The sequence below is a fragment of the Hyperolius riggenbachi genome, chromosome 4, assembly GCF_040937935.1.
Source record: "Hyperolius riggenbachi isolate aHypRig1 chromosome 4, aHypRig1.pri, whole genome shotgun sequence".
Taxonomy (NCBI): domain Eukaryota; kingdom Metazoa; phylum Chordata; class Amphibia; order Anura; family Hyperoliidae; genus Hyperolius; species Hyperolius riggenbachi.
The window spans coordinates 131,887,481-131,959,569 of NC_090649.1; the positions used below are offsets into that span (position 1 = coordinate 131,887,481).

The window sequence follows — 72,089 nt, forward strand, 5'->3', positions numbered from 1 at the left end:
CCGATTTTTGTGCCCCCCCCCCCTTCATCCTCTTCCCGCATGCGCACACACACACAGGCCCATATACAATCCACCTTTTCTCCTGAGATATCTCCTAGGACAGTGGTTCCCAACCTTTTTGACTTGTGACACAAATGTTTAGATCTCCGTGACACGTCACATATGTATAATAGAAAAATACTATTAATAACCACGAATGGATGGAAAGAGTGCATTATCCTGAATACACTTAAAAATGAAGGCTAGAACCTTCCAAGAATATTAATAAAAACAATCAGTGGGACAGTTAGCCGCCCCCCTCCCCCCTCCACCCCCCATTTAGAATGATAGCACAGCACCAACAATTTGCACCACGCGTTATAGCCACAGTGCGACCCCCCCCCCCAAAAAAAAAAATAATGCCCTCAGACTCAGTATAGGCAGGTAGGTAGCCAGGCATAGGTGCCCCCAGTATAGGATCTCATGTGTAGGTGCCCTCAATATAGGTTGCCAAGCATAGGTGCCCCCAGTATAGGAAGTCAGTTGAAGGTCTCCATCCCCCCCTTGGGAAGCCAGGTGTTGGTGCCCTCAGTAAAAGTAGCCAGCTATAGGTGCCCCCAGTATAGGAAATCAGGTGTAGGTGCCCTCAGTATAGGCAACCAGCTATAGGCGCCCCCTTGTAAGTCGGCACCCTGAGCGACCGCTCCGGTCGCTCAGGTCAAAGGCCAGCTATGCCCAGTAAACTCCCACGGACTCAATTTTAAATCATTTATAAAGTAATATTTTAAAAAATAACCAAATGTATTAATGGTTTTCAGCACAGTTTCTTGAGAAGGGTGCATTTGAAGATGTCCAGTCTCCAAATGAGAGTTGACATTCAAGAGAAGTCCTGGATGCGAGAGTAAGTGGTCGTGACCAAGCTGGATGACAAGAGTGTCTCATGGAAGGATTGAAGGATCTGGGAGGGATGGTATCTGGAGATTAATGAAGAAATGTATGGAAAGGACAGCTTATGTAAAGCTTTGCTTTATAGTGTTAGGAGATTGAACTGCATCTTTTGGGTAATTGGCAGCCAATAAAGGGACTGGCAGAGAGAGGCGGCATCAGAGGAAGGATCAGGAGGGGAGGTGGATGAGATGAGCAGCAGAATTCAATAGGGACTGAAGAGGTGCCAGTCTGTTTTTCGATAGGCCACAGAGTACGGTGTTACAGTAGTCAAGAAGTGATTAGGACATGTATAAGCATTTTACTAGCCTCTTGTGTAAGGAAGATTTTTAAGATGGAAGTTGCAGGAGGTTGTTATTGCAGAAACATGCAGTTTAAATAAGAGCTCAGAGTATAGAGTTACCCCCAGGCAGTAAGCATTAAGAGTTGAGGGTATTAGGATGTTTTCTACGTTGATGGTAACTACAAGTGGGGGTTGAGAGAAAGATGATAGAAATATCACAATTTCTGTTTATATTTATGTCAAGTTTGAGGAAACAAGATGACATGAATACAGAAACAACAGAAAGGTAGTCAGGGACTTGAGATGATAGAGTAGAGGTGATGAGACTTGAGATGATAAGAGTAGATGGAGTATTGTCAACTCAAGAACTGAGAGATACAGTTGTGTGTCATCAGTATACTGAAAACCAAAAGACCTTATTAATTGTCCCAGGCCATTAGTGTAGATGGAGAAGAGGGCCAAGAAAAAAGCCTTGCGGTACACCGACATACAGCGAGTTTGGTGAGGAGTTAGAATTGGAGTAGGAGACAGTGAACAAATGACAAATCAGGCAAGAGCAAATACAAGAATGTGCCAGGCCCTTTATAATCAGTGATAAGGGGGTCTGGAGGAGCAGAGAATAATTGACAGTGTCAAAGGCAGGGGAAAGGTCGAGGAGTATTAGTACAGAAAATTGAAAAATAAAAGTCAATTAAGGAAACCACCAGCAACATTTTCCTTCTCTATTAATAAAAATAAAATAACAGTGTGGTTACGCTAAATATTTGCATTGTTCTGTTGTTATTTTTTCTTATTAAGAAATATTGTAGAGATCAGCCAATCTGCACATTACAGAAGTGTTGAGGCTGTGGACCAATGTCTACAGATGTCACATTGCCAAGACAAATAGAGATGCCAAACTAGGCATACATAGAAGATACAGGATTCTCCTAAAGTAATATTCACTATAAATTACTTTTCTCCTATGCTTTTGTCACTACAGTAGGTAATACAAATCTAACAGATCTGACTAGTCCATCAGCTCAAGGGGGATTCTCAGTATTACTTTTACTCTTTACAAAAGTACTACCTGTAAATGATCTATACAAAGACGCAAGCCTCCTTACTTTCTTGCACACTGTTTTGGCAGCTGGACTTAGCGAGTGGTGTTCAGTAAGTGCTTTTAAAATTAAATAAAACCATGAGAATCCCCCGTGAAGAAATGGGCTAGTCAAAAACCTGTGAAATCACAAATTTATACTTCCTGCTATAAGTTTGACATGGTCGTAGGAAAAAAGTAATTTATAGTACCTTTTACTACGGGCCAAATGTACATCTTATATACCGGTATGTATTCATACACATGTATTTTACATTTTAAAATATTTCATGAAAGTGGTCCTTTGAGTTCAAGTTTGGCAATTCTTCACCCTGTCATTAACCTGTTAACAGCCAAAATTTAGTTATCTGACTGTAAGATAATGCACTGCTTTTGTTTTCAGCCGCATAACTGCTTGTAAATATTTGGCTTGCTTTGAATTCTCTCTCTCTAAGCACAAAACATAGAAGCTGAAATCAGAAGTCCTATTTTATTGTCTCATACTGCCCCCTAGTGACAAGTGGCCATGAATACACATTACAGCAGTACTAATGAGAAGCTAGGAAATCTAACAAAGGAAATTAAAAAAATGTGCTAAAATAAATTGGCCCTGAGCACTTGCAAGCCTCTAAATAAATTGGCTGCTAAAGGGTTAAAAGGTGCTCTGATGTGAGATGTGTCACAGTGGAAAAATCATAATGAACTGAGAAGGAGTCCTTAACCACTTCGCATCCAGACCTTGTTTTCCCCTTATTGACCAGAGCAATTTTGACGTTTTAGCTATGTCCCTTTTTAATCAGCCATGACTTTATCCCTACTCATGACACCTAAATGATCTAGGTATCGCTTTTTTTCAAGACAAACTAGACTTTCATTGGTGGGTATTTTGTCCCTAGACCAAAAAAGTTTTCTATGCATTTTAATGGGAAAAAGAGGGGAAGAATGAAAAAAATGCATTTTTGCTCAGTTTTTATCAATTCCAATTTAAAAATAAAAAGTGCCACAGAAGATAAAAACATGTCACCAGTATTCTGTCCCCCAGTATAGATAGCAAAATGTGTCCCGAGTATCAGACCCCCCCCCCCCCCCCTATAGCCAGATTTGTCCCCAATATCAGTCACCCCCAGTATAGCCCGATGTGTCCTCTGTTTGGCACCTCCCAGTATAGATAGACAGATGTATCCCCAGGATTACTGCCCCTCATTATAACTAAATGTGTCCCCAGGAATAGTGGTCCCCCATTATAGCCAGATGCGCCCTTAGGATTAGCGGGTGCACCCTGGATTAGGGCCCCCCACCATTATAGCCAGATCTGCCCCCAGTATAAAATTATGCACATTAAATAAAATTGTACCCCCTCTTACTTTACCCCCCCCCCCAGCTGCACATTTTACCCCCCACCAGGGCTCAACAACCCCCATAAGGGCCAGCCAGATGTCCCACCCCCCACCCAGGCAGCCCCCTCGATGGCCAGATCTGTTAAAAAAAACAACTGTTAAAAGGATTAGAAAGCAGCCTGACTCACCTTTTCCTGTTCCAGCGACCAGCCTGAAACCCAAGCCTCCGATCTCCGCTCTGCATGCAGCCCTGTGATGCTGGTTACCGGGACTCGGCTATTCAGCATCACAGGGCTGCGTGCAGAGCGGCGATCGGAGGCTTGGGCTGCAGGCTGATCACTGGAACAGGAAAAGGTGAGTCAGGCTGCTTTCTAATCCTTTTTTTTTTAGCAGATCCGACCACGGAGTGGAGAGATGAATGATCACGCTGTTTGCTACAGCGGTGATCGTTCATCCGTGGATGGGTTACTAATTGGCTACAAGGGAACATTTTCCCTTTCACCAATTAGTATTGCAGCTGTTAGTGCCGGGAGGTGCGCTCTGAAGCGCACCTGTTCCTGCACAACAGGGCTGCAAGCAGGTCAGTATATCTACGTCGCTGTGGCTTGGAGAGAGCCACAGCTGACGTAGATATACTGTATTAAAGGACAAAGTGGTTAAGTTTGTGCAGTTATATTGAAAGTTCTATTCACATTTAGAGGTTGTAGGAAGAATGAAAACAAATGCTACACAGACCTTCATAGATCTTTAATTTTATTAATATAACTTGAATTCAAAATTGTTTTATTTTTCTTTAAATAGATGTCACAGTACACAATGAATCTTTGTTCAATAAGAAATATTCTCTTTTAAGTCTGTTATATTTCTGCTGATTTTTAAACATCTGCTGAAAACTTCACAATAAAAAGTGGGTTAAAACATGAGAACTGAAATGATACAATACATTCCACCCACTGATACATCCATTCCTAGCAGCCCTATATACAGCGGAGGTACCTCTGGACCCGTGTACAGGTGGTACCTCATAAAGCAGCACAGCTTTTGGTAAACATGAGGGTACAACATTCTGCTGATACCTTCTTGATCTGTGCTAACAGAAATAAAACAGCATCAATGAATGGGCAGAGATATTACACACATGATTCAAGCAGTAAGCAAACGCATAACCATGATTGTTTCATTTATACATATTACATTGTTTTTGCTTCCTGTATGTTTATTACTACAGCAATAAGATTATAAATAGAAATGTAAAATGTTTTTGTTGTTTTCACTTGTTATTAAGGGCGGTACAGATGGAATATATTGCATATGACTTTCATGTGTATCCTTTTGTAGCCAGAAGGTGGCGCTCCTAAGCTGAAAGGACACAGCATTGCTTTATTGCAAGGAGACTGGATTGCCAGTGTAACTGGATGCACGAAATATCCACATGTAATATGTCATATTTACAAAATTAAAAACCTAAAAAAAAAACAAAAAACAGTAATCAACGCAGAAGTACATTTAAATGTTTACAAATAATTAAAATACTGTAGATGTACTTTAAAATGTATCTCTGCATTAGAACCTTCCGACATGTTTGTATTGATGTCCTTGTTCCTTTATGAGAAGGTCTATTTCACTTTTTGCCCTGAAGAAAGGAAAGCAAAACTGAAACCATCCTACAAGAAAAAAAGTTAGATGCTCACCTATGGAGAAGGGAGGCTCTGGATCCCTAAGAACCTCACTCCATGTCCTCTGTCCACTGCTGTCCTCCGCAGGGCCGGCGCTCCCATAGAGGCAAAGGGGGCAACTGCCCCGGGGCCCCTGCCCTCTGCAGAGGCTCCGCGCCTCCGGCCCTGCTAAATGCTACCTGCTCCCCCGCTCGCTCTGCTACCCAGGGCCCTTGCTAACGAGCTACAGCAGCAATTACTCCCCGCATCCGGCGGACGGCACAGTCCGGGCACTCTTGCCATGTTGTCCTCCACCTCCTCTATGACCCGGCGCGTGTTTACAAATAACGCACGCCGGGTCATAGAGAAGGTGGTGGACAACATGGCAAGAGTGCCCGGACTGTGCCGTCCGCTGGAAGACATGAGTAATTGCTGCTGTAGCTTGTTAGCATGGGCTCTGGGGAGCAGAGGTAATCTCCGGTAAGGGGGGGGGGAGAGGGTGTTCGGGCAGGGGGCCCCCCATTCAATTTGCCCCAGGGCCCTGGAGCCCCTTAAGCCGCCCCTGGTCCTCCGTTTAAATTCCACGCTTTTGGGAGGCCTCGGAAAGCCTTGGAAGAACTTGTGCCCCCGAGTGCTTCTGAAGACAGGCAGCTCCTTACTGCACACACAGGCACAAGTACACACTCACACAGGGGAAAAAAGTGTTCTGAAGACTCCCAAAGGTGTATTTCTAAGCGATCCAGAGCCTTCCCTCTTCATGTGTGAGTATCTAACTTTTCATGTTAGGTTTTTTTTAGGGTGGCTTCAGTATCACTTTAAAAAAAACTGGGCTGGAATTCCACTTTAATTACAAGAAAAAAGTGATTCCTGCAAGTCTCATGGATATAACGCTAAGGCCAATCAGGGTGAGAGTGGCACAGCACTGAAGGGGAGGGCACATTTATATACAAGCTGTATATCTACTTGCAGTATGTATATACAGTATACACAGATCATGCATATGGTAAACACAATGACTGTATTGGGACTTGATGTATCATGATGCCATCAAAAGCATGCAGGTGCAATAGGATGCGGGAGGAAAGGAGGGGACCACCAGGAGCAGCCAGGATGTGAGAAAAGGGGGTGACAGCCACAAAGTGAAAGTGAAAATTGCAAATACCTTCTGTTTTTATGAAGGAAAAACACAAATGCTAACAAACAAGCTGACAAGGACTCAGACATGTCGACATGCAAGGAACTGATTCACTAAGCTGGTGATACTTGGTGGGATTTGCTTTTCAAAGAAAAGTCTACTGTGTTATGTGGCAAAAGTTTTTGACCTCACTTTAGTCATAACAGAATATAATTAGAATTCCTTGTCGGTGAAATAGAGATTGTGCTATTGTAGCCTGGATTTGTTAAAATTAAAATGTCTTAGGCTAGATTCGAAATGAGAATTGCATGCCATGTAACAGCAGGAATGCAATGCATTGGAATGAGAAAGCAGCGCTACACGTTATCCGCATGTTGCTTCATCATTATTATTATTATTATTTATTGTATTTATAAAGCGCCAACATATGACGCAGCGCTATATAGAGAAGAGTGCAGTCAATTAAATATATGCTTTACTGTTTTGCGGTAAGCAGCGCATTAAGACACCACACACCGTTATACCACAACGCACCCGCCGCACTGTGAACGTTGTATAAGTGGTGCATTGCAGGATGCCAAGCTATGTTACAAAGTGGCTTATAGCACACTGCAACAATGCACCACTGTAAACATAGCCATCAACCTGACTGCAACTGACTATGCTAACCTTCCCGGCAATCCCCACTATATTCCAAAATGTCCCAGGGCAGAGATGATAGACAATTTAAAAAGAAAACAAATAAGTTTTGCTGAAATATCACAGTAATACAGAATATGTTCACTTTATGTCCATGCACTACAATACATTTTAAAGAAGTGTCAAAAAACTGATAAAAAAACATTTTATCTGTCTGCTGGTGCACTTTGTAAACTTGAAAGCCTGGCTAGTCCAGCAATGCAGATAACTTTCCTGCCTTCTCCTGTAATTCAAGTCACTATGTTGATTGATGAGGCCTCCCATCACATTGATGGACCCATAGAGAGGCTCAGGAGGAAGCAAAGATGGAGTCTTATGCTGATTATGTAACAAAGTTGGTATTAGCATATTAGAGTTGCTGCCAGGTGTTAGAAAAACTTAAGGTGCTCTAAGAGATGGATCAAGGCAAAATGAGGCCCAAAAGCAAGTTAGCAGCTTTGTCTCTTCCTGCTTGCCACCTGGCTTTACTTGGTAAGGTGAAGTGGGAGACAAGGTCAGAAGAGGTGTCAAACCCCTGGGCATCTGTCTAGGATCTGGCCCATATGCTTTGACAGAAGCCCAACAGGGTGTAGGAGCATTAGTCAAACAGCAGCTGCTGTGGGTAGGCAGCCATCTTCATGCGGCCGTCATGCGCACTCTTCACTAGCAGACTCTGGGCGGGACATGCTTTGTCACCAAGAGACCCCGAGGAATGTCCGCCAGCCAGGAGGGAAGAAGGCAGAGCCAGCAAGTTAGAACTGAATGCTACCATAGTATCTGTGCAACAGATTTTAGGGAACGATCAATATTCTGGCCCACACCGCTTATACAATACCAATGGGAAAAGGGTTAAGGCGGAGCAACAGCTTAGCCAGGCCATGTACCTTCAAGTCAAGATTCCCTGCGAGATGAACTCTCATTTTGTGTGAGCTTGTGGGGCCTGTTTACACAAAGTGACAATCTGAAAAAGAGAAATCATCGCTTTTTTGTTCTCTTCCATTCCCAATTTTTATAAAGCCACATTTTTTAGGTGAGAGTCAGTTTTAATTAGGTTTAAAAAAAATGAAGAATAGTGATACCATAAAACCTTCAGCAATCAGAAGCCCCACTGGCTTGCTCTGTGAGCAGCTAAATAACTGTCCACTACTTGTGAACACCAAAACTTCCTGGTTTTTGTCACTACCGTAAATTTAGAAGTAGCCGTTTGTGGCTCACTGATTTTCACTGTGGTTGTGCACTCACTTTTGTCCATTTCCCTTGCCATGCTGTTCACGATTAAAGTGGCAAAGACCATGAACCCCCCCTTTAAAAGTGGTGATGAGGCCATTGTATAAATTAGGCAGCCAGAGCTGAAACACCAATAGATAAAGGGAAATGACACTACAAAAGTAGCAATCACACTGATACGTGGTGATTTTATAGAGGCAATCTTTTCATGAATTATGTCATCTGAAAAGTTTATTTCAAGAGAAATATCAGCAATCAGCATATAAAAAGGCCCTTATTTAAAGTCAGGAGACTTTGGCCATTTCCCTGTTCCATATCCACCAATTTGTATTGTAAAGTTGGTGTGAGTCAAAACATTGCATTCTTCCCAAAAATTGGTGCACAAGGTTAAGAGTTCCAGTGCATACTTCCAACAAGGAGCCATGTGCAATTCACTTTTTCTCCTGAGTTTTCTCCTAGGAGATAGTTTTTCATCTTCGATTTAGATTAACTTTTCAGCACTTTGCATTGGAAAAAGTATCACAAAGTATGTGAAAAAGTACTATCAAAATTAGTTTGAGTATTATTTTGCTTGCTGGTAATTTACAAGGCATTTTATTGACAAGTTTGAAAATATCACCTAGGAGAAAAAGTGAATTGCATGTGGCCCAAGGTGTCATGCACTAGATGTCTGCAAAGGGTTAATATGACTATGGACAGTAACTTATTACTGAGCAACATGACCCCAGTAAATAGCGTATTTAGACATTAACTAAGGAACAAGAACAAAAGAGACCGAGTTTTATAGGACAATAGAACGCAAGGCAGGGAAATGCTCTGTTTCTCGTATGTTTAGATATCTGGAGTTATCCAATTTTTGCATCCCTTTGAGTTTAATCTAGCAGTGAAATAAACCAGAGTTGTCTAGCTATTGTATATAGAGGCCACATTTTGGGATCAGTGAGGTTCACTTCTGTAGACCTGTGCACAAATTGTACCGAGGACTCATCCCAACCTATTCTTAAACTCAAGCGACATTCAGATTTTTCTACAAAGCTGAATCCAAACCTTGAGTTATATGGTGTTTGTTATATGACAGGAGATGGTGGATTAAATCTGCTGGTGTTGGGTACAATGATTAATTGACTGCTACAGTAAAGCAGGAGAGTAATTGGGTAACTCATCTCACAAGAGACTATGGGCTTGATTTGTGTGCTGAGGATTTCCACTCACACGGTTTAAACTAAGCTGTGCTGCTTTAGCATCGCAGCTTAGTGAATCTAGCCCTAGGTGACCATTCATATATCACAGGTGATCATTTAAATGTACAGGAGCCTGAGTGGGAACTGTCATGTTACAGGAAACTAAAACAGTATAATGTGATGCAGGAGACTAAGCAGGCACTACTGTGTCACAGGGGACCTGAGTGACCACTGGAGTGTCACAGCAGACCAAGTAACCACAGTCATTGTCTTTATACAACATTCCTTTTTTGCTGTCCAAACTGTCCACTTTCAGTGGCATCCAGGTGTAACACAAAGTGGTAGTAAGGAAATATGAACTCCTGATCCACTTATGCACCCATAACATTTCCAGCCTAAGGCAGGGGGAGGACCACAGAGAAGTAGTCCGCAGGCCAAGCTTAGGCCTATGAGCTATATGATAAGCAAGCAAGGCATTCGCTATATATGAATATACACTCAGCTATATAACACACACTTAAATAGAAAATAGTGCATAATGATTGTCAATCATGGCGCATACTTTCATTATTAAGGAAAAACATACATGAATACTGCTGACAGGAATTTCAAATATCATATAGCATAATAGCAAGATGTTAAAACTGAAACTAGGAGGAACCAGAAGTATCTATTCTATTAAAAGTTTAAAACGTTAGTAGGAAGTGTGTTTGCTGTGATTGGTCCCATTCAGTTTGTTGACTTAGCTGCCATAGATAGAGTCCTGTCCTTGTGTATTTTTCTTCTATGTATCTAATGAGATTACTGTATAAAAAGGAACGTGGTCCATTTGGATTAAACAGCAAATAATCGAGTGTCAACAACCAATGCTTCAGTTTGTCTTGTACTTTTCTCTGTACTTTCACATGCTCCACTTGCCATTTTTGGTTAATAATAAATCTGCAATATATAAAGGATGTCATACAATTAACTTTCTTCATAGATCGACGATAACCAATTGTACATTTAATTATATTACATACAGTATATAGCCAAACACAGATGAAGTCCAGCTTCTGCCAAAATGTATTTATTTGTTTAAATACTTGAGGACTGCGGTTTTAACCCCCCCCCCCCCCCTCCCCCGTGACCAGGCCATTTTTAATTTATTGGGCCACTGCAGCTTTAAGACAAAGCTGCAGGGCCGCACAACAGAGCACACAAGTGATTCCCCCCTCCTTTTCCTCCCACCAACAAAGCTCTCTGTTGGTGGGGTCTGATCGCCCCCACATTTTCAAATAATTACTTTATTTATTTTTAATTACATTTTACTGTTTTTCTTTTCAATTCCCATCCCGTCCCTCCCTCCCCCCAGCCAGCCAATCACGCGATCGTCTGTCATAGGCTTCAGCCTATGACAGCCGATCGCTCTCCTGTGGGCTAGGGCTGTCCCCAGTACAGCGCTGCTGCAGATCGCAGCGCTGTACAAAGTAATTAGATGGCAAAACCGCCATCTAACAGTCTGAAGGCGGGGCGGAGCTCCACCCCCCAAGCAGGAGATGCTCGCGCATCCTGCACGCAATCTTCTGCTAGCCCCATAGATGGCCGTTCATGCCAATGGGCGTGGAGCGGTCCTAGGGCTGCCGCACTGCTCACGCCAATTGGTGTGGAGCAGGCGGCAACTAATTAAATAGTACATAAGGTAAAAATGAAAGAGCCCATTATGACAGAACTCTGTCTTAATGATGGAGGATGGGGAAGAGGGGTTGTTAGGGTTAAATGTTTACCTGTTCTGACATCATCTCTCCAGGCAGGTAATTGCACCACCCCTCAGAGAATGGGCTCTAATGATAATCACAGCTGAATCTGTGGCCACCCAATCTGCATTGCGTGGTCCGCCCCTTGCTCAGCAACTGCTTCCATTTGAAGGCTGCCGAGCTGGGGGAGCGCAACACAGCGAGGCCATTAAGGGCTCTGTCATTTTTAGCTTAGGTACTCTTTAGGTACTCTTTAAAGGACTACTGTAGGGTGGTAGGGGGAAAAAGAGTTGAACTTACCTGGGGCCTATAATTGTTCCCCGCAGATGTCCTGTGCCCGCACAGCCACTCACCGATGTTCAGGTCCTGGCCTCCGGTTCACTTCTGGAATTTCCAAAGTTTTAAGTCGGAAAACCACTGCACCAGTGCGGCCATGTCCTCGCTCCCACTGAAGTCACAAAGAGCGTACTGCGCTGGTGCAGACTGTATTTAGCCTGCACAATACACTCCTGGTGACGTCGGCGGGAGCGTGGGCGCAGCCGCGCACGTGCAGTGGTTTTCCGACTTTAAAGTCGCGAATTCCAGAAGTGAACCGAAGGTGGGGCCGGAGCATTGGTGAGTGGCTGCGTGGGCACAGGATGTCTGCGAGGGACTATTAGAAGCCCCAGGTAAGTTAAACCCTTTTCCCCACCTACCCCCTACAGTAGTCCCGGAAACCCGGCTGTGTGAAACTGTTAACTCTAAAGTCAACAGAACTGAAAATGGTTGGGTAGTGCAGTATTTGTGTCCGTTTCTTGTGCAACTCATTGTTCTATCTTTTATAGTTTTGGACATAATAAAGTCCACCTACTGAACATCATTGTATGGCTGTGTGAACTTTTGACACAAGCACCAGAAAACCCTTAATATCTCAAAAACAATGATTTTTCAAGCACAAGTTGACAAAAATGTGGCACTACCCAACCATATCATGTCTATGCACTGTTGTAGGGGGGGCTGGGTGATATCATCGTCTAAAAATAAAAAAATCATTGCTATTATCTTTAAAATGAAAGCAGCACAAATGACCACAAATGTAGCGCTAACCAAACATAATGGAATTTTTATTTGTGCTGATTGTAGGGGAAACATGGTTGCATGTGTTTTTGTTGCTGCCTGTAGGACAGGAAAGTTATACATGTGGCTGTTGTCTACTTCCTGAGATTTATCCCTACTTCCTGACATCACTTTTTCAGATCACGCTTACTGTCTTATTATTAGTTCTCAAAGGGAAAGGTTGTAATGTGAAATTTACTCAGTGGGGACACAGACGGCAAAAAATAAATAAATAAACAAGGTTAGTTTTCGTTACACTCTGAGGGAAGGCTTCTTCTACAATGATAACTTTGACTCATGCTGGAGTTATACGATCTTCCGGAATGGGATTAAAGTGGATCCGAGATAAACTTTTACTCATTGCATAATGGTGTTCCTTTCCTATTGTTTATAGGGCATTCCTCAAGCCAAATACTTTTTGTTTTTGTTTTAATACTCTAATTCCCTATAAACTAAACAAGCCTCACCCACAGCTTTTCAGAGTGCCTTGGCATTTTCAGACAGTAGCAAGGGCTTATGGGAGCTCAGTCTAGGCAGGAGGAGGGGGAGATGTTACTAGCCAGAGATTTCAGAGGCAAACGGAGGAGGGGGAATTAGGTTTTCACAGTCTGAGGGCTGGAGATGCAGATCAGATTGCCTGTGTGTAATGTTTACAAACAGAACATGGTCGCTGTCATTGTATCACAGGAAGAAATAATCATATTCTGTTGAAGCTGTTTTCAGCTAGATTTGCTGTGTAAACTGTCTAAACTTTAGATAAGATATATAGACAAGTTACTTGTTATAGTTTTTCATCTCGGATCCACTTTAAACTAATGTTTACATTTTGTGACATTTTTTATCAACTATTGAACCTGTAGCTCTGGATCCCATTCGTGGATTATTCTGTTTAGTTAATACCTATAATTTCTCATCAGCTAAATACATTTTTACATTTTATAAATGAGTCAAATGGCCCATATGAAATTAACCTTTTCTCCTAGGAGATAATCTGTCATCTTCTATTGAAAATAATTTTTCAGTACTTTGCAATTGAAAAAGTACCAAAAACTAGGTGAAAATGTACTATCAAAATTATGTTGAAAAATTATGTTGAGTATTTTTTGCGTGCTGGGGGTTTAAAAGACTTTTTATTTACTAGTTATAAAATACCACCTAGGAGAAAACACAGGTGAAACATATAATTGCGTATGGCCCAATATGAATATCTTTAATACCAGACTATGTTTTTATTATTAGCAACTTCATCATAATGATTACTGTTTCTTTTTTAGATTACAGTATAATTGATTTTTGATGTGATTAAGCTGGTTGCAGGTGGTCCCATTCAGCACATTTCATAATTCGGCTCTTACTGTTTTTTTTAAGAATTGGAGCAAAGTGTTTGTACAGTGCTTGTTGATATTTCTGTCTCCCTATAAGATCACCAGTGACTGTTGTAAGTGACAGTTATTGAGCACAGGTATCATGCTGTAACCTGAACCACTCTTCATTGATACAACCACTTTGTAATAGGTAAACCACACTCATGAAGATAGGTCACATGGGAAACTAAGTAGAATTAAAGAAACAGCGTCACTTAAATACCAAACATATAATACAATGAAGTAAGGTAAAACCATGGGAAACGGCCAGAGAAGCAGATTCACATCCCAGCAGGCGTTAAGGCCCTGAGTAAGTTTTAAGCTTCAATGTACTTCCCTCTCCAGCAGAAGATGTAAGCATAAGTATACTACTGCATTGCTGATCCATGCAAACCAATGCACTACACAGCATTCTGACAACCCACTGCTGCTCCACGCATTCTGAATGCAAAGCAAGGTTGTACTATTATGTAGTATGGTTAGTAATAATACTTATAGTGTGCCAAGGCCCTTAGTGACCAAGGGCCTTGGCACACTTGGTCCTATCACCGACCCCCCCCCCCTCCCCTTTTTCCCCTGGGGCTTTTGTTGCAAGCAAGCATGTTTGCAAGCTGGTGAAGTACCGCCTCTTTTCTTCTTTTGGTGTGTTAACTGAGATTGTAAGACCAAATTGACTGAGGCTTGGGAACCAGCTTATTCAGGGCAGAAAAAGATTAAGAAGAAACGAGGCCCAAGGCAAGGTACTAGCCTTTACTCCCTCCTATAATGTTTTTGGAAATTTAAAGTACACCCGAGGCGAAAATAAACTAATGAAAAAAAAGAATTTTATCTATCCTCCTTCTCCTAAAAATGACTTTTTCAGATATTCTAGCTTTATTTTATGTTTAAATCTTTTAAGTATTAACAGTTTTATTGTTTTTGCTTAATGACACATTCATTGAAGTATGCCAGCATGCCAGAGCTAAAATGTATGAACTATTGACCCCTTTTATCTCTTTTCTGCTCTCAGAAGCCATTTTTTGCTAGGAAAGTATTTTGTAGTTTGAATGTCTTATCAGTGAGGATCACACTGTAGTCACTTCCTGTCTGAGTAAGGACTGAGTCAGCCACTTGGATACCTGATATTTAACTCTTTCAGGCAGAGAAATAAAAAAAAGGAACACAGCATAGTTATTTGTGTGCTAGGCACTGTACATACCCATGTCTATCTCATGATCATGTCACATGTCACCTCGGGTATCCTTTAAAGTGGGAGAGTGGCCAGAGAAAGTGGTAGCTGGGCCCCTTGATGCCCTCTAGGTCCCAGGCAGTTGCTTAGGTTGTCTTGTGCATGATCCTTCTCTGATTCAAGGGAACATACCTCCTGGATCACTGTATCCGTGGAATGCATTTGCATTTGCATAAATATGGAAACTCCAGGTACTGATTCCCTTTTAAACACCATCAATAGCCTATATACCCGATACAGAGCGCACTAAAGAATCAATGAGTCCAAAAAGCCACAGTCTATTGGAGTTGTTGTAGTTCACTTCAAGTGACAACTCTTCATATGGAAGACATTGATTGCTTGATAGTGTAACCACCACCTCAGCCCTCTTTATCGGATACGGTGGTGGTTACACTATCTAGGTATCAATGTCTTCCATATGAAGATTTGTCAGTTGAAGTGAACTACAACAACTCTAATAGACTGTGGCTTTTTGGACTCATTGATACTCTAGTGAGCTCTGTATTGTGTATTTAGGTCTGTTGTTTGATTGTGTTAGGAGCGCACCACCAAATGTGCACTTTATGCCACTTGTTTGATGTCAGCATGATACAGTTTTTAACTTTACCATCAATAGCCGCTTACATCCGAAAATGGCGCAGGGAGAAAAATGGCGCACCGTTCTGCCGATAAATAAAACGCTATTTACCGTTTTGCAGAGCGGTGCGCCATGAAAAACCATGCAGGGGGCTGGGGTCGGTAGTACAGGCAGCGGGGGCTGTTAGTGTAGGCAGCGGGGGGGGGGGGGCTGGAGGAGAGAGGCAGCGGGACACTGGAGGGCATAGGTATCGGATGTATGCAGAGGCATACGTTACCTTGTCCTGGGCCGGCGATCGCTCCTTCCCTCCGCTCCTTCCATTCGTTTGCTGTATTCCTGCAGCCGGCCAATCACCATGCGGAGACTGAAGCCACATGGTGATTGGCCGGCTGCAGGACTACAGTAAACGAATGGAGGAAGTGAAGGAGCGGAGGAAAGGAGCGATCGGCGGCCGGGACAAGGTAACGTATGGCTCTGCACATCCTCCCCCGATGCCTATGCCCTCCAGCGTCCCGCTGCCTCTCTCTCTCTCTCTCCTCCCCCGACCCCCGCTGCATTTTTGACCACTTATAACGCTATTTAGCGTTATAAGTGTAAGGCACACTGCCTGCGCCATTTTTAACACTTATAACGCTAAATAGCGTTATATAATGTAAGTCTATGGGGCGCCCTTTTTATCCCCCTGGCGCTGTGCGCCATTTTTAACTGACACCCAATAGCCTGACTATCATACTGATCTTTTCTTCAAAGGTATCTGATTAACATTCTTGCATGAAAACATATGAGCAGTCTGTGCTGCAAACAGTGTACAGGTTCCATGATTTTTTGTTGTTGTTTTTTACAAAAACTATTTGTGCTTGGAGTTGGTTTTGTCAATTCAAAGCTGGCTGCACATTGAATTGGGGACATCATCTTTAATAACATTAAGTAAAAAAAAACAGTTTTGTATAGCACTGTACTGCAGTTTTGTAGTGGATGTGGAATTTCACTTGAAATACTCACCTCTTTCCCCTGCCTCTTGTGTAGAGCTGATGGCGTTGAACGCATCTTTTCTGAATTTTGGGAAATCTATTGATAAATTATTCGAGTCATGTGTAAAGCCTTCATTATAATCAGATGATCGATTATACTTTCCTGTGTTAAAAAATATCACTGCATCTCCTGGTTTGTGAACTCTATACAAAGCTGAGGAGAATCGAGATATGACAGAAGAGCATGGAGGTTTGAAAAGAGGTAGGAAGTCTGTCTTGCCGGCAGTCTTGGTGGACTGAGCGTCCTTTGGCAGCTGATTGTCAGAGGTACATTCATCTTCTGAATCATTTCTTGATGGTGTGTTTGATAACAATGGCTCGTTAGAAATCTTCAGATGTATCTTGTCAATGTCATTATCACATCTGGACAATAAAGCTGGTTGAAGTGATGAAGGTTGAGGTTCAAAGTCATGGTGTTCCATTACATTCTTAATGTTCTCAGCAATTTCATATGGTTGCATTACTTTACCGGTATAGTGCAATGCATTTTGGTGCCCGAGCGTAATATGCAATGAGGAAAGTCGAGCCGTAAATTTATCTAGGATCTCTACCAAACACTTATTTTCGGATGTGGAATTTGTGACGTAATGCAAGCCTGATGAATCCAAAGCGTCAAGAGGATCATGAAGTGAAGGTAGATTTGTACCATTATCCTTAAGTGTGGACTCAGTAGGAGGTAAACTGCTATGGTGTTGACTTGAGGACTTATTATCTTGGCATTTAGTATTTTTAACTATGTTGTTTCCTGAGTCTGCAACTGAATGTTCTCTGTCCAAATGTTCCTCAAATGGGTGAATGTTTTTAGATGAACTCTCACTGGGCCCTAGTGGAGAAGTGACTTGCTTCTCAGTGGTATTGTCAGACAGAATATCAGCCAGTATGTTTTCAGAATCTCTAATACGACTTATTATGCTGCAGTATTCTTTTTCTTTATATCCTCTATGCAGTTTGTAACCTTTCCCATTACGTCTGGACAAGCTTGTCTGAATTGCTGTACTATCATTCCCTATGCTTGACTCATTCATTGCTTCTGTTTGCTGGCAGGTAAGAGTTTGATCATTAAATTCTGAATCTGTTATCTTTCCTGCCCTTTTTAACCAATTGACCATCCCCATGGATAGAGTGAGCTCTGTGTCACATAGCTTCAGCAGACATTCTCTCCCTTTCCAAGTACTTTGAAGAGCACCCTCTCCAGCAAGATCAGAGGGTGGCTGTGATGCCATAGTCTCTTCAGATCCTACACAAAAACTATAAATAGATGAAGGTCTCTCTGCAGTATGGCCAGAACTTGGCAACACACAGTCTTGACTGGGCCACTGTTTTGTTTCTCCAGAATCACAAAAGAATTCATATAGGGCATCCCCGCTGTAACTATCCCTTGGAAATGGTCTGTGGGCTTCTAATTCACTTTTGTTATCATCCACTCCAGGAGAGTATGAGTCATAGTATCCTTCATCACTGGTGGACTTTGGTGATTCTGGCTCATTAATGTTCTCACTAGAAGATGTCAGATCATTATAGGTGGAAACAGAAATCTGGTCTCCTGGCACAACATTATTAACTTCATTTCTAACATGTTCATTAGATTCAGGTGTGGCTTTTGTGTCAAACATTCCATTGGCGCATACATTTCTTGGCAGTGATTTTACATGTCCATGAAGTCTGGAAAAGTCTATGGATTCTGATTTGGCTGGGGAAGCAAGTCGCTCTCCGCCACCTTGAAAACAAGCAGTTATGGGGCTTGGCTTAGAAATAAACGTCACTCTGCAGTTTTCAATATCAATAAAAGAAGAACATTCATCTGCATAGATTTCCCCACAACCAGTGAACGAGTCAAAGCTTTTCAGAGATGCCACATCTTCACATAATGCTTTGAAAGAACTTATGGCATCAGTATACATTTCACATTCAGGGAGCTCTGGAGCCAGGAGTTCATTGGAGCACATGTCACCGGTGTTAGACGGAGACTCTTTTGGAGATATTTTCTCCCCTTTCGTCTCAACATTCACTGTCTGAAGGCTCTCGTCTTCTGATATGGTGTCTTGTTGCTTATTTCTTTTCAAATTAAATATGTTTTTCAGGCTCTTTTTAGACTTCCTCAGTGAAATTCTTTTTCTTGGCAGCGATTTTGCAACTGATGGCACAAAAGGCAACTGAGGTACGAAGTTTCTATAGTCTATCATAGTCTGTTTGGAGGCTGATGATCTGGTGGCCTGTAGACTATTTCTTTTATCACCAGGATCTTCAATGAGTCCTGGAGAGCTGACACTACTGGGAAGTCTTCCACGTCCACTTGGGGCTTTCTCTGGTTTTTCCTCTCGTGAAACACAATCAGAAGTTTTACTTTTTTTAATAAGTTTTGGACAAGGAACATTATTGACTGCCGCTTTTGTGCAAATACCGTTAGACATTCTTTGTGTTCCAGAAACATTCTTTTTAGTACTACATGCACCAGGATTCTTCTGAGCTTCTGCTTTCTTCTTCACTTTACTTCCAAGCAGAGCTGATTTCTCTGAAGGTTTTTGCGCATAACTTATAATAAATGTCTTTCCACGTATCAGCTCCATATTTACAGTGTGAATCTGTTAATAAAGAAGACAATACATGAAATGGAATATACATGTATGGGTACAAATCACAGCAAGCAATGACATAATCTGCCATCCACCTACAATAAATACAAATGTAAGAAAAATTGCATTAAAGAAAAGCCGAGGTGAGAGTCATACGGAGGCTGCAATGTTTATCTCCTTTTAAACAATGCAAGTTGACTGGCTGTCCCCATGATCCTGTGTCTCTAATACGTTTAACCATGAACTAGCATGCAGATTAGGTGCTCCGGCTCAAGTCTGACTGGATTATTGATGCCACTACTGATGCCAGAAGATCAACAGGACTGACAGGCAACTGGTATTGTTTAAAAGGGAATAAATATGGCAGCCGACATACCACTCTTACCTTGGGTTCCCTTTAAAAGTATTGCAGGCCTTTAAATGACATTCATTACATTTTTTTAGTGGCAGCTTGTTGGCCACATGACCAACTGTACAGGTAAAACTTGAAAAAATTAGAGTATCTTGCAAAAGTCAATTTATTTATTTATATTATTTTTATTTCTTATCCATTTATTTCAGTAATTCAACTTAAGGTTCTGTGTGTGTGTGGTGTGTGTGTGTGTGGTGTGTGTGGGGGTGTGTGATTTGAAAATAAAAACAGACACTTACCTGGAGCTTTTATCAGCCCCCTGTAGCAGTAATGTCCCACGCCGTCCTTCTCCGATCCGCCGTTCCCCATCACTGGCACTGGACAATTATTAGCCTAACAAGATGAATAATGCGCGCTCCCGCCCGCGCATCGGAGCTTACTGCGCTGGTGCAGTACAAAGTCTTCTTGTACTGCACCTGCGCAGTAAGCTTCCGATGTCGCATGGGGGAGCAAGCAGGCACGTAGCAGCGGCAGTTGGTTGGTATGCCGCGCTAGACCGGGGCCGGCGGCGGAGAATGGCATATCGGAGGAGGACGGCGTGGGACATTACTGCTACAGGGGGCTGATATAAGCCCCAGGTCAGTGTCTGTTTTTATTTTCAACACCCCCCACAGAACCCCTTTAAAGGATACCTCCAGGGTGAAAAAAAATCCACTTACCTGGGGCTTCCTCCAGCACCTGGCAGCCAAAATAATTGTTCTTCTGTGGTCACTTTAGAAAAGGCCTCTTCTGCCCAGGAAGGGGAGGGAGGTGGGATCAGATGGACATGAAAAAGGGGTTCCTATCAGAAATGGGTTAAGATGTAATGGGGCCCTAGGCAAGGTAGTAGTGGTGGTCTTTTTGGTAAGCTGAAGTGGATACAGGTCTGGGAAGCTGGCAGGTGGGCCTCTTGACACCTGCTAGGCCCCAGGCACCTGCCTAGGTTGCCTGGTGGATGATCCTGCTCTGGTTCCTGTACAGTGTACATGGAAAATGAGACTGCAAGTAGAAAAGAGAGGCTGCAAATGTGGCGGAACATGCTGCCCAAGGAAGCTGTATATGAAAGAGAGGGGCTACTGTACATTCATGGAAGAGGGGGCTGAACATAGAATGAGTCCTGCACATGGAAGCAGGGGCACAACAGGAAACTTAGACTACGTGTGAAAAAACTATAAATCTGGCTTTGGAGCTACCCATCTCCCCCCTCTCAGAAATGTGTTCATCACTCAGTACTGCAGATTGGGCGAACAGAACCTGATAAAAAAAATACAAAAATCTGAAAACGCAATAGCTAAGAATAATATTGCATAATTCAGCAGCACTTTACATCGTGAAGCAATCATGTGTAAATATTATGCTACAAGCTGCCTTTAGGATGATTTGCTCAGGCATTTTGTAGATCAGAATAAAGAGCATGATGAGAGGCGTTTGTGCCAGGAGCCTGTGGCTGAGCACAGGCTGCAGATGGAGCGATATGAAGGAGCAGAAGTTCCTGTCATGGAACTTGCCTCAGCACCAGCTGATGTTTTCACATTACATTACTGTCAGTGTGCAGATCCTAGCAATGCTTTGTGCAGGAAGATACCGATGAATTCCGCAGAGTGAGGGAAAAAAACTCCTACAGAAATATGTGACAGACTTGAAGCTGCAGTTGTTTTATCCTGTGTGAAGGAGGTACCTTCCTCTGACTTCAGTCCTCTGTCGGCCTCTTTCCTCATTCCTCTCTAAGCCTCAGAGCTCATTCACATCTCTCAGAGCCTCATCATACCTCCATTTTCTCTATGCCTCGTAACTACAGAGGAGCAGTCAATGCGGCCGCAGGGGGCCCAGATTTGTAAGGGGGCCCTAACTGGCTACACTGGTAAGGTTATGGGTGAGAAGACTGTCCACTCTTGTTTTATAACCCTTGCAAGATGGGCCCCAGGCTGTGAAGGTCACCAGGGGGTAGGCAAAGGAAGGGGTGTGTATAATGGGAGGCCCCATTAAAGTTTTTCTGGGGGCTCCATGATTTGTAGTTACGCCCCTGCATCATGGTGTACCTCTTTATGCAGAATAGAGCTTTTAAATAACCTATCTTTCTCCCTCATTATATAGCCTTGTCTTTGCCTCATCAGCACCCTAAACTTTGATTTATGTAACTGCTCTTGCACAAAGGATAACGGGACAGAGAAGATAGAGGTATAGAGTGTACATCTGTCTTCCCTGTCCCTTTGTTCTCTGTATATCTCTTCCTCTCTGTACTTTTGTATACCACAGTGTTCTTTGCACTCCTGTCTAAGTATACCACAGTCTTCCTGTTCCTTCTATTTCTGTTCTGTTTGCAGAATTTTTTACCTATACCCAGAGATGCTCAACCGAATCCCGGGTACCCGGGCAAGCTGGGTATCTGACCATTTCTCCGCTATCCGGTCATATCCGGATTCCGGATACCTGGGCCAATGTCCCGATAGCTCTATGCGGATATCTAGCCGCATTATCCGGATACCCGCGGATATCCGACGGATATCCGGGTACTGTAACAAAGGAGATGATGTCATTGAGGCCAATCAGAGGGCTCCCAGCTAATCAGAGGGCTCCCAGCAGCAGCCCTAGCAACCAATCACAGAGGGGAACTCTGGCCAGCCCCACCTGACCTCATTGAGCCAATCAGAGGCCTCCCAGCATAAGCCATGGCACCCAATCACAGAAGGGAACCCTGGCCAGCCCCCTGTGTAATTAGGAGGGCTGGCATGAGGAGACAGATCGTCCTTGCTTGTGTGGCTGGCTGGCTGGTGACTGACAGACTTGCTCCAGTGCTGTTGGCTTAGCAAGTGCTGCCTGTATACAGTAATAAACCTAAAGCTTTGAGTGCTAAACACCTTCACTACACTATTGTTCTATTGTTTTTTTAGCTAGCTAGTGTAATTGTTTGATTTCGTTCACTCAGTTAGGTCCTGTCTGTGTCTGTGTGTGCTGTGCAGGCCAGCAGGACAGTATAGGTTAGGGAATAGGATTACTGTGTTATTGTATTGTATTCATACCTCCCAACTTTTCGAGATGAGAAAAAGGGACTCTTAAGCCACGCCCCTGCCACACTCCTGCCCACGCCCTTACCACGCCTCTAGTCACGCATACCATAAAGATTTTATAAGAAATATATGTTGTTTTATAATTCAAACCACACTGGTCCTTTCTATCCTGGTTCAGGAGGTTAAGGGTGCCTGGGGGGTGGGGAGGGTGCCCATGGGTGGGGAGGAGGGTAAGGGTGCCTGTGGGTGGGGAGGAGGGTAAGGATGGCTGTGGGTGGGAAGGAGGGTAAGGGTGCCCGTGGGTGGTGAGGAGGGTAAGGGTGCCCGTGGGTGGTGAGGAGGGTGAGGATGGCCGTGGGTGGGGAGGAGGATGAGGATGGCCGTGGCTGGGGAGGAGGATGAGGGTGCCCGTGGCTGGGGAGGAGGATGAGGGTGCCCGTGGCTGGAGAGGAGGATGAGGGTGCCCATGGGTGGGGAGGAGGGTGAGGATGACTGACCGTGGGTGGGGAGGAGGGTAAGGGTGCCCGTGGGTGGGGAGGAGGGTAAGTGTGCCTGTGGGTGGGGAGGATGCCCGTGGGTGGGGAGGAGGGTAAGGGTGCCCGTGGGTGGTGAGGATGGCCGTGGGTGGGGAGGAGGGTAAGGGTGCCCGTGGGTGGTGAGGATGGCCGTGGGTGGGGAGGAGGGTAAGGGTGCCCGTGGGTGGTGAGGAGGGTGAGGATGGCCGTGGGTGGGGAGGAGGGTGAGGATGGCCGTGGGTGGGGAGGAGGGTAAGGGTGCCCGTGGGTGGTGAGGAGGGTGAGGATGGCCGTGAGTGGGGAGGAGGGTGAGGGTGCCCGTGGGTGGTGAGGAGGGTGAGGGTGCCCGTGGGTGGTGAGGAGGGTGAGGATGGCCGTGGGTGGTGAGGAGGGTGAGGATGGGTGCCACTGTAAAAAAAAATGATTGAGGCACCACAGGAAGCAGAATGAAGCTGGACATCGGTACGCATGGACACAGGTAATGACAGCCCGCTCCACACTCTGCTAACGGGGGACACACAGGGGCCAGATTGCAAGGGTGGGAGGGAGGTAGTAATGGGATGCACGCGTTCCGCATCCCACTTACCCGCGGCTGGCGCCTCGATCATTTTGTTTTCACCCTCACTGCCCACTGCTGCCCGAGACTTGGGGGGCTCATACCTTGATAGCGGGAGAGCCCCCCAAAATAGTGACAGTCCCGACGAAAACGGGACGGTTGGGCCCTCTGTTGTATTATATAGTTAGTTAGTACTGCAGTTAGTTGTTAGAGAGAGTAGTACTGTGTTAGCTTACTACAGATTACTGCAGTGCTGCTGTGCTGAGCATTGTCAGTGTGACAGTTATGCTAGGTACACACTATGAGATTTCCTGGCCGTTTTACTGTCAGATCGATTATTTCCAACATGTCTGATTTGCTTTCCGATCGATTTCCGAGAATTTTCAGATCGATTTCCGTTCACTTTAAAAGGAAGTCGATCGGAAAATGCTCGGAAATCGAGCGGATAGCAAATCGAACATGTTGGGAATAATCGATCTGACAGCAAATCGGCCAGAAAATCTCATAGTGTGTACCTAGCATTAGACAGATGGGCCCATATGCAATTCACTTTTTCACCAGAGTTTTCTCCTAGGTGAAATTTTCAAACTTGTCAATAATATGCATTTTAAACCACCAACAAGCAAATAAATACTCAAAATAATTTTGATAGTACTTTTTTAAGTACTTTTTTGTACTTTTTCAGTTGCAAAGTGCTAAAAAGTTATTATAAATCGAAGATGTAAAATTATCTCCTGGGAGAAAACTCAGGTGAAAAAGTGAATTGCATATGGGCCATAGTGTGCACTGTCTGCCCTCTACTCTGCAGTCTGTCACTCTGTGCTGATTTGTCCAACCCTGATTTCATTAACCTCCCTGGCGGTCAATTAGAACCGCCAGGGGGCAGCGCAGCACTATTTTTTTTTTTTTAAGTCATGTAGCTAGCCTAGCACTAGCTGCATGATAGCCGCTGAGCAGCGGCATCCCCCTACCTACTGCGATCGCCTCCGGCGATCAGCGGAAGCAGGAAATCCTGTTCAGCCTGCTGGGCTTCCCCGGTCGCCATGGCGACGGTCGTCATCGACGTCATCGACGTCATGGACGTTGTGACGTCATGGGGAGTTCCGATCCACCCCTCAGCGCTGCCTGGCGCTGTTAGGCCAGGCTGCGAAAGGGGTCTAGGGGGGGCGGATAGCAGCAAATCGGTGCGGGGCGGCGGCGATCGGGAAGTACACAGCAAAGTGCGAGCGGCGCGTACAGAAAAAAAAAATTATGCAAATCGGCCCAGCAGGGCCTGAGAAATCCTCCTGCGCGCGTAGCCCGACCTGAGGTCGGGCTTACCGACAGGGAGGTTAAAGTAAAAGTACCCCACATCATCTGGTGACATCATCACGTATAAGTTGTACTATGTCTGCTGGCACCGGCAGCCGGGGGAGGGGCAGCAAGGGCAAGAGGACAGGGAGCAACATTACGGCCACCCTCAGAAGGTCTGCCGTGTCAGTGTCGATCCCAGCGGGCAGCCTACCCTCAGTCAGCGAGCTTTTCGCTCCTGGTGCCACGATTGAACTCAGGGCTGTTAGCCGCAAGGAGTTTGAGGAGGATGTTCGGGGTTTTGAGGAGGGGGGGTATGATGTTGATAATGGGATGAAGGACGGTGACTACCATCCACAGGATGGGGATGTCAGCTCTGACTCTGAGGAGGAGGATGCGTCGGTGGGTTTGGCACGCGGAACAGCATTGCAGACAGTGGCTGTGGAATGCGGGACCCACATCCTTCTGCCGCTACCACCAGCCGCACCACTCAACCCCCAACCGCCACAGGGAGAAAAGACGCCGCATCCCATTCAGGCCGCAGGGGAATCTTCACCTCCCCAATCTGACGGTTTTTCACTCTGCCCTCATTGGACAGCAAGTTTGCCATATGCAATGTGTGCAAACTACAGATGAGCAGAGGTTGTGACCCCTACAAGTATGGCACCTCCAGCTTCATCACCCATCTGGCCAAAAAACATGTTTTGAGTATGAGGAGTTCAAGAGGCTGAAGCAAGGTGGTGCTGGCTCCCACCGCCACGGTGCCACAGGCCACTGCTGCTGATACCACCACCTATATTCAACCCAAAACACAATTGCGGTGGCACTTTTTTGGAGGTGTCTGGGCTGAAAACTGTCATGTCCCAGTTGTGCGATTAGTCTTTGGACACAATGTGGGCTGCCGCTGTCTGGAACCTAATCCTAATGTTAATTGACAACATTTTTTTTTTTCATTTTATGTCCACCAAATAATACATGCTACATGCATCATTTATCCTAAAAACACCTTTTAAAGCTATTTAATGAGCACTTCCGTTTTTTCTATCCGGATACCCGAATAGGTTGGGTATCCGCGGGTAATTTGGTCGGATATCCGAGTTCACTCGGATATCCGCAAGGTCGGATCCAGATATCCGAATCGGATCCGGATATCTGGGTACCCGGATCCGAATCCATTTGGGTATTAAAAAGTAATACCCGAGCATCCCTGCCTATACCTCTGATTTTGGTATACCTCAGTATTCTCTGTATCTGATATCTAACTATACCATACTACCTATCCCTGTACCTCAGATCTCTCTCTCTGAAACATATTTCATTATACCCTCGCAACCCTCCTCTGTGCATCGCATACTGTATAATCATAGCTTAGTTGTCTCTATACCTGATATTATCCTTACACCTGTTTTCTTTCTTGTCTGTGCCTCCATATGCCGGTAGTCCTTTTTGCATCTCACACCTCATTAGTATCCTTCATACTTCATTGTACACTAGTCTTCTCTGTCATCACTGCATTGTGCCTGTCCGGTACCTGTCTGTGTGTGACAGGTGCACATTTTAATACCTATCACTGCATATACCTACCTGTTGTTCCCTTCAGTGCATCCACCTACCTATGTGAGCGCACGCAGTGTCACTGTGCCTGTCCGGTACCTGTCTGTGAGCGACAGGTCCACATTGTAGTACCCATCACTGCATACACCTACCTGTTGTTCAGTGCGCCCACCTACCTACGTGATCGCACACAGTGTCACTGTGCCTGTCCGGTACCTGTCTGTGTGTGACAGGTGCACATTTGTAAAACCAGTTATTGCATAATTATTCACACTACCTGTGTGACCGCACTCTCTGTAATTTACCACTCCGAGCATACCTGTTAACTGCACCTGTGTGACAGCTGCACATTGTATTGTAATACCAGTCATTGCATACCTTTCACTGCACCTGCGTGACTGCACATTGTATTAGTCAAGTCAGTGCATACCTTTCACTTCATCCTCCCCGATATGGACAAAACAGGTAGAGGCAGAGGCAGGGGCAGAGGCAGAGGCAGGGGCAGACCCAGAGGCAGGCCACCCGGCAGGTCTGCTCGAGGTCGTGCTGACGTGATTTCGTGCGGCCCCTGGCCCAAAGTACAGTGTTCAGAAGAAGGCACATCCCATCAACTGCATTAACATTCCTATTATTTGTGCTGCACACAATGTTACTTATAATAAATTATGACGCCTGGAGTCCGGGTAAATTGATACTTAATTGCTGTATTGGTAAAATCAATTTGTCATGCAATACACAATATCAACCCCTTCCCCTGGCTATTGCACCAATCCCTTGATTTTATGGATTCCCCCGCAAGCATTAACCTAATTGTGCTTTTGAACTAGCACTAGCCCTCAGGTATAGCGTCCTTAATAGAATTTCTCTATGATTGATCAATCATGCACTTCCAGTTCGTGCTGCAGTATATGATTGTATGTTCTTTGATTTTAAAGCATGCCTTTACTCACGCTGCCCGGGACTTAGCTTCTTTAATAATGCTGCCGGCTTCCATCACCGCTTGTGACGAATTTGCGGTATATAAAGACCTAAATTTATTTTTACGAAAAGTAGTTTTGAAAAAAATGTTCAAGACAAGTGACCCAAAAGGGGAACATCGGGCCCCAATTGGAGACACACAGGTGGTAACAGATGAGATTGGGGAAGTACAGGTTGATGACCTTGAGGACATGGGGTGGGAGGATGAGACAACCTCAGATGAGAGAAGTTTATTTACAGATCTAAAAATGAGGTCAAAGTTCATGCCATCCCTTTACTCCAACAGAAGGGGTTGATATTGTGTATTGCATGACAAATTGATTTTTACCAATACAGCAATTAAGTATCAATTTACCCAGGACTCCAGGCGTCATAATTTATTATACATCCCATCAACTCCCAGGATTGTCAGGACGTGGTTTACTATTTAACACAGAACACCTCATCTTCCGCAGCCACCAGCACTACTACTAGCACCACATCCGCTGCATTTGACACTTTGCAGGAGTTATTTGGTGGGGAAATCACTAATGCACAGCCATTATTGTTACAACAAGATGAAGGCGCTAAGCAAGTTACACCACCTTATATGTCTGAGTTAGGCGACACTATGGACGTAACGTGTGAGGAGGAGGATGATGAAGTACCTGCTGTTGGTGCAGTTTATGAGGTGTCTGAGGCAAGCAAAGTTGGGGAGGATGATAATGATGATTATGATGATACGGATGCCACGTGGGATCCTAAGAGACATGATGACCAGGGGGACAGTTCAGAGGGAGAGTCAGAGAGGAGTAGGAGGAGACGAGTTCCTGAAAGAAGCAGGGGGAGCTCGTCGTCAGAAACAGCTGGTGGCAGCGTCCGGCGCCATGTATCGCCACCTATGGACAGCCAGCCAACATGCCCTTCAACGTTAGCTGCTGAGGCCACCATAGTGCCATCACCCCAGGGTGGCTCAGCGATGTAGAAATGTTTTAATGTGTATGCCAAAGATCAGAGAAATGCCATGTGTACTCTCTGCCACCAAAAACTGAGCCGTGGAAAGACCAACATCCCCGTAGGGACAACTGCCTTACGAAGGCACCTGCAGAAAAGGCACAAACTGCAATGGGAAGACCACCTGATGAAAAGCAGCACAAAAAAGCAAAGCCACCCTCTTTCTCCTCTTCCTCCTTCAGGTGCATCATCTTCAGCCGCTTTCTCCCTTGCACCTTCACAATCACAGCCTCCCTCCTCCCCCCCGCCTCTCACCTTGAGCGGTTCCTGCTCCTCTGCCCAGAGCAGCAGCCAGGTTGTCCGTGAGGGAAATCTTTGAGCGGAAGAAGACAATGTCTGTCAGTCACCCCCTTGCCCGGTGTCTGACAGCTGGCTTGGCGGAACTGTTAGCTCGCCAGCTGTTACCATACCAGCTGGTGGACTCTGAGGCCTTCCGAAAATTTGTGGCCATTGGAACACCGCAGTGGAAGATACCAGGTCACAATTATTTCTCCAAAAAGTTGATACCCAAACCGTCCTATGACGTTGAGAGGCAAGTGGTGTAATCTCTGGCACACAGCGTTGGGTCAAGGGTCCATCTGACCACGGATGCCTGGTCTGCCAAGCACGGTCAGGGCAGGTACATTACTTACACAGCCCATTGGGTCAACCTGGTGACTGCTGGCAAGCAGGGAGTACGTGGCTGTGCAGCGGATCTAGTGACACCTCCACGGCTTGCAGGCAGGCCTGCTGCCACCTCCTCTCCTCATGCTACATCCTCTTCCCTGTCGTCGTCCTCCTCCTCCTTGGCTGAGTGGCAGTTCGACTCTACTGGTGCTGTGATCTCCTCTCCAGCTACACATCCCCAGCTCCCCAGGGCTTATGCTGCATGCCAGGTACGACGGTGTCACGCCATATTAGACATGCCTTGCCTCAAAGCGGAGAGTCACACTGGAGCAGCTCTACTGGCTGCTCTGAACAAACAGGTGGATCAGTGGCTGACCCCGCACTAACTGGAGATCGGCAACGTGGTGTGTGACAACGGCAGCAATCTCATTTTTGCTTTGAATTTGGGAAAGTTGACAGATGTACCCTGCATGGCACATTTTCTGAATCTCGTAATTCAGAGATTTGTGTCTAAGTACCCAGGCTCACAGGACGTCCTAAAGCAGTCCAGGAAGGTCTGTGGGCATTTCAGGTGGTCTTACACGGCCATGGCACGATTTGCCAATATACAGCAGAGACACAACTTGCCGGTGAGACGCCTGATTTGTGATAGCCCGACTCGCTGGAATTCGACCCTCCCTATGCTGGACCGCCTGCTACAACAGCAGAAAGCCGTCAAACAGTATCTGTACAACTATAGTCAAAGGACACAGTCTGGGGAGATGGGAATGTTCTGGCCGAAGTACTAGACACTGATGCAAAATGCCTGAAGGCTCATGTGGCCATTTGAGGAGGTGACAAATCTGGTGAGTCGCAGTGAAGGCACCATCAGCGGCTTGATCACGTATGCCTTCTTCCTAGAGCGTGCCGTGTGTAGAGTGGTGGATCAAGCTGTGGAGGAGCGTGACCAGGAACAGGAACAGGAGGAAGAGTTGTTGGATTAATTCTCAGCAGAAGCAGACGATTCCTCAACACCTGTGGCGGCACAGAGGGGGGAGGAGGAGGAGAAAGAGTCGTGTGGGGAAGAGGAGTCAGATGATGAGTAAGGTGTTTTGGAGGAGGAGAATGAGGCGGAAGAACAGCCGCAGCAGGCGTTGCAGGGGGCTTGTGCTGCTCAACTTTCCCATGGTATTGTTCGTGGCGGGGGGGGGGGGGGGGGGGGGAGGAGAACTTAGCTGACATCACTGAGGAAGAGCAAGAGGAGATGAATAGTACATCTGCTTCCAACTTTGTGCAGATGGCATCTTTCATGCTGTCCAGCCTGTTGAGGAACCCCTGTATAAAAAAACTCAAGGGGAATGAGTTGTACTGGGTGGCCACGCTACTAGGCCCTCGGTATAGGCACAAAGTGGCGGAGATGTTACCAACTCACCTGAAGGCAGAAAGAATGCAGCACTTGCAGAACAAGGTGGCAACTATGCCTTACAATGCGTTTAAGGGTGATTTCACAGCACAACGCAATAAAGGTACCACTGCCAGTAATCCTTCTCCCATGTCCACACAGGCAAGGACAGGACGCTCCAGCGATCTCATGGTGATGTCGGACATGCGGACATTCTTTAGTCCAACGCCTCGCCTTAGAGCTTCTGGATCCACCCTCCACCAACGCCTCGACCAGCAGGTAGCCGACTACTGGCCTTAAGTGTGGATGTAGACACTGTGAGCAGCGATGAACCCTTGGACTACTGGGTACGCAGGCTTGACCTGTGGCCAGAGCTGTCACAATTTGCCATCCAACTTCTGTCTTGCCCTGCCTCAAGCATCCTGTCAGAAAGGACCTTCAGCGCAGCTGGAGGCATTGTCACTGAGAAGAGAAGTCGCCTAGGTCACAAAAAGTGTTCAGTACCTCACCTTTATCAAAATGAACGGGGCGCGAACCGAACTTTTGCAGAGGTTCGCGAACCCGGTTCTTGAACCTAAAATCGGAGGTTCGGGCCATCTCTAGTTACCAGCATTTGTTAAAGAGAAACTCCGACCAAGAATTGAACTTTATCCCAATCACATGAGAAATCTATTCCATTTCACAAACAGACCATCAGGGGGTGCTGTATGACTGATATTGTGGTGAAACCCCTCCCAGAAGAAACTCTGAGTACCGTGGTACTCCTGGAAGTTTCCTGTCTGTGCACCTTGTTGCATTGTGGGAAATAGCTGTTTACAGCTGTTTCCAAATGCCAAAAAAGCATGTCACCATGTAATAAATGTCAGAATGTAAATCAGGGATTTAAAAGATTTTACAATGGGCAAACACTGACTAAATCATTTATACATAATTATTGTAAAAATGAAGCACTTTTTTTATTACATTATTTTCACTGGAGTTCCTCTTTAACCACTTGCCGACCGCCTACTTCATATTGGCGGCGGCAAAGTGGCAGCCCCAGGACCACGTAACGCAGATTGGCGTCAGGTCCTGGGGCACTCTCTGGCCGGGGATCGCGCGCTGGGATGCGCGCGCATCCACCGGCAATAGGCCCCGCCCACCCGCGACGTCAACCCGCCGGCCAATCGGAAGCGCCGGCGGGTTGTTAACCCGACGATCGCCGGATAGGAAGCGTATAATACGCTTTGTAATGTTTACAAAGTGTATTATACAGGCTGCCTCCTGCCCTGGTGGTCCCAGTGTCCGAGGGACCACCAGGGCAGGCTGCAGCCACCCTAGTCTGCACCCAAACACACTGATCTGCCCCCCCCTGCCCCCTGATCGCCCACAGTACCCCTCAGACCCCCCCCCTGCCCACCCCCCAGACCACCATTTGCACACAATCACCCCCCTAATCACCCATCAATCACTCCCTGTCACTATCTGTCAACGCTATTTTTTTTTTAGTCCCTAAACTGCCCCCTGCTCCCTCCTGATCACCCCCCCACCCCTCAGATTCTCCCCAGACCCCCCCAGACCCTCCCCCCCCCTGTGTACTGTATGCATCTATCCCCCTGATCAACTGTCAATCACCTGTCAATCACCTGTCAATCACCTGTCAATCACCCGTCAATCACCCCCTGTCACTGCCACCCATCAATCAGCCCCTAACCTGCCCCTTGCGGGCAATCTGATCACCCACACCAATAGATCGCCCGCAGATCCGACATCAGATCACCTCCCAAATCCATCGTTTACATCTATTCTCTCCTCTAAACACCCACTAATTACCCATCAATCACCCATCAATCACCCCATATCACCACCTGTCACTGTTACCCATCAGATTAGACCCTTGCGGGCACCCAATCGCCTGCCCACACACTCAGATTGCCCTCAACCCCCCCCCTTATCGATTCGCCAGTGCATTATTTACATCCGTTCTTCCCTGTAATAACCCACTGATCACCTGTCAATCACCCCCTGTCACTGCCACCCATCAATCACCCCCTGTCACTGCCACCCATCAATCAGCCCCTAACCTGCCCCTTGCGGGCAATCTGATCACCCACCCACACCAATAGATCGCCCGCAGATCTGACATCAGATCACCTCCCAAATTCATCGTTTACATCTATTCTCTCCTCTAAACACCCACTAATTACCCATCAATCACCCATCAATCACCCCCTATCACCACCTGTCACTGTTACCCATCAGATTAGACCCTTGCGGGCACCCAATCGCCCGCCCACACGCTCAGATTGCCCTCAAACCCCCCCTAATCGATTCGCCAGTGCATTATTTACATCCGTTCTTCCCTGTAATAACCCACTGATCACCTGTCAATCACCCCCTGTCACTGCCACCCATCAATCACCCCCTGTCACTGCCACCCATCAATCAGCCCCTAACCTGCCCCTTGCGGGCAATCTGATCGCCCACCCACACCAATAGATCGCCCGCAGATCCGACATCAGATCACCTCCCAAGCGCAGTGTTTACATCTATTCTCTCCTCTAAACACCCACTAATTACCCATCAATCACCCCCTATCACCACCTGTCACTGTTACCCATCAGATTAGACCCTAATCTGCCCCTTGCGGGCACCCAATCACCCGCCCACACGCTCAGATTGCCCTCAGACCCCCCCCTTATCAATTCGCCAGTGCAATATTTACATCTGTTATTCCCTGTAATAACCCACTGATCACCTGTCAATCACCCATCAATCACCCCCTGTCACTGCCACCCATCAATCACCCCCTGTCACTGCCACCCATCAATCAGCCCCTAACCTGCCCCTTGCGGGCAATCTGATCACCCACCCACACCAATAGATCGCCCGCAGATCCGACATCAGATCACCTCCCAAGCGCAGTGTTTACATCTATTCTCTCCTCTAAACACCCACTAATTACCCATCAATCACCCCCTATCACCACCTGTCACTGTTACCCATCAGATTAGACCCTAATCTGCCCCTTGCGGGCACCCAATCACCCGCCCACACGCTCAGATTGCCCTCAGACCCCCCCCTTATCAATTCGCCAGTGCAATATTTACATCTGTTATTCCCTGTAATAACCCACTGATCACCTGTCAATCACCCATCAATCACCCCCTGTCACTGCCACCCATCAATCACCCCCTGTCACTGCCACCCATCAATCAGCCCCTAACCTGCCCCTTGCGGGCAATCTGATCACCCACCCACACCAATAGATCGCCCGCAGATCCGACATCAGATCACCTCCCAAGTGCAGTGTTTACATCTCTTCTCTCCTCTAAACACCCACTAATTACCCATCAATCACCCCCTATCACCACCTGTCACTGTTACCCATCAGATTAGACCCTAATCTGCTCCTTGCGGACACCCAACACCCAATCACCCGCCCACACCTCAGAACGCCCTCAGACCCCAGCCCTGATCACCTCGCTAGTGCATTGCTTGCATCTATTTCCCCCCTCTAATCACACCTTGAGACACCCATAAATCACCTCCTGTCACCCCCTAGCACACCTACCCATCAGATCAGGCCCTAATTTGCCCCGTGTGGGCTCCTGATCACTCGGCCAAACCCTCAGATCCCCCTCAGACCCCCTTCCGATCACCTCCCCAGTGCATTGATTGCATCTATTTTCCCCTCTAACCGCCCCCTGAGACACCCATCAATCACCTCCTGTCACCCCCCTAGCACTCCTATCCATCAGATCAGGCCCAATACATCCTGTCATCTAAGAGGCCACCCTGCTTATGACCGTTTCCACAAAATTTGCCCCCTCATAGACCACCTGTCATCAAAATTTGCAGATGCTTATACCCCTGAACAGTCATTTTGAGAAATTTGGTTTCCAGACTACTCACAGTTTTGGGCCCGTAAAATGCCAGGGCAGTATAGGAACCCCACAAGTGACCCCATTTTAGAAAGAAGACACCCCAAAGTATTCTGTTAGGTGTATGATGAGTTCATAGAAGATTTTATTTTTTGTCAAAAGTTAGCGGAAATTGGATTTTTATTGTTTTTTTCACAAAGTGTCATTTTTCACTAACTTGTGACAAAAAATAAAATCTTCTATGAACTCACCATACCCCTAACGGAATACCTTGGGGTGTCGTCTTTCTAAAATGGGGTCACTTGTGGGGTTCCTATACTGCCCTGGCATTTTAGGGGCCCTAAACCGTGGGGAGTAGTCTAGAAAACAAATGCCTCAAAATGACCTGTGAATAGGACGTTGGGCCCCTTAGCGCACCTAGGCTGCAAAAAAGTGTCACACATGTAGTATCGCCATACTCAGGAGAAGTAGTATAATGTGTTTTGTGGTGTATTTTTACACATACCCATGCTGGGTGGGAGAAATCTCTCTGTAAATGGACAATTGTGTGTAAAAAAAAATCAAAAATGTGTCATTTACAGAGATATTTCTTCCACCCAGCATGGTTATATGTAAAAATACACCACAAAACACATTATACTACTTCTTCTGAGTACGGCGATACCACATGTGTGACACTTTTTTGCAGCCTAACTGTGCTAAGGGGCCCAAAGTCCAATGAGTACCTTTAGGATTTCACAGGTCATTTTGAGACATTTGGGTTCAAGACGACTACTCACGGTTTAGGGCCCCTAAAATGCCAGGGCAGTATTGGAACCCCACAAATGACCCCATTCTAAAAAGAAGACACCACAAGGTATTCCGTTAGGAGTATGGTGAGTTCATAGAAGATTTTATTTTTTGTCACAAGTTAGCGGAAATTGATATGTATTGTTTTTTTTTTCACAAAGTGTCATTTTCCGCTAACTTGTGACAAAAAAAAAATCTTCTATGAACTCACCATACCCCTAACAGAATACTTTGGGGTGTCTTCATTCTAAAATGGGGTCACTTGTGGGGTTCCTATACTGCCCTGGCATTTTAGGGGCCCTAAACCGTGAGGAGTAGTCTAGAATCCAAATGCCTCAAAATGACCAGTGAATAGGACGTTAGGCCCCTTAGCGCACCTAGGTTGCAAAAAAGTGTCACACATGTGGTATCGCCGTACTTAGAAGAAGTAGTATAATGTGTTTTGAGGTGTATTTTTATACATACCCATGCTGGGTGGGAGAAATCTCTCTGTAAATGGACAATTGTGTGTAAAAAAAATCAAATAATTGTCATTTACAGAGATATTTCTCCCACCTAGCATCTGTATGTGTAAAAATACACCCCAAAACACATTATACTACTTCTCCTGAGTACGGCGGTACCACATGTGTGGCACTTTTTTGCACCCTAAGTGCGCTAAGGGGCCCAAAGTCCAATGAGTACCTTTAGGATTTCACAGGTCATTTTGCGACATTTGGTTTCAAGACTACTCCTCACGGTTTAGGGCCCCTAAAATGCCAGGGCAGTATAGGAACCCCACAAATGACCCCATTTTAGAAAGAAGACACCCCAAGGTATTCCGTTAGGAGTATGGTGAGTTCATAGAAGATTTTATTTTTGTCACAAGTTAGCAGAAAATGACACTTTGTGAAAAAAAACAATTAAAATCAATTTCCGCTAACTTGTGACAAAAAAAAAAAAAATCTTCTATGAACTCACCATCCTCCTAATGGAATACCTTGGGGTGTCTTCTTTCTAAAATGGGGTAATTTGTGGGATTCCTATACTGTCCTGGCATTTTAGGGGCCCTAAACCGTGAGGAGCAGTCTTGAAACGAAATTTCTCAAAATGACCTGTGAAATCCTAAAGGTACTCATTGGACTTTGGGCCCCTTAGCGCAGTTAGGGTGCAAAAAAGTGCCACACATGTGGTATCGCCGTACTCAGGAGAAGTAGTATAATGTGTTTTGGGGTGTATTTTTCCACATACCCATGCTGAGTGGGAGAAATATCTCTATAAATTGACAATTGTGTGTAAAAAAAATAAAACAATTGTCATTTACGGAGATATTTCTCCCACCCAGCATGGGTATGTGTAAAAATACACCCCAAAACACATTATACTACTTCTCCTGAGTACGGCAATACCACATGTGTGGCACTTTTTTGCAGCCTAACTGCGCTAAGGGGCCCAAAGTCCAATGAGCATCTTTAGGCTTTACAGGGGTGCTTACAATTAGGCACCCCCCAAAATGCCAGGACAGTGAACACACCCCACAAATGACCCCATTTTGGAAAGTAGACACTTCAAGGTATTCAGAGAGTAGCATAGTGAGTCCGTGGCAGATTTCATTTTTTTTTGTCGCAAGTTAGAAGAAATGGAAACTTTTTTTTGTTTTTTTTGTTACAAAGTGTCATTTTCCGCTAACTTGTGACAAAAAATAAAATCTTCTATGAACTCACCATGCCTCTCACTGAATACTTTGGGATGTCTTCTTTCCAAAATGGGGTCATTTGGGGGGCATTTGTACTATCCTGGAATTTTAGCCCCTCATGAAACCTGACAGGTGCGCAGAAAAGTCAGAGATGCTTGAAAATGGGAAAATTCACTTTTGGCACCATAGTTTGTAAACGCTATAACTTTTACCCAATCCAATAAATATACACTGAATGGTTTTTTTTTTTATCAAAGACATGTAGCAGAATAACTTTCGCGCTCAAATGTATAGGAAATTTTACTTTATTTGAAAAATATCAGCACAGAAAGATAAAAAAGTCATTTTTTTTGACAAAATTCATGTCTTTTTTGATGAATATAATAAAAAGTAAAACTCGCAGCAGCAATCAAATAGCACCGAAAGAAAGCTGTATTAGTGACAAGAAAAGGAGGTAAAATTCATTTAGGTGGTAGGTTGTATGACTGAGCAATAAACCGTGAAAGCTGCAGTGGTCCGAATGGAAAAAAAGGCTCTGGTCCTTAAGGGGTTTTATGACTGCAATCCTTAAGTGGTTAACACCTAAATCAAAACTCTTGATTAGCAGAATAATGGTAATCTGTTTAGCTCCCTGATGGCATGGCAATGCAGTAATTAATCCGGTTTTCTAAAATGTTTTAATTTATTGATTATTATTATTTAATTTTTATAGTGCCAACGTCTTCTGCAGTGCTGTATGTATTAGTGCAAAACAAATAGTGGGGAACATAGCTACATGAGAAGTTCAAAACACTGTAAAATCAGGACTAGTGTTGGTGTTCAAATTTGGTACCATGTGTTTCAGAACCCGAACAGCCACATTCAGCACCCTTTCAGCACTGGACAGCAGGACTGGGAGCATTCTATATAGCTCTGATACTTCCTTCTTCCAGCCTGGAATCAGGAAGTATCGCAGCTAAATGAAATGCTGCTGTCTGGTGCTGAAATGGTGCTGAACAGCAACACTAATCAAGGCATCCAGCAATTAATTTACAAATACAGCAAAGTCCATGTTAATCGTAACTTAGGTGTAACGATTGTGGAATTCTCTCCGTGATCAGCGCACAAGGCGTGCGCTGACACGGCGGAAATCCTCCACAAGCGTGTAATTTGAAGGAACCCAGCAAAAGGTGCAATGCACCTGTAGAGGGAAATTCCTGTCGGCAGTTGGAGCTGTGGAGTGCAGAGGAACCGCTCCTCTGCCCTGCCACAGACGCCAGACAGGAATTGTACGAAGGGAAGAAACGCAGAGCAAGATAGCCCTGAAAGAGAGAGATCAAAGCGACAGAGGGTATGTGTGTCCACCAATCTAGTCGCCACCCTGCGACGATGAACACACAACCATGAAGATCAGGTGAGAAGGCAATCACCAGAGATGGCGATTGCTAACAGCGACACAAGACCGAATAAGCACAGATGAGGAATGTATGTATGTCCACCAATCTAGTCGCCAACCTGCGACGGCGGACACACAACGGAGGAAACCAAGTGAGAATGCAATCGCAAGAGAAGCGATTGCGAAAGAGAATGAGCATAGGGACAGAATGTATGTATGTGCACCAATCTAGCCGCCAACCCGCGACGGTGCACACACAACAGCAGAAACGAAGTATGAACGCAATCGCGAGAGAGGCGATTGCCAGAGGTGACACAAGGCTACAGCAAGACAGAGCACAAGAGTAGCAAAGGCACAGCAAATCATACAATGAGAAGATAAGGAAAATAATAAACGCTAACTAAACGCGAACACCGCACTCATTCGCAACAGCGAACACGTTTCCTGTGCGGTCTCCGCGTGTTAAGCACAACAGAGACAAGCACGCCTAACTAACCACCGACAGACAAACATGAAACAGAGGACGCGAGCGCTTGCTTAACGGTTACCTCACCGAGCCTCCAGCAAGCGTTCGTAGCAGACAAGACAGATACACAAAAACAGGGATAAGTGCGAGATACGAACAACTGCTCTTTCCGCCAGAGCGAGTGCGACCCAAGTAAGGCAACAGAGCTAGCAGGATCCACTGCTCTTTCCGTCAGAGCAAGTACGATCCAAGTATAGCAAGAGAGTTGCAGACCAGAAGGATCCACAGCCGCTACTGCTAGAGGCTAGTGTGATCCAAGCATGACAGACAGACAGAACAGGCAATACAAATAATACAATCCTGACTGCTCTAGCAAGGATGCCTAGTGCAGTCCCAGGAATTACTCTAAGCTAATCTTCAAACGATAAGCATGGCTGACACTCCAGGAGTGTTTCACAGGACAAACCCTTATGACCAGCCAAGGTCTGTGATATCACATGGTATTTATAGTACAAGCCTACAAAGGATGTGGCTAGGAGATTTGCATGACAAACGTATGCAAATCCCTCAGCAGCAGCAAGCTGCAAAACTGACAAAAGGTCTCTTTTCTAGAGACCTGCAGAATGCAGACCTGAACAGTGGTCAAAAAGCTGCCTGCCTGCGCAGGCAGCTGAGCGGATCATTACATTAGGCAATCGGAAGACTCAACTAACCAGCATGTCTGAGTAGGATAACAGGGCTCAGCTTTTGAGGCTTTTTGGAGCAGCAGGGACTACTCACCGATTGTCCGGGCACCATCTTCTACGCATTCTGCAGCTCTCAGCGGCTTTACAGTGCCCATGCATGGCACACTGAAGACACTGGAGACCGCTGGGAGATGCAGAATGCGTAGAAGATGGCGCCTAGATGATTGGTGAGTAGTTCCTGCTGCTCCGGGGTGGGGGGCGGTTAGTGCTATTTAACGCTAGTTCAAACAACCAGCAAGCACATATATCTGGCATCAGGCAATCCCAGAGTACTCAGCAAGCTCATGGTGAGTCAGAACTCCTAGGAGTAAGGGGCTGCCATAGAGCTAATGGACTTGCTGAGTACTCTGTACTTCTGGGTGTTTCAAGTCCTACCCCATAGAGCCACAGTAATCGATGCCATGCACTGATGAGGATCAATCAATCTGAAACAGTCTGTATGCATGTTTGATTAGTGTGGCTCTGTCATTTTAACAAGCTGACACATCATTGCATCATTCAGCGCTGCGTAATATGTTGGCGCTTTATAAATACAATAAATAAATAAATAAATAAATAAATTGCATTACAGCAGATCTGGAGGTGTGGCTAGCTTAGAGGGACAACAATGGGTAATTTGCATATTTAGCAGTGATGCATCGTGGGAGACATCACATGTTCACTCCAATCTGAATTATCGCAAATACTTTCTGTTTTAAGAAAGCACACTTTTGTTTTTCATGCAAACATGGGGAGAACATATAAGCTCCATGCAGATAGTATGTGGGACTCTGCAAAACCAGAGTAATAAGGACACCATGCCATCTGTTGGCAAGAGAGGTCACATCTACACGAGGCTTACCAGCCTGCTACCCAACTCATGGATTGCTAGGAAAGCAGAAATTCAAGCTATACATGCATGTTAACATGTTTTTGTAAGATGCGCCAGGGCCGGATTTAGGACAAGGCCACCTAGGCCATGGCCTAGGGCACCACAGGAGCAAGGGCACCAAAGGAGCAGGCTAAACGTGCAGCACTTGCAAGCTTGCAAATGCTGCAACGCAGGATGATCAGGCATACATTGCTGCCAGCCCCCTGTGCAGCAGCCACCTTGCTCTCTGTGCATGTTTGCATTGTGGCTGGTTTGGAGATGGAAAGGAAGAGGAAGCTTCTGCACTGGAGACGTGTGGAGAAATGAGTGAAACTGATGGCTACTGCAGTGTGAAGGCGAGCTGGCTTCCTATACTGAAAGGGGAGGGGGGAAGGAGGGATTAAGGGAGTCATCTGGCTACCTATGCTAAAGGGAAAGGGGGGAGGGGTCATCTGGCTACCTGTACTGTGGGAGGGGGGGCGGCTGGTGACAGTGGCCTTGGGCGGTAAAGAGTACAAATCCGGCCCTGAAGATGCCATCAGGATGTTATAAATGGTTAATGACCAACTTGCATGCAAATATAATGCAAACTGTATGCAGCTTGGAAAAGTGGCAATCAAACTAAGCAGAAAGTGCAGTTTCAAGCTGCATGACATTTACATGAAATCTGCATACAAAACACAATTCTGAGCATCTCACTGACCGTGTCTCCTAGCAGTTATAGAAAGCGTTTGTTATGTGGTTTCTGTTTAGTTTGGCCTGTGAAGTGTATTTGGAAGGGTGACAACTGACACATCTATATATATCCTAGCAACTGGTTTTAAGTGTCTGCAAAACTAATCTATGTAGATTATGACTTCCACATTCACCTACTAGCTATATTTCTTGCAGCTCGGATTGCTGTGGCATTCTTTTTTTGTAACTTAAGTTGCTGAAAAAATGTTTTCTACACAGTAGCAACTGACCCCAATCCTCACTTAAAGTGAACATGAAGTGAAAATAAAATTATGAGATAAACCATTATATTTATCCTCCTACTCCTAAAAATGACTTTTTTTTCAAGTATCCCATGGTTTTCTTTTATATTTAAAGAAAACCTGAACTGAAAATAAAAAGTCAAAATAACCATACACAGGTCATACTTACCTCCTGTGTAGTCTACTACTCAATCTCTTTCTCCTCTCCTGTGTCCCATTTGTCCACTGTCAATAGATTTCTCCGTCCTCCATTTTAAAAATGGCCATTACCCCCAACAGCTTCTTGATCAGCATACTGTTAAACTGTAATATCACCCACTTGAGCCATAGGGAAACATGGACATTACCTTGCACATTCAGTGGTAACTAACAGCTGTTGATATATAACTGACAGCAACTGGTATATTTTAGTTTTGACATAATATTGTCAGAACTGGAAGGGATCACTGTAAGAAGAAAATGGTGAGCTTCTGAGATGAACTGACAGTGAGGTTAGTATGTAATATTCACTTGCAGCTACGTCATGTGTTTATTTTAAATAATTTTCCTTGCTTCAGGTTCCCTTTAAAGAGACTCTGAAGTCTCTTAAAAATCCTCTCTTTATTACAAAATCCTGTGTAACATTATTGCCCTACCTAAACCGCCGCATCCCCGCCGCTGTAATCTAACTAAATCCCCCCAAACTCCTGGGGAGGGGGGTTCAATCCTAGCAGCGCTTCCGTGTGAGGCAGAGCTATGAGCTCCAGCTCTGCCTCTCAGCGCGTCTATCAGCACGGATCGCCGCCTCTCCCCCGCCCCTCTCAGTCTTCCTTCACTGAGAGGGGAGAGGCAGAGATCCGTCGCCGCTGATTGACGCGTATGGAGGCAGAGCTGTGGCTGAAAGCTCTGCCTCCAACAGCAGCAAAATCCACGACCAAGAAAGTCATGGATTTTGCGGGGGAGAGGGAGGGGTGAGTTATTTAGATTAGAGATGCGGGGATGCAGCGTTTTAGTTAGGACAGTAATGTTACACAGGATTTTGTAATAAAAAGATGATTTTTAAGAGACTTCAGTGTCTCTTTAAACATTTACAAAGAAGGTTGAATTTTTTTGTTGTCTCTAATCAGTAGCAACCTATTAAGTGTCCCAGAGTTAAAATACATGAGCTATTGACTTTTTTCTATCTCTCCCCTGAGCTCAGAAGTTGTACTCTTCCAGGAAACTTTTATGGTTGTAATTTGCTTATCGGTGATGTTTACTATATTCCCAAAAAGGTACCAACAAGACAGAAACTGTCACTTCCACGCCTAGAAATTGACTATGTCAGGCAGCAAGATAAAACACGTAAAACAGCCTGGTTATTAATATGTTTTGTACTGTACATACACATTTATCTCATCATGTCACATGTCATCTCGGGTACACTTTAAAGTTTTTAAAAATATTAGGAAAACATGGGTGCTTTCACATTCTTTGAAACCTTGAAATAGCTAAGGTCCATGATGACAGTATGTGAGTGCAGAGTCCTAGTTGCGTGAGGAAAGCAGAGACGTGACAATGGGTATCTTTCCCTGACCACTTGTGCAGTCAGGAAAAGGTCTCTACATCAGCTGTAACTGACTCATATCTACCTGTTTTAATTTAGCACTTCATCCCTTCAGGCAGTGCATGAATATTAAAGGGAACCAAGATACTGCATGGTATCTTTTATAAAGAACCTCCCCATAAGGCCTCTTGCACACTGCAAGCAATTCAGATTCAGATTCCGCTTTTTAATCTGTTTTTACCTCCGATTCCGATTTGCAGTTTGCTCCCTGCACACTGCAAATCGGAATCTGAATCGGATGTAAAAACTGATTAAAAAGCGGAATCTGAATCTGAATCGCTTGCAGTGTGCAAGAGGCCGTAGGCAGGTTCTTACAGCAAACCCGCAGTGAGAGACCTGTGGAGGCTGGCATATTTATTTCCTTCTAAACAATACCAGTTTCCTGGCTGTCCTGCTGTTGCTCTGTCTCTAATACTTTTAGCCATAGACCCTGAACAAGCATGTATATCCAATATTTCTGACTCCAGTCTGACTAGATAAGCTGCATGATCGTTTCAGGTGTGTGAGGCAGACACTACTGACCAGAAAGTCCACCTACTTTACCAGTCATAGAGGCGCTCCCTGCTTGCAAATCGCTAGTATTGAGACACTTTTGTTATTTGATCTGAGGAAGCGGACTGCGATCCGCGAAACCCATTGTCATTCAAGTGTGTGGTTTATATTAAAACATTTTTTTTCTTAGAGGTAAGTCTTTTTATGTATGTTTTATCCAGCTTACATTATCCATTCCACAGATCACATCTTGGGAAGCCTCCTCCCTCCCAGCAGTACTTACCAGAAAGATGAGCAGGACTGTCAGGCAACTGGAATTATTTAAAAATAAAATAAAAATTGTAGCCTCCATATGACTTTTTTTTTCAAAGACGGGTCTCAAGTTCAATCAATAAGCTAGTCCTCACTGCCCCATTCATGTGGTTTGTATGCCTTTCCTTACACAACCAGTTGTCCAGTCACAAACTTGGGCTCTAAAATGTCCCAGGGACTGGAATCTCTTGGTGGCCCAACTATCTGTACTGAAATATATGTAACTCTAGGATATTCTCAGAAGATACATAATGATTTTCTCTGTTAAAATAAACATTGCAGTGATGAATGGATGGTGTTGCTCAGCTGTAAACCTGCTCTGCTATCTTTGCTTTCCTTATTAATTCATCATCTGCCTTTCTGTGTCCCAGGAGGCCACTGGTAGAATAAAACAAAGTATCTGGTTCATCATCAAACAACAATCTCAGTAGGGATTACAAGATGCAAAACTCTAATCAGCAGCTCAGTGGATCTTGTTAGTTTATGTGGGTGGGGATAAATTCTTCACTTTCTGGCTCACTGAATAAGGAAGAGCGAGAAATCATTCAGTACTGTACATTGCTGTGCACCAATCATTTTCCTTCACCACTACTCCATAGCAATAGAGCGCATCACTAGCCAGAAGGCTACAGTTCATTCAGCATTAGTACTCAATTTGTTGCCCGAGAGCAGGTCCGGTTCTAGACTTTTTGCTGCCTGAGGCAAACTTGTAAGGATGCCACCCCCCCACCCCCCTTCCCTGGAGCTGGAATGATTGCACAGCACCTAAACATTTGCACCGCATGTTAAAGTTGGGGTGAGCCACCCAAAAAGCACCCTCAGTATAGGTTGGCCAGGCACTCTCTTTACTTCCTGTTTCTGCCTGGTGCTGCCCCGCCTTAATAAGTAGCCTCACTGGCATCATGGACAGACCAGGCCTGCCCGAGAGATCGTTTCTCAATACCCATAATAATCCCGACAATAATCATGTGTGTAGCAGCTTTACTCCTTATTTTCTAGTCACATTTCTAGTCGCAAATCACAGGAGAACATATAATACATGTAGTCACAAGTCTAAGGAAAGCATATAATATATGTAGTCACAAATCACAGGAGAATATACAATATACAGCATGTCCTGTGTAGCATAGGAACTGTATTAATTCATTTTGGGTCATGCTCAGTGATGACCAAAAACCGCAATATTCTTTTTTGCATTCATTTTCGCGAAAATAATGTTCAATTCGACTTTTGAGCAAAAACGCCATTGAAAATCATTTTGTAATATGTTTGTGATTTTTTGCATTTTCTGCAAAATTTTGAACTAAAATAACGGTTTTGTGAGTTTTCATACTAAAATTATCGAGTTTTCATGAGATAAACTAAAGATTTTTCACATTTTTGCCATAGTGCGAAAATACAATGTATTTTTGCTGAAATTGTCTTGAAATTGAGCATGCCATTTTCAATGCGAAAATGACTTTGGCGAAAATTTGCGAGCAACACTGGTCATGCTTCCATTTTTTCACTATTTACATAGGTGCAGCCTATGGACAGGGACATAGCATGCCCCATTTTGTGTGCTGTACATTCATTGCAGAAGATGTAGTAGAGAAAAGAGGAGTAGCTGTACATCACTGTAAACAAAGGACTGCTGTTTATAGACACAGCTCTAAGCTGTCACTACAGAAAAGCAGCACATCAGGCTTGTGGACATACTACAGCCACAGTCACAGCGATCTCTCCTCTCCACTGAGCAGCACATCCACCAGGCAGCACATGGCATCAAGCAGGCATACAGCAGAAGGAGCCATCCTCCCCTCCACAGCTCCTGCCTGTGCTTGGTTACTCATGTGAACTGTATGGATAATTATAGGATCCTGCTGCTATGCAGAGAAGGAGGAAAGGCAGAACACAGGAATGCCATCGCTGAACGTCTAATCCTCACGATAATATATGTTTTGTGACATGTAAATCTACTTGTGACATGCAAATCTATTTCTGACAAAATATTCATTTTGATCAACAGATCTGATCAATAAAAACAAAGATCTAACACTGATTGCATCGGCGACTGTTATATCACATTACCCTATGTATTATTTCATACATTATTAACAGGTATACTGCAATGCAATACAAACATTCAAGGCTGTATGAAAATGAAAAGGAACATGTTGTTTACACCTATTAATCTCCTTTACAGTTATCATTAGCATCACCCATCAGCCAATTCCCCCTTTACAGATCAGAATAATAGCATTGTACATACCAGTTATTACTGTGATCCTTGGTTATTGCATTTTTCTGTTATTGGCTATTATGCTGTGTGTTTTCTCCAGGACCTGGTGGTGATGATGATGCAGAATGCTTCTATTAGATGTGGAGGGAGGCTGCTACTGACACAAGCTCTGATTCCCCCACCCCACTCACATCTCATAATGTCTCCTGCACATTCATTTCCAGCACTGCTCCTACAGGCTCTGCAATATACTACTGTGTGCATGGAGACATGAGCTCATCTCACACACTGCTTATGTCAGTGGGAATTACTGTAAACGCTGGAAATGTTCATAGTATAAAGCTACCAAATGATCCATCCATCTATTTGTCTCTCTGTCTACCTTCCCTTTACTACAACCGAGACTTTTAGTTTGATTCTGCACAATTATCAGGGCCCATTCACACAAGCAGCAGTGCTCGGACCCCCATTCCATATAGGTAAACAAAGGCTTCATATCCTTCATATCAAAATGCAACAGTGGTGGGAAGTGTAAAAGGGGCCATGGCAGAAATAGCGAGAGGGTAATGGTGGTGTAGAAGGGGCCATGGCAGAAATAGCGAGAGGGTAATGGTGGTGTAGAAGGGGCATGGCAGAAATAGCGAGAGGGTAATGGTGGTGTAGAAGGGGCCATGGCAGAAATAGCGAGAGGGTAATGGTGGTGTAGAAGGGCATGGCAGAAATAGCGAGAGGGTAATGGTGGTGTAGAAGGGGCCATGGCAGAAATAGCGAGAGGGTAATGGTGGTGTAGAAGGGGCATGGCAGAAATAGGGAGAGGGTAATGGTGGTGTAGAAGGGGCCATGGCAGAAATAGCGAGAGGGTAATGGTGGTGTAGAAGGGCATGGCAGAAATAGCGAGAGGGTAATGGTGGTGTAGAAGGGGCCATGGCAGAAATAGCGAGAGGGTAATGGTGGTGTAGAAGGGGCCATGGCAGAAATAGCGAGAGGGTAATGGTGGTGTAGAAGGGGCATGGCAGAAATAGGGAGAGGGTAATGGTGGTGTAGAAGGGGCATGGCAGAAATAGCGAGAGGGTAATGGTGGTGTAGAAGGGGCATGGCAGAAATAGCGAGAGGGTAATGGTGGTGTAGAAGGGGCATGGCAGAAATAGCGAGAGGGTAATGGTGGTGTAGAAGGGGCCATGGCAGAAATAGCGAGAGGGTAATGGTGGTGTAGAAGAGGCCGTGGCAGCAGTAGTGGGAGGGATATGGAAGTGTAGAGTAGGCCATGGCGGAAGTAGTGGAACGGCTATAGAAGTGTAGAGTAGGCCATGGCAGCAGTAGTAGGAGGGCAATGGAAGTGTAGAGTGGGCTGTGGCAGCAGTAGTGGGAGCGTTGTAGAAATGTAGAAGAGGCCGAGGCAGCAGTAGTGGGAGGTTTGAAGAAATGTAGAAGAGGCCATGGCAGCAGTAGTGGGAGGGTTATGGAAGTGTAGAGTAGGCCATGGCAGCAGCAGTGGGAGGGTTATGGAAGTGTAGAGTAGGCCATGGCAGCAGTATTAGGAGGGCTGTAGAAGTGTAACATGCATAGTATGAACAAAGTCTAAATATCAAAATGGCTTATGTAGCACAGACAAATGTTATATACATTTTTAATAAAATCAGTTTTCTTTTAAATAAGGATTAATATAGGCAGTGGCGACTCTACAGGGGCGAGCACGGCCCCTTTTGCTCAGTAACATACAATTAACTGTTTTCAGGCTCCAGCAGCATACAGTGAACAGGATAGAGACTGTAAAAAACTTGCCATGTCAGATGTGTGTCTGTAGGTTTTAGGTAAAACAAGGGTCTTATCTATTTGACATAAATACCTCACAAACCTTGCAAGATCCCTTGTGATCCCTTGTAATTAATGTATCTGGATGTCACTTATATTTGCAAAAATATGATAGTATGTTCTAACATTGCCAGTCAACAGGAATAAAGTCTGAAGAATACTTATTAAAGGATACCCGCAGTGACATTTGACATGATGAGATAGACAAGGGTATGTACAGTGCCTAGCACACAAATAACTTTGCTGTGTTCCTTTTTTTCTTTCTCTGCCTGAAAGAGTTAAATATCAGGTATGTAAGTGGCTGACTCAGTCCTGACTCAGACAGGAAGTGACTACAGTGTGACCCTCACTGATAAGAAATTCCTCTTTTTATCTCTTTCTTGCTCTCATAAGCCATTTTCTGCTAGGAAAGTGTTCTATACTTGGAATTTCTTATCAGGGAGGGACACACTGTAGTCACTTCCTGTCTGAGTCCGGACTGAGTCACCCACTTACATACCTGATATTTAACTCTTTCAGGCAGAGAAAGAAAAAAAGGAACACAGCATAGTTATTTGTGTGCTAGGCACTGTACATACACATGTCTATCTCATCATGTCACATGTCACTTCGGGTATCCTTTCACTGAAAGCTTACTGTTTTTTTTTTTTTAAATATGCCAATACATTGTATTATCTTGATGTAAAACATCCAACCTGTAAAATACAAGCTTTAGTCTTCAGTAATGTAATGCTTAGCTGCTAAGATAAGGAATTACACACAGTGTTTCTCTCCCTCCTGGCTCTTCCCCTCCTCTTGCTTGTAGAGTTGTCAAACACAGGCTGGGGGCTGAAATGATTTGTCTGTGATCTGTCCACACAGGTGCAGCTTGCTAGCAAGTAAAGATTAAAGCAGAGGTGCCCACACTTTTTGGGCTTGTGAGCTACTTTGAAAAAATAGCAAGTCAAAGTCACTTGAACTGTATATACTGAATGGAAAATGTAGTGGGGTTGGAATCTACCAAAAAGTCCTTCACAAATGTACCGGTAGATCGCGATCTACCTAATGGGCACCCCTGGAATCTGGATTAAAGCATACCTGCCAACTAGCCAAGTACATCTGTAGGTAATGTTTCTTCAATGATAGCACCATCATTTGGACAATGGGCTCTGCTCAAAAGCCTCTGAGTTCAGTTTGTGATGTTTATATTTGGTTCCTATCATGGTGGTGGCTGGATAGTGTACTGGTTAAGGGCTCTGCCTTTGACATGGGAGACCAGGGTTCAAATCCTGGCTAGGTCAAGTACCTATTCAGTAAGGAGTTCAAAGCAAGACTCCCTAACACTGCAGGGTGGCCTCTTGAGCGTGTCGAATGTGGCTGCAGCTCTTGAGCGCTTTGAGCCCAACAGGAGAAAAGCGCTATACAAATGTTTGGATTATTATTAAAATGTTCGGATTATCATTGCTGAACTAGTTAGCTGTAATTTTACCAACTGAGTTAGGCAATGACATAACATGTGTCATACTTACCTAAATACTGAAGTGTTGTGTAGAGCTATTGTATTGTTATGTTCCTCTATTTAATACAGTGACCCAGACATAACATAACCAGCCCTGAAATGAAGGACTTTTAGATTAGAAAATGACATACAAAACAATGCATAGCTGTTACTCTTGTCTTCCACAGGATATTATGAGTAATTCTCTAGGAAAAACATACATATTTTTTCCCCTCGGATAATCAGTATTCACAAAATAATAAAAAAAAAAAAAACAACTTTGGCTCTCAAGATTTTGTTTTGTGAACTATGAAATGTTTGCAGCATTTTTCATCAACAAGCTTTTTCCTTCATCAGGGTTGGCAGCAGAGGCTGGTACGGGCTCTGAAGCAATTGATCAGAGTGCCAATAAACTGGGTGTACCTGCAGCAATTATCACAGAAGCAGTCATCTGAACACTCCATCACTGTAGGAAACCACCACTAAAATCATGGTTTAGGAGGGTTAATAAACAAATGAAATAAACAATTGTATCTCTATTCCTTCTCCTAAAAGTGACTTCTTAATATATTCCACAGTTTTATTTTATGTTTAAATGAACTTTTCAAGTTTTTACTGTTTTATTGTTTTTGTTCAAGGACACACTCACTGAAGTATGCCAGAGCTAAAAGCTATGAACTATTGACCCTTTTTATCTCTTTCCTGTTCTCAGAAGCCATTTTCTGCTAGGAAAGTGTTTTATAGTTTTAATTTCTTATCAGTGAGGGTCACACTGTATTCTGACTCAGACCTGATGTTTAACTCCTTCAGGCAGAGAAAGACAAAAAGGAACACAGCATAGTTATTTGTGTGCTAGGCACTGTACATACACATGTCTATCTCATCATGTCACATGTCACTTCGGGTATCCTTTAAGGAGAGTTACAGTTGGGGGGGGGGGGGTGGACTGTACATTGCAGATGAAAAGAGGAGTGAGGAGGACATCTAGCTCTATTGAAAAAAGTTAATGTACATCATTTAGTCACACTCTGCATTACTGGGGGAGGGCGGTGGGTGGGATAAGCTATTCCGGGGGAAAGGGGGGGTTGGGGGTGGCTTGGCTGGCCAAGTTTTGATGTTGGTTGGGGAAGGGGGGGTTGCAGGGGTCCTGGCCGGCTCAGTTTTGCTGGGGCCCTGCAGGGTTCCAGGTACATCCCTGGTTCAATATATACATCAGGAACTACACTGCCCTTAGAATATACAGTAGATAGGTTTATCCAAGCAGTTGCAGAGAAAGCTTGGACAAAAGTCACAGGCTGGCCATACACTGACAGATTGCCACTCGATATGGTAAAATTATTGATTCTCCTGAGAGGAATCCATTTAGAAAGGAATAGATTCCTACCACACACTGCACATTGATTTTTTTTTATTGCTTCCAGAAAGGAATCTATGGCACATCAAGTGAACTGGAGTGTTGCTCTGTCAATCTACAGCCGCTTATATCCCCGCCCAGAGATGGATTAAGACATAATGGTGCCCTAGACAAGGTAGTAGATTTGGGCCCCCCGTGGGGTCTTTTTGGTAAGCTGAAGTGGAGAGAGGTCAGATAAGGTGGCAGGTGGGCCCCTTGTCACCCACTAGGACCCAGACACCTGCTTAGGTTGCCTTGTGGATAATCCTGATCTAGCCCCGCCCCCAATTGACATAGATCTTCTAACTGATTCCAAGCAGATCAGATTGATTGAAACTGCCAGAAATTGAATGGGAAAATTGATAAGTGTGTGTGCATCTATACATTCATTCAGAGCAGTCAATGAGCTGTTGAACGGAACAAATATTCTGATTGGATAAACACTTCACATTTCCTCCAGTTTTCTTACAGCGGCCTTAATAAATAATCTCTGGAGACTATTACTCAGCTCCTGTCCGTGCCTGATGGATTGAAATTTACCGTCCCGTTTTATCATAATTTCGATAGATTTTTTTTTTGCAGCAAATCAATTCAAATTACGATTGATGCAGCTCGTTGCATCACAAATACCCATACAGACTGATGTGTTTATGGTCAGCTTAACCACTTCACCACTGAGCAGTTTTACCCCCTGAGCACCAGAGCAATTTTCACCTTTCAGCGCTCCTTCCATTCATTCGTCTATAACTTTATCATTACTTATCGCAATGAAATGAACTATATCTTGCTTTTTTCGCCACCAATTAGGCTTTCTTTAGGTGGGACATTATGCCAAGAATTATTTTATTCTAAATGTGTTTTAATGGGAAAATAGGAAAAAATTTGGGAAACAATTCATTATTTTACAGTTTTCGGCCATTATAGTTTTTAAATAATGCATGCTACTGTAATTAAAACCCATGAAATGTATTTGCCCATTTGTCCCGGTTATAAAACCGTTTAAATTATGTCCCTATCACAATGTTTGGCGCCAATATTTTATTTGGAAATAAAGGTGCATTTTTTTCAGTTTTGTGTCCATCCCTAATTACAAGCCCATAGTTTATAAAGTAACAGTGTTATACCCTCTTGACACAAATATTTAAAAATTTCAGTCCCTTATTACAAAAAATTAAAATTGGGGAGTGTGGGAGGTAATGAGTTAATTTTTAGTGTAAAACTAATGTATTTGTATATGAAAAATGCTTTAGGGTGTAGTTTTACTATTTGGCCACAAGATGGCCACAGTAACTTTTTGTTTATGCGACCTGCAAGCGTAGGAAGTACGCTTGCAGGAAGTCTTATGAGGCTGGGAAACTGTTTTCTTTTTTTTTTCACAATGATCGCTGCTTCTCATAGAAGCATCTGATCTTTGCGGAGGGCTTAGATCAATGAACGGGAACGGTTTTTCCCGTTCATTGATTTCCGGGCGAGCAGGCGGCGGCATGCACGAGAGTGGGAGATGCGGATATCTCCGTCCCTGGGGGTGAAAGGATGGAAAAAGGGACGGAGATATCCGTACGGCTGGGGGTAAAGTGGTTAAAGTGAAAAAAAAAACTTAAAATGAGATAAGGAAATCGTATGTGTAGTACGGATAATGAATAGAGCGTTCGTAGCAAAGAAAAGAGTCTCATATTTTTATTTTCAGTTATATAGCATTTTTTTTAATAACATTGCATCATTCTGTCATATTTGTAGTTTACAAACAACACTCTGTCTATTAAGCTATGAAACAGAGCAGAGCTAATGAACTCTCCTGCAGAAGAACCTTACCGCAAGCTGTCTATCACTGTTTCTTGGCTGTTTAAGTGCTTCAGAAAACAGGACTGTATTTGGCCCAAGTTGGGTTGAATAGCTCAAAAAAAGCTCTTCTGCATAGGATAACAACTGAAGTTCTACCTGTTCCTGTACTGAAAAACAATATGAGACTCTTTTCTTTGGTACAAATGTTCTATTTCTTAGCTCTACTACACATGCAATTCGTTATCTCATAAGTTTATTTTCGCTTCAGGTTTGCTTTAAGTGGGCCACCTGGGCATGATGGTACATCAAACACTACTACCTGATGAATTTCTGATTGGATAGTGATCAATCTCCAGTGTGATTGGGCCATTATCGATCCATGTATGGATATCTGTGTAGGCTGTGCAGTCACAAGTTAGTCATTTGTATCCATTTTATTTTCAAATGTTTTTGTCTCCATGCATAGCAATCAATACAGATTGTAATTGCCTGGTGTTTATTATAATGTGCATCTGAAAGTGCTCTCAATTTACAGGTGCCAGGTTTTTCTTATCAGTTATGATACTGCAAATGCATTTTCTTTGCCATTACCTGGAACTAGTATTGAATTTTGACAGTGATGTACAAACAACATGTGTGTTATATGGAAGTGGCGTGATGTGCTGAGAGGGGAAACGTACATTATGTTGGAACGCTATAATTATTATTATTAATCTTAATATACAAGTTAACTCACACTTCCTGTAATCGTGTGTGTATTTGCTGTGTATGGCAAAGCGTGAATGGCTACACTGGTCATTGAAGCCAATGACCATGTCCGGAAAACATCGTTAGCATTTGTACGCGTTTAGCAGTCGTGTTTTTCCGTGCATTTTAAAATCGCACAGCTTTCTAGTTTTTTTTCACACACGATGGACACATTTGCAATTGCAATGTGTTCTGATGCATCCAAAAAATTTGGGGGTGTAAAACACAATTGCAAAAGCGATCCCACTACGACGGAGACCCAGGAATCACAGGGAAAACACCCCAGCAAGTGTGTTCCCTGCCTCAAGGTCATTACATGTCTCTTTAAATCTTACCTTAAACCAATAAATGCCTAACCCTAAGACCACCCTGTTGGTGCCTAACCCTAAGACCAACCTGGTGGGGCCTAACCCTAAGACCACCCTTGTGGTGCCTAACCCTAAGACCACCCTGGTGGGGCCTAACCCTAAGACCACCCTGGTGGTGCCTAACCCTGAAACCCCACTGGTGGTGCCAAACCCTAAGACCGCCCAGGTGGTGCCTAACCCTAAGACACCCCCCCCCTCTCGTGGTGCCTAACCCTAAGACCACCCTGGTGGTGCCTAACCCTAAAACACGGCGCCCTTTTTATACACCTGATGCCAAAAGGGAAAAGATTTGCATTAATGTGAATGAGGCACCTTTTTTAATAGGCGCCATTATTACGGTATACCGTAAGAGATGTCATAGAGTTAAAATCGGTGCTAGGTAAGTCAATAGAAAATATTGGTAAGAAGAGATTACCAATATTTTCAGTATCGGCATCACCCAGTGCCGAGCTCACCAGGCAGCGCTGCTATACGACCTCTGCATCAGGTCTGTACATAGCCTGTACATATCCCGCACTGAGCGCTCTTTGAGTGGCACCATGATAATATCTCAAACCAAACAACAAATATTATGTTCCTCAAACAGCTTAGGTAAAATCTATTATATATCGCATAGTCCTAGAAAAAAAGCTAAACACAACATTGATTATAGTGAAAGAAATCAATGCACTGTCCTTTGTATCAGTGCAGAAAGGTATGACCTGATGGTAACACAGCCTGGCACACGTGGAATGCAATATTCTCTCTCACATACTTCTGTAATCATGGAGCTGGACCATCTGCTACTTTGTTATGGTAATACAGAAAAAAATCAACTTAACTTTATGATCACGGGTAATAACCAGGTAATCCTCTTGTGAAGCACTACTCAGAAGTACTCTGTCCCAAAGCTCTGCAAGCCGCAGGGATCGCTTTGGACTTTTGCTAATTTCAAGATTTTTTGGCATGAACCTGCTTCACACAAGCAAATTATTATTGGCAAGTAGGCATCTAAAAATACAGAACATTCAAGGATGACCTCCTTGGAGCAAAGCCCAGCTCTTTCAAGGACACAAGCTGTCAGAGAAGTCGTGAATGCCTCGCTATGCCACTTGCCAGGCTTGTTCAATGCATCGCTCATACTTCAGAGAGAGATGAATTCCAACACCACTGCACTTCAGCCAATGGACATCAAGAGGCCAACACAGTTCATGATACAGGAGTGGATTTTTAATCCGTCTTATACAGAGATGAACATGTTCATAATACCTACTGTCTTCTGCTGTACAACAGCTCTGCTTATCACACCTTCTGTAATATTTTCGATTTACTCCAACTTCAGCATGCGCCAAGAAACGAGGTTCTTACTGCTGGGAAATACCATCATCTGTGACTTGATATACCTGATGTTCTACACAGTGACGGCCATATGCAATATGATGAATGTGCAGATACCCAAAAATATCTGTATTATCTTTTTATTTGTCCTGGCTGTTGCCTATGGTGGTGGTGTCCTCACAACGGCCTTCATGGTGGTGGATACATACTTGGCAATCTTGTGGCCTCTACGTTATGCATCTCTGCTCCCGGCAAGAAGGACAAAGAAACTGTTATTGCTACTTTGGTTGTCATCATTGATCGTGCCTGCCGTTATCTTCTTAGCCACGTACTTTACCCAGAATTCACCACTATGCCCACTTCAGCTGTGTTCCCTCCCAGTGATCTTACTTATGGCACTGCATGGAGATGAAACGCTAAAGTTTTTTTACATCCTGGTCGTTATCATTTTCCTGTTATGCTTCTCCTTGATCCTTTGCTGCTATATCATCTTGTACTTTAAGACAAAGGATACTGGAATCTGGAAAAGTATCTCCTCAAGAGCGAACGTCACCTTTTTCATGAAGCACACCATGCTGCTCTTCTATATGAGCCCATTGCTCTTACTGCTTTCCGAATCTCTTCTTTATATGGGAAAAGTGATTGGTTTAAGGACTGCTTTATGGATAACGTTAACCATCTGCAATGTGTTAATAGTATTACCCAAGGCTGCATCCCCTTTTTTGTATGGACTTCGGTACAGAGAAATATATAAGTCCTTTAAGCTGCTTTTTGGGTTAAAAAAACACAGAGGCGTGGCACCCATCAAACAAGAAATATAACATTACTATTTGTCTATTAATTTTTCATAGAAATGTGACAATGTTCTGAAGAGGGGGGCGGGCAATATTCTAAAATGAAGGTCTGGCTTCTAAAGACTTGTAATAGGTTGTTTGTTGATTAAACTCTCCAAAGTCCACCAAAAATATTTAAACTTGCATAAGCATGGGGGCCATACAGTGCCTCAAGAATAGGCAGGCTATGGTTACAGGATCCAAGCCTCCCTGATGTCAGGGTTTAAATATTTGGGTGCAACTTTTAGCACCATGGAAGATGATGGCACTATATAAATCAATAATAATAAACAGGGCCGGATTTACCTTAAGGCATTGTAGGCATGTGCCTATAGGTCCCTAATGATGGAAAGGTGGCGCACATCCTCCTTCAGTCAGGGGCACCTCTAGCTACTTAATATTGAGGAACAGGTAGTCCTCGGTTAACAAACGAGATAGGGACTGTAGGTTTGTTCTTAACCTGAATCAGTTCTTAAGTCGGAACGCTGTGCTATTCCTGTCCACTTTGCCTCTTATGTGCCCCCCTTTGCCTCCAGTGTCCCCCTCTGTGCCTCTCTGTCTCCCTCTGTGCCTGTTCGTCCCCTGCAGTGCCTTTGTTATCTCTCTGTGCTCATTTGTCCCCCCTCTGTGTTCCTCTATGTCCCCCCTCTGTGACTGTCTATGTCCCCACCTCTGTTTGTACCCCTTTGTATGCCCTGTGGCAGTGGCATAGCTAAGGAGCTGTGGGCCCCGATGCAAGTTTTACATTGGAGCCCCCAAACACTCTATACGTAACAATTGATACGGCGCACCAAAACCTGCCAATGGCAACTACAGTGTCAGAGGTGCAAGAAGGGGATGGGGAACAGATCGCTAATGATTACGACTATTCAGAGTATCTATAGAAGTGATTATTATGAGCACAGGACCAATAGAGAGCTAATACTGTAGTTGAGGGAGGGCGCTTCAGGGCCTCTCTAGCCCAAGGGCCCCGATGCGGTCGCAACCTCTGCAACCCCTATTGCTACGCCCCTGCCCTGTGGGTTCTTCTACCCCCTGTGCCTCTGTCACCCCCGCACTGCCTCCTTTTTTACCCCCTGTGTCTTAATTTTTACCCCTTGTGTCTCTGTATCCCCTCTTTTTGCTCCCCCTGTACCTAAGTTTGTCCAATCTCTACCTCTATTTTCACCCCCCGTGCCCTGCGTTTTCCCCTTGCCCTCTGCCTCCCCCACCCTATGGACTCCAGCCCGAGTCCAACGCTCTCCGCCTCCCAATAGCCGGGTACAGCACCGCTAGATGCAGCATCGCACCGCTTCCTGTATGTCATGTGATACACAGGAACCTGTATGTCACATGACATATAGGAAGCAAGTGGATGCTGCATCTAGGGGTGGCTGTACGCGGCTATTGGGATCAGGAGGCGGGGAGAGGTGGACAGACAGCGTTGGACTTGGTTCAGAGGTGAGTCCAACACTGCTGCTGCTGCTGCGGGGACATGCACGGCACGCGGGGGAGTTTGAAGCCATTTCTTCAAACTTCCCCCAGCCGGAAATGACCTCATCACGACGGATCGGGCCGTTCGTATCGGTAGGTCGTTCATATGTCGGGCATTCGTAAACCGAAGACAACCCGTACTTCCTGCTACCTAACACTAAGGGGCACCTGTAGTTACCTATGACAGGCAAAGGAAGTAAGAGAGAAAAGACAGCTGGGCCAGCCAGCACACTTCTGGTGTGGTTCAGCATTTGTGTTTGGGGGCCAGTGAAAAAGCCTCGAGGGCCACATTCGGCCCGCAGGCCTTAGTTTGAGGACCACTGCTCTACAGCATCCAGAGGCTTCCCTCTTCCTCGGTAAGTTTGTTTTGTTAACTGAATTTTAGCTTTCAGCTTGGGTTCTGTTTAAAGTGAACCAAGTACCATTTGTAGCACCCAGGGCATCTCAATAGCACATTAAAGTGCATGCCAACAATGTGGCTCATTACTAAAAATCCTTCCATTTTACCTGTTCTTTTTACATTTCAAAGTTTAGCACAGGCTTTAACCCTACTTCTGAGGCCTGCCCAACTGCAGAAATGTCATGCAGATAAGGACTGATGTAGTTATTTTATTGCACACATTAGCAGATAGTAAACAAAAGCTTTCATTAGCACAGGGATGCAGAGATAGGACACCGTGCTTCAAAGAGTTTACAGAAGTCACAGATGCTATCTTCATACATTCCCCTGGATAAATAATAGGCAGCTAGAAGGGGAGGAAGGAACATGGCAGCTCCTATAGCTATTAGAAACCAGGAAAAAAAGGGGCGCTTGGTTCCCTTTAAGTAGCACCCACAATTTTAAACCCTCATGTTGGGGAGGAATGGATAATACTTATGTAGGGAGGTTGTTGGTTGGCTTCCTTAGTAGGGTCAGGTGATTTCCTATGGTGTTTTTAAAATTTTGCCCCATGATTGTTGCAGAATTCAAATTTACAATGTGACTCCCAGAACTCTTTATTTTATATGTCAAAAATACTAAATTAGAAATGACTGAGAACCCAGATCAATAGACTGTGCGCCCCTTTTCATCTACTTTGATCTTGTAACTGGATAATCTACCATGAATGTAGAATAACAATAAAATGCAGAACAAATGTTACATTTTTTTTTTAATCAAACTGACTTTGTCTTACTTTGTCTTACTGATCTGTTTCATAAAGAGATTAAAGAAGTACAAATATTTCTGTGTAAATATTTGGTGTACCAGGAGAGAAAGCCCCAAGCATTAAACCTTAATCAGGTTAAAGCATAGATTTGTTTTAAACAATATAAAGTATCTGTAATTTTATTCAAACTGTAGGGAACACATTTGACCATTCTTAATATTTCATATCACTAGGAAGTGCATAGATATGGCATCATCAACACAATCTTTCACAAAGATATATGGAAAATAGGACAGCACACTTGCAGGTGTAATTAATAAATGGTAATACTTATATTTATTGAAAGATGCATGCACAATTCCAGGAGACAACTTCGATCAGGACTCGATCCCTTAGGAGACCGTTTGGGGACTTAAGGTGGCCACTAACAGTCCCATTTCTAGCAAATAAACGTTCAATCGATCAGAAATTCTGATCGGATTGGTTGTAAATAATCTTCATTGATGGGCACAATCAATTACAAATAACTGGATTTTCGTCAAATCAAAATTTGGATTGTCTTGTTGGTTGTGATGGATAGGAAGCAAAGATTGGTTCGTTAATGGTGTAGTGAACGATTTTTCTTCTAATCCGAATTTTCTGATCGCTCAAACGATTTTTCACTAGAAATTGGATCGTTAGTGGCCACCTTAAGTCCTGTACAGATGCTTAGAAACATACTGTTTTTATGTGGGATAAAGGAGGGACAATAGTGTGGCACACAACGCAGTAGCATTCAGATGGAGGGCTAAGGAGAGGACCAGTAAGCAGCAAGGAACACCGGCCTCGATCTAATTTAGCATTGCCCATGTATGCACCCTAAAGAGAACCTGAGGCCAAAATGTATTCACAAAACAGATACTTACCTAAGGAAAGGGAAGACTTTGGATCCTAATGAGGCTTTCCTTGCTTCATCTGGTCCCCAGTTACTACTTGTGGATCCTCCAGCTAATTGGGCTGATCTCCCGTTCTAGTATGAGTGTGGCCATACTGCAGGCACATTACTGCCACGCTCGTGCTTAAAGAGGAACATGGCCACGATCAGATTCCAGACAAGCCCTTGTCGGTGATCTGTGGAGGGTCCGTGCTCTGTGACGGGGTCCAGAGGAGAGTGAAGGAAGCCTCATTAGGATCCAGAGGCTGCCCTCTTATTAGGAAAGTATGTGATTTTGTACCCGATGTTTGGCTTGGGTACACTTTAAGTCTGCAGTACCTTGGCATACGAGGCTGAGAGATAGCTGAGCCTTGATTGTGTACCCAGAGATAAATCATCAGCTTTTTTAATCAAAACTATAAAGCTCTTTTATAGCTTGGTTGTGCTGGAGCTGACCGAGTAAACACTGTCACCCATTCCTTGCCACTCCCACACCTACCCTACTACCAGATACACTCTATGTTCATGTGCCTATGTTTTTGTATTGAAATAGTACTTATGCTGCGCCACTCTTATACTTAATAAATACTGTCCAATATGATTCACATAAAGTCCTTTTAGTGCACTGTGTATCATCCACGTGTAATCAAAGTAAGAAAATAAATCCACTGCACGCTTCCAGGACAACCCTGCAAAAACACTGCTCAAAATATCGTGATACTGTTTTGATTATATGCTTCACTCTTGCTTCACCACAACCGTGCAGGTGCTGAAAGCGGTGTTATGCTTATCTCCCACCACCCCGCAAACAGAGAGGCTCATCAGATTGAAGCCACCTCTCAATCAGGTCAGGGACTCGCTCAAACTGTATGTATCACTCAGACCTCAGTGACGCATACCCGGACATCAAGGTTAAAAAGGCCTTTCATTTCTTCAATAAAACATATACTAATTGCGCAGTATCTCCAGACAAGTTAAAAATCACAACTGCGCTTCTCCCGCTACTCCAGCAACTTACAGACTTCAAAGGGTTAATTGGCATATCACAGTGGTGTGTCTTGCAGGCCCGGTGCTGAAACTCTCATTAACGTTCGCAGCATATCGCTCTCCCTGGCTTAGTGTACTTCCCAGGACCGTCCGTGCTAACACGCCTCACTGTCTACGTCACCTTGCGTCAGGTATACTGGCTTCCACTTTTACTATGTTTTTGTATTGTTTTTTTAATGGTGTAATGTATTAGACATAAGAATGTGTATTGTTCAATAGCAGTAACACAAGTGAATGTGTAGTGACAATGGCACAATAAAATAATTATGAGCCCTTGATGAGTTGATGTAGCAACGTAACGCGTAGGGCAGAGCTACGGAGCGACGTTTTTTTTCCTTATCACGTGACGCATGCCGGATGCGGCCGGCGTTACATGCTGAGATTTGAACAAGCAGCGGGGATTATATCGGATCGCTTGGTGAGGTCTTGTACTCTGTCCCACACATTGGATTTATTACCCCAAGCACAGCTTTACATATATTGCGATCCAACAAGTGACCACTTGGGTACTTTTGTCATCGACCCCATAGAATTGAATGTCAATGTTTATGGACTGATGATGAGCGCTACTTCTACTATTATTTGCATTGATTGAAGATATCACACGTATCTGGCTGTAGCGAACCACCTGGAACAAGGGTGTTATTGTCCTAATTTTATTGCTGGACAATACTAGCTAATTTTAAGAATTTTTACCGATTGGTGCACAATTGAGCGCTGTTTATAATTGTGTTTTATACAATAAAATAATGACAGTCCCCTTTCACTTCATCTGTGTAACCACAAATGAACACACAAAAGGCTAAACAATTTTATTCAAATGAATGGAAACACAAAGTGGTTTTGTGACAACAGCAAGTGGCATAGGACTTGCAGTCCCCTTTGAGAGCTGATAGCCTGTGTATAACTAAATTGTACAAATCAATAATTTAATGAGATCAGCACCCACGCAAATGGAAGAGAGGGTGGAGTACCCAGACCTGGCTGTCCTCCAGTACCTCTTGGACAGTAACGTTATAGATCAGAGGGTTAGATTGGCACCTCCACGTAATAATAAACTCTTTAGTAAAACATAGCTCTTTATTTCAAAACAGTAGGGGGCAGTTCAGCTTGATGAAAGGCTGTCTCTGAGACACTAGGCCCAATCCAATTCATTTTTCATCCTAAGTTTTCTCCTATGTGATACTTTCACATTGTAAATAAAAAGCCTTTTAAGCCCCCAGCAAGCAAGAATACCCTCAGAATAATTTTGACAGGACTTTTTCACCTACTTTTTGGTACTTTTTCAATTGCAGAGTGCAAACGTTATTTTAAACGGAAGATTGAAAATTATCTCCTAGTAGAAAACTTAGGAGAAAAGTCAATTGGATTGGGCCCACAGTGTCCTTATTTTTATATCAATTTTTTTTATAAAGAGCTATGTTTTAAAGAATAAATTATTACATGGAGGTGCCGATCCAACCTAACCCTCTAATATACAGTGGGATGCGAAAGTTTGGGCAACCTTGTTAATCGTCATGCTTTTCTTGTATAAATCGTTGGTGGTTACGATAAAAAATGTCAGTTAAATATATCATGTAGGAGACACACACAGTGATATTTGAGAAGTGAAATTAAGTTTATTGGATTATTGTTTAAACAAAATTAGGCAGGTGCATAAATTTGGGCACCACAAAAAAGAAGTGAAATCAATATTTAGTAGATCCTCCCTTTGCAGAAATTACAGCCTCTAAACGCTTCCTGTAGGTTCCAAGGAGAGTCTGGATTCTGGTTGAAGGTATTTTGAACCATTCCTCTTTACAAAACATCTCTAGTTCATTCAGGTTTGATGGCTTCCGTGCATGGACAGCTCTCTTTAACTTACACCACAGGTTTTCATTTATATTCACGTCTGGGGACTGAGATGGCCATTCCTGATCTGCCTCTCCAGTCTCTGCACTACAATGTGATCTCTTTTAACTCACGGTTGTGTTGAGATGTGTGTAATCGCAGCCTTAGGTAGATTGGCGGACAGTGACTCGATCCAAACGACACCTTGAAAATCGTGAAGAAGTTTATTCAAACTGTGCAGATCATACACCGATGAACAAATGGATAGGTCAAAAAATCATAGTGTGAGCAGCTAGCAGAAGCATGTAGCTGAGATGCAGGGTTGAAGCTAGAATGAGCTAGAATGAGCAGTAGGGGAGGAGACAAGGAGAACAGAGAAGGGTAAGGGAAGAGAATAGAGACACACTTGAAAATAGGCAAACTATGCATGTGTAACATGACAATTCCAGAATGTGGTACTTGTTCTTCTGCATGAATGCCTTAGTGGATTTTGAGCAGTGTTTAGGGTCGTTGTCTCATTAAAAAATCCAGCCCCGGCGCAGCTTCAGCATTGTCACTGATTCCTGGACATTGGTCTCCAGAATCTGCTGATACTGAGTGGAATTCATGTGTCCCTCAACTTTGACAAGATTCCCAGTCCCTGCATTGGCCACACAACCCCACAACATGATGGAACCACCACCATATTTTACTGTAGGTAGCAGGTGTTTTTCCAGGAATGCTGTGTTATTTTTCCTCCATGCATAACGCCCCTTGTTATGCCCAAATAACTCAATTTTATTTTCATCAGTCCACAGCACCTTATTCCAAAATGAAGCTGGCTTGTCCACATGTGTTTTAGCAAACCTCAACGGCTCTGTTTGTGCTGTGGGCGGAGAAAAGGCTTCCTCTGCATCACTCTCGCATACAGCATCTCCTTGTGTAAAGTGCGCCAAATGGTTGAACGATGCGCAGTGACTCCATTTGCAAGATGATGTTGTAGGTCTTTGGTGCTGGTATGTGGCTTGATTCTGACTGTTCTCACCATTCGTCACTTCTGTTTAACCGAGATTTTTCTTAGTCTGCCACTTTGAGCCTTAACTTGAACTGAGCCTGTGGTCTTCCATTTCCTCAATATGTTCCTAACTGTGGAAACAGACAGCTGAAATCTCTGAGACAGCTTTCTGTATCCTTCCCCTTAACCATGATGGTGAACAATCTTTGTCTTCAGGTCATTTGAGAGTTGTTTTGAGACCCCCATGTTGCTACTCTTCAGAGAAAATTAAAAGAGCAGGAAAACTTACAACTGACCCCCTGTTCTTTCTCATAATTGGATTCACCTGTGTATGTAGGTCAGGGGTCACGGAGCTTACCAAGCCCATTTGAGTTCCAATAATTTGTTCTAAAGGTTTTGGAATCAATAAAATGACAACAGTGCCCAAATTTAAGCACCTGCCTAATTTTAAACAATTATTGCGCACTTTCTGTAAATCCAATAAACCTAATTTCACTTCTCGGATATCAATATGTGTGTCTCCTATATGATATATTTAACTAACATTTTTTATCGTAACAACCAAGGATTTATATGGGAAAATCATGACAATTTACAAGGTTGCCCAAACTTTTGCATCCCATTGTATAATTAAATTGTACATACTCTAAGTTGGGTGGCTATTACCGTATATACTGGGATATAAGTCGACTTTGTGTGTAAGTTGAGCCAAATATTTGACCCTTTAAGCTGTAATTTGTTGATGACTCAAGTATAAGTCAACTCTGTAAAGTGTGCCATTAAAGGGAAGGTTCAGGGAATATGAAAAAAAACATAAAAATCCATATCCACTTACCTGGGGCTTCCTCCAGCCCGTGGCAGGCAGGAGGTGCCCTCGCCGCCGCTCCAGAGGCTCCCGGTCGTCTCCGGTGGCCGACCCGACCTGGCCAGGCCCGGCTGCCAGGTCGGGCTCTTCTGCGCTCTCATCTGCGCCTCACGGGGGCGCGCTGACATCATCGGACGTCCTCCGGGCTGTACTGTGCAGGCGCAGTAGTTCTGCGCCTGCGCAGTACAGCCCGGAGGACATCCGATGACGTCAGCGCGCCTGTGTGGGACGCAGAAGAGCCGGTCTTTGGAGCGCAAAAAAGCCCGACTTGGCAGCCGGCCTGGCCAGGTTGGGTCGGCCACCGGAGACCACCGGGAGCCTGCGGAGCGGCGGCGAGGGCACCTCCTGCCTGCCACGGGCTGGAGGAAGCCCCAGGTAAGTAGATATGGATTTTTTTTTTCATACTCCCTGAACCTTCCATTTAAGGGCTTAAGTCCCCAAATGCAGCCACAGTATCCTATGGACCCTAAGTGCAGTCATTAACATAGCCAGTAACAGCAAAACAGTGCCTCATAATACTGTATGTGTAGAAAGAATGAAGGGGTTGCACAAGTACTAGTCAAAAAAAATATGGCTCTGCTTAAAGGGAAGGTCCAAGCAAAATAAAAACATGAGTTTCACTTACCTGGGGCTTCTACCAGCCCCATGCAGCCATCCCGTGCCCTCATAGTCACTCACTGCTGCTCCAGTCCCCCGCTGGCATCTTGCCGACCTCGGAGGTCGGGGGGCCGCATTGCGTACATTTTTACGCATTCCTGCTAGTGCAGGAACATTAACACATACATTTTACGCGTTACTGGTTCAATGCGTAAAAATTTACGCATTGAACCGTTAACGCGTAAAAATGTATGTGTTAATGTTCCTGCACTAGCGGGAATGCATAAAAATGTACGCAATGCGGCCCCCCGACCTCCGAGGTCGGCAAGCTGCCAGCGAGGGACTGGAGCAGCAGTGAGTGACTATGAGGGCACGGGATGGCTGCATGGGGCTGGTAGAAGCCCCAGGTAAGTGAAACTCATTTTTTTATTTTGCTTGGACCTTCCCTTTAACAAACATTATTAAAAGTTTAATTACAACAGAGAAAGAACATGTGTGCATCAACCAAGTGAACCTGACAAATCTGGCTTTGCAAATTTGGCCTATTGGCTAATCACGAGACATTGCTCATGCAAATAAGCATTTGCTTTCGCATGCCTAAATATGCAGGGTCAAAAACCAAAAACCGCAAAACAATCGCCCTGCGGGAATTAGTTCATGCTATATAGCACTATCCAGGGGCGCCACGAGGAGGCTTCCCATTGCCCCCATACAACCGGGGGGCCGCGGGGGCCCCAGGCACTCTCACCGCCTGGAACCCACACAGCGGCACCCCGGAGGTGGAGGCTGGGGGGTGCAGGCGATCTCCCCAGCGTGGCCAACGTCGGGAAGAGCCGCCCGCACACACCTCCCAAGATTAAAAACAGGCACTTACCTCAACGTCCATTGCGTTCTGCTATATGCGCATAACCTGGGCGCGACACATAAGGGGCGGACAGGCGCAAATAGCCTGCTCCAGGGCTCTCACCTCCTAAAACAAGCCACTCACTACCTGCCCTCAGAAAAAAGAAATGCAATGCTAATTACAACAGAGAAAGAACATGTGTGCATCAACCAAGTGAACCTGACAAATCTGGCTTTGCAAATTTGGCCTATTGGCTAATCACGAGACATTGCTCATGCAAATAAGCATTTGCTTTCGCATGCCTAAATATGCAGGGTCAAAAACCAAAAACCGCAAAACAATCGCCCTGCGGGAATTAGTTCATGCTATATAGCACTATCCAGGGGCGCCACGAGGAGGCTTCCCATTGCCCCCATACAACCGGGGGGCCGCGGGGGCCCCAGGCACTCTCACCTCCTGGAACCCACACAGCGGCACCCCGGAGGTGGAGGCTGAGGGGTGCAGGCGATCTCCCCAGCGTGGCCAACGCCGGGAAGAGCCGCCCGCACACACCTCCCAAGATTAAAAACAGGCACTTACCTCAATGTCCATTGCGTTCTGCTGTATGCGCATAACCTGGGCGCAACACATAAGGGGCGGACAGGCGCATATTGCCTGCTCCAGGGGCAATGGGAAGCCTCCTCGTGGAGCCCCTGGATAGTGCTATATAGCATGAACTAATGAGCAATGTCTCGTGATTAGCCAATAGGCCAAATTTGCAAAGCCAGATTTGTCAGGTTCACTTGGTTGATGCACACATGTTCTTTCTCTGTTGTAATTATTATTAAAAGTTTGACCATATTATGCGGGGACGGGGTTTAGTAGTGGAAATTGTCACAGTAGAACTTGCATTTTATAGGACTAAATATCAGAAGGTTAAGTGTATAAGTCGCCCTGTATGAATTACTTTAACTTGTTAAACCTACATTTGTAGACTTATAGTTGAGTATATACTGTACTTATTTTTTAAACAATTGACAGTAAGATAACAAATGTTACCTTAATGAAACAACAGTCCTCATTTAGCTTTTAGCATTGATATATGGAGTAACCACAGCTCTAATTTGAGTAATTAAAAAAATGAAATGTTTGGGACAAGGCAAACACTATTTATAAATAAGTATTGTAAAAATTAAGCACTTTTTTCATGACATTATTTTCACTGGAGTTCCTCTTTAAGTTGTGTTTCTTGTTTAGTATCACTAACCTGTTGTTAGTGAGTTAGTCTTAGTGCCAAATCTTCTTTAAAACTGGGAGAGCTTGTTTGACAGGTATAAAAATATGTAGAAACTAAGTTGGATACTTCATTTTTTGTTAACAGTAATGCTAACTTGCTGTGAAAGCTGATATAAAGTAATTGTCCATTCCCCTCTTTTAACTGAGATGGAGTTTGTGGCTGATAGCAAATAAATACAAACTACGTTGAGTCCTTTTTTTCTTTTTTTTTTTTTTTAATTTTTATAGGGTGGCACTAACTTGTTATTTTATTTATTTAAGTATTTATATAGCGCCAACATATTACGCAGCGCTGTACAGAATATATATTGTCTCTTCACTAACTGTCCCTCAGAGGGGCTCACAATCTAGTTCCTATCATAGTCATATGTCTATGAATGTATCGTGTAGTGCATGTATCATAGTCTAGGGCCAATTTAGGGAAAAGCCAATGAACTTATCTGTATGTTTTTGGAATGTGGGAGGAAACCGGAGTGCCCAGAGGAAACCCACACAGACACAGGGAGAACATACAAACTCCTTGCAGATGTTGACCTTGCTGGGATTCTAACCGGGAACCCAGTGTTGCAAGGCAAGAGCGCTAACCACTATGCCACCGTGCTTGTTGTGATAAGAGACTCCGAAAATAAATGCCAAACTTTTTTTTCTTACTCGGAAGGTCTATTTGACTGATAGAAAATGTACGGAAACTTAGCTGAGTTCTTTTTAACCACTTGCCGACCGCGCACTCATACCGCGCGTCGGCAAAGTGGCAGTTGCAGGACCAGCCATGCAGTATTGCGTCGCCAGCTGCAGGCTGATTAATCAGGAAGCAGCCGCTCGCGCGAGCGGTTGCTTCCTGTCAATTCACGGCGGGGGGCTCTGTGAATAGCCTGCGGGCCGCCGATCGCGGCTCGCAGGCTAAATGTAAACACAAGCGGAAATAATCCGCTTTGTTTACATTGTATGGCGCTGCTGCGCAGCAGCGCCGTAAGGCAGATCGGCGATCCCCGGCCAATCAGCGGCCGGGGATCGCCGCCATGTGACAGGGGACAGCCTGTCACTGGCTGCACAGGACGGATAGCGTCCTGTGCAGCCCCGATCACCGGGGATGAGGAGATAGGAGAGGGAGGGGGGAATTTTGCCGCGGAGGGGGGCTTTGAGGTGCCCCCCCCCGCAACATGCCAGACAGGAGGAGCGATCAGACCCCCCCTGCACATCATCCCCATAGGGGGGGAAAAAGGGGGCGATCTGATCGCTCTGCCTGCACTCTGATCTGTGCTGGGGGCTGCAGAGCCCACCCAGCACAGATCACAAAAAATAACGCTGGTCCTTAAGGGGGGGGGTAAAGGGTGGGTCCTCAAGTGGTTAAAAAATGGTAACACTAGCTTCTTGTGACAAGAGAGATTGAAAATAAATGTCAACAACACATTATAACCAAGAAAGCCTATGCGGCTGATAAAACTGTATGCAAACTAAGCTGAATGCTTAACATCTTTTCAAATGGTAAAACTAACTTGTGATGATGAGTGAGAAAAATTCAGCGACAATTCCCCTTTTTCACAAGGATGGCTTTTGTGATAACAACTACTGTATGTCCATGCCATGCAGTCTCTGCCTGTAATGTTAAACATTAGCACAAGCTCGAATTTAAAATAGACTAGAATAAGCCCCACAAGCCAAATTTAATGCCGAATCCCCTATTTAACCACTCTGAAAAGAGCACACAGATAAACATCCCACTTTCCTGGGAATTAGCCTGGGTAAAATGTTTAGTTAATGTATCAATCAATCAATCAATCAATCAATCACCAAGTCACTGATATTATTCAGAATAATAATGGTCCTTCCAAATAGTTTGCAAGAAAGTTTATTTTTAAATCTCTTGAAAAGTAATTTCACCACATTGTATATATAGTATTATTTAATACTGGCAATTATTATTGTGCTTAAAGCGGAATATAACCCAGCATTTCAACTTTGCTCTAAAACATTATTTACATCATAGAGATGGCAGAGTAGGTGGCCTGAGGCGATGGGCGTGCGGCGTGAATGGCGGTAGCGTCGATTCATTCTGGTGATTCGTCGGTATGCTCCGGTTTCTGGTACCAACAGTCTCTGGTCCTTAAAGTGAACCAGAGACAAAGCATCATCATGTATTTTACCATATACAGTATATATCAATGGGGACATTAGAGAAAACACCTACCCTGCTCTCTGTTTCATTATTTACTGTTCAGCTTGCTTCTTATCAGCTCTGATAAAATCCCTGACTGAGCATTCAGTCTGGCTTTGCTCAGTCTGTATTCTCTGGTGTCTTTTCAAGCCCAAGCCTGCCCCCTGCTGGCTCTGCTCAGGAATCATTATAGCTGAGTCATTATAACAAAGCCAGACTGAATGCTCAGTCTGGGATTTTATCTGGGCTGATTAGAAGCAAGCTGAACAGTAAATAATGAAACAAAGAGCAGGGTAGGTGTTTTCTCTAATGTCCCCACTGATATATATTGTAAAATACATGAGGGTGCTTCCTCTCTGGTTCACTTTAAGAGGCCAGAGACTGCTGGTACTGAAGGGGTTAAAAAATGTATTTTCGACCTAAAACAGACTAGTGTCTATGTAAATATGTACACAACATACATTTGTACTAGAGATGATTATGGGTAGGTGTGAGGTCTACATGAACATGATTATCTATGGACTTTATACCTTACTTGCAGGGGGTGTAACCATAGCCCCGTGATCAGCACTGTCGCAGGGATGGGTCTGAGGGCTACGTAGTGCTGCTGCTGTTCTGCAGCAAGAAATACAAGGACTGGCACCGCTGAGTGTATATAAAGCTTTTTTATTGCATCAAAATGGCAGCAGTGACAGACTGCTGTTTCGGGTGAAAACCCTTTATCAAACTGTTCAAAGCCCAAAGAGGCACTGGGGTGGGACTCAGGCACGCTAACTTTTGTCTTTTTCGGTGCTCTCTTCCTTCTGTTTTTCATTTACTTAAGATGCAGAGCGGTTGCATCAGCAGCATAAGCTACCTGTTTTCCGGTGATGGACAGAATCTCCTCAATCCTCTCCAGTGTACAAGCGCCATACAGCCCATCACCATACAGCTCCCATCTCATCTTTGGTGGGGGCCATCTATAATTAGAAGAAATTTATGCTAGATCTGGTACCTTCATACAGGGCCGTACAGAGACAAAGGCGAGAGAGGCTCCAGCCTCAGGGCGCAGTGTAGGACGGGGCGCACAACTCACTCAGCTTTCATTCCCCTATTATGTTTGAAGCAGAGAGAAATAAGAAAAGTGGATACATGGCAGTGACTGCAAGCCAGATAAGTAGAGATTAACCCTCCTGGCGGTTTAATTATTTCCGCCAGGAGGCAGCGCAGCAGTTTTTTTTTTTTAAATCATGCTTAGCGACATCCCCCCACCCGCTTTGATCAGGAAATCCCGTTCAAAGAACGTGATTTCCTGGAGGGCTTCCCCCGTCGCCATGGCAACGGGGCGAGATGACGTCACCGACGTCGTGATGTCATTGGGAGTCCCTATCCACCCCTTGGCGCTGCCTGGCACTGATTGGCAGCGCACGGGCTCTGGGGGGGCGCGCGGCGCGACGGATAGCGGCGATCCAGCGCGGGGCGGCGGCGATCGGTGTGCTGACGCAGCTAGCAAAGTGCTAGCTGCGTCCAGCAAAAAAAAAAATTAAGTAAATCGGCCCAGTGGGGCCTGAGAAAACCTCCTGTGCGGCCAGGCAGGTTAAGAGTCAAGGTGTTGCGGGACCTGGGGGGCCTCTTAGTCTAATAGCAATCAGTGTGTGACGGCTGGGGTGGGAGGGATGGAGGGGCGCACTTTGGTGTCTCAGCCTTGGGTGCTGGAGGACCTTGCTCTGCTTTCATACACTGTAGCCTTAATTTGTAAAAGCCAGAATGTGCCATAATCTATTGTCACACTGGAGAAATCTCAGTCTCACCATTTATGGAAAACTTTCCCATAAGGAGGGCCCAGTCTAATGTCAAAATACACCCTGATCTTTTCTGGGCCAGTGTAAGCCACGCAGGGACTCTGGGGCAAAAGTAAATTAGGGGGCCCTACCCAGGCAAGCACAGTCAGCCCTCTGGGACCCGTTCCACCGTACCTCTCAGGTGGTCTCAAGCTGACTGCTCCTGTGGCCTTAGTTGCCTTATAACAACTCACCTGTCTGGCAACTGGTCCATTCCAATCTCTGTCTTCAGCCACGCTGCCTGCGTCTTCTTCATCCGGAACATGTTATGTGTAAATAACATGTCCTAGGCATACAGAAGAAGTAGGAAGCTTGGCTGAAGACAGAGATCGGAATAGAGCAGCCACCTGGACAGGGCAGTTGTTACAAGGCAGTTCAGGCTCAGCTTTGGAACATGCAGGGGCCATGGAAGCAGTCATTGGTAGACCACCTAGGGGGTCCAGAGGCGTGGGGGCCCCTGGAGTGGTCAGGGCCCTGGGGAAATTGCCCCCTTTTGCCTCAATGGAAGCTCTGGCCCTGGATCTTTCAAGGCATAAGATAAACAAGGGAAAACAATAAAATGAATTAACATTAACCCATATCATTAAAGTATAATTCTATTTAATGCATTTTAGAGCTCTCATTTAAAGAAGTAAAATAGACAAAAGAAAAGACATATAAGAACCCACAGAGGATCAGCTCACTGAGAAAAAAGTTTTTTTCCTTCAGCTCATAATTGCACAGGTTGTGTCAGGACTTGAGGACGAGCCTCTTTATGGAACTTGGCCAGTAAAGTTGGGATTTGGGAGCCAATGGCCTGGAACACATTGTTGGGCCTATACTGTGAACTAATTTCTCATATGGAGAACAAAGGCCGTGTGACTGTAAGGGGTAGCCGTGTGTCTTTTGATGTTGACATCAACATTTTGCCCCTGAATATTCTATATAGACCATTTATATGTTTATATATGGTGATCATTCCTCTCTTAGACGCCTCTAGTCATGCATGAATGAAGCCGGCGCAATTACTCTTCCCTCATAATGGAGGCCTTTCATGCTGCATATTCATTTATGTGCCGTTCTCTGCTCTCCTGCCACATCCAGGACACCCTTTATGTGAACAGACATTCAAAGCTGTACAGCAGCAACAGCATAACAAGGACAAGAGACTGTATCTTACCAGCCCTGGAAACTACAGAAATCACAATGCATGTCTAAGCTTATAATCTACAAGCACACCAAACCCTCCTTTATTAAGAATTCAGCCAGGCTTAGTTTCTCATTCATGGTACGCTACATAACTTTACATTTAACCAAACCGAGCCCCAATTGCTCAGAACATTTGACCATACAAAGAACTGATGCTTGATATGTTGGATAAACAATTATCATTTTCCTGTTATTGATTGTACTGGTCACATGTACTACACAATATTCAGTCAGATTTCAACAGAAACCCAAATAATTCAGCCATTAAAGAGGAACTGTAACCCAGGATTGAACTTCACCCCAATCAGTAGCCAATATCACCTTTCCCATGATAAATATTTTCCTTTTATCAAATAGATCATCAGGGGGTCTGATATTGTGGTGAAACCCCTCCCACAGTGTGATGTCATGACCATGGTCATGACAGTTTGCTGTCCGTGAACCTCATTGCATTGTGGGAAATAACGGCCTTTTCCAACTGCCAAG

At 44.5% G+C, this 72,089-nt stretch overlaps 2 protein-coding genes across 3 annotated transcripts; one reads left to right on the top strand and one right to left on the bottom strand.

Moving 5' to 3' along the window:
- Positions 1–5,742: 5,742 nt before the first annotated feature.
- AMER3 (APC membrane recruitment protein 3) lies at positions 5,743–45,838 on the bottom strand. 2 transcript variants are annotated; one of them, XM_068280708.1, is made up of 3 exons: positions 45,756–45,838; positions 16,501–19,111; positions 5,743–10,437 (listed from the first exon to the last, which is right to left on the bottom strand). In XM_068280708.1, exons 2-3 carry the CDS (start codon positions 19,094–19,096, stop codon positions 10,400–10,402), a joined length of 2,634 nt encoding a protein of 877 aa, XP_068136809.1. In that variant the 5' UTR covers positions 19,097–19,111; positions 45,756–45,838; the 3' UTR covers positions 5,743–10,399. The 2 variants fall into 2 exon arrangements, with proteins under 2 accessions (XP_068136809.1, XP_068136810.1); XM_068280709.1 differs by lacking the exon at positions 45,756–45,838 and adding an exon at positions 21,828–21,865.
- Positions 45,839–54,317: 8,479 nt separating this feature from the next.
- On the top strand, positions 54,318–55,442 carry LOC137504711 (probable G-protein coupled receptor 148). Its single transcript, XM_068233297.1, has one exon. The coding sequence runs from the start codon at positions 54,318–54,320 to the stop codon at positions 55,440–55,442; it is 1,125 nt and encodes a 374-aa protein (XP_068089398.1).
- The last annotated feature ends 16,647 nt before the right edge of the window (positions 55,443–72,089 follow it).

What these genes read in the sequence shown, in the direction of transcription:
- LOC137504711 (XM_068233297.1), top strand. Translation starts at nt 54,318, where the DNA reads ATGACCTCCTTGGAGCAAAGCCCAGCTCTTTCAAGGACACAAGCTGTC.
- AMER3 (XM_068280708.1), bottom strand. Translation starts at nt 19,096, where the DNA reads ATGGAGCTGATACGTGGAAAGACATTTATTATAAGTTATGCGCAAAAA. An exon ending in ACAAGAGGCAGGGGAAAGAG is followed by an intron (nt 10,438 to 16,500) that starts GTGAGTATTTCA and finishes TATATATTGCAG; the next exon opens with ATTTATTATTAACCAAAAAT.